The following is a 70,917-nucleotide window of genomic DNA, read 5'->3' on the forward strand; positions in this document are numbered from 1 at the left end:
CTTTAGTTAGTTAGTCAACTAAATATTAATCCAAGCAGCTCAGGTTAAGGTTCTTGTACATTTGGTAAAAGAGAAACTGATCTTCAAATCAACTAAATGAATAACACACCTCTTAGCCCTACCCCCAATGTGAGTGATTGACTCTGACATGCCTGCTAGACTTTGACCACCAAACACCTAATTATTATTGGTTTAAACCTTTAAGGTTTAAATGGCAAATTTGACTTAGAATTTTCTTGATTTTTAGTGTTAAAGGTGCACTGCTTTCTTTTGTTTTAGCCTCAAATTGTGTCTCAGGGCACTGTTGATGTTTTCACATCCACATATGCACCATTCATCATTCTCATCATCCTTCATTTTAATCCAAAAAAGTGGTATTAATCAACCTAACATGAAGTTAAAACCTCAATGTATTCTTACATCACTAACCAAAAATGTTTCCTTAACTCATTTCTCCTGGTTAACTGAGAACCTGATCTTAGCTCTGTTGGACGAGGCTCAAAAACAGATGTAATTTTGTCTGCTGCCACTAGACGGGGTGAGAGACGGGGGGAGCCAAACGCCTGCCCATAATAACCACCAGACATGACTCATTCAGCGTGGAATACCACAGCAGCCACAGACAGGTCTCTGGCAGACACGAGCAGAAATCCGACCCTGCAGCAGAGTTTGTGAATGGGACAGGAATGAGCAAAACCAGGGTAAATTTAATAGAGCTCCAATAGGTTTCAGAGATTTAAGAGTTTTAAAAATGCATCAAGTTTGGTTTGGCTCATTTAGGAAAGTCAGGTGTCTAAGTGGCTACGTACTGTGTGTTGGGTTGATAAGATATATCACTTTAACAAAGAAGAAACCTCGTCTTTCTCTCTTTCTTTCTATTTTGTTTTATTTAATTCCCCGTTGGTTCGATGATTCTCTTGGCAAAAATCCCGCTCATCAAGTCATCATGTGGAGCTCCTAAAAGACAGCACAGGAACAACATATCACCTTGTCAGATATGATTGTAGCTCTGATCATCGTCATTCAGGCCCAGACTCCCCCCATGGAGAGCACCACTCAATTTGAAGACTAACACATGTTGGACAGTCGAATCATTATTTGCTTATGTGGAGTCCGTCCAAGGCTGGAGGGCCCGGAGAGCCAAGAGTCTAATCTGTGGGCATAAGGAATAACATAGAAATAACATATTGTACAACTTAAAGTATGGCAGGGGAGCAAACTGTGAGCGGTCACATTACATGAAAACAGCAGGCAGGAAGTGTTTTGCAACAGCGGAAAATCTTCAGGTCCAGTCTGACCACCAGACGGTCACACTTCATCTGGCCTGGAGGCTGTGGTCAGTGGATGGATACCTTCCCTATCGTAAGGGTTGGATACGCTGTCATACATTTGTCTGTTGCTCCCTCTCATACTTTTTTTCCATTTCTCTTCCTCCTCCTCTCTCCTCTAACAAACCTAACACTCTTTTAAACCTTTCATCCTGCTTTTCCTCTCAACTTCCTCTGCTTCTCTTGCTTCATCTCTTTTCTTTCTTTCCAGCCTTAGCAACCTTACCTCATCGTGTTTTTGACCCCCCCCCCCCCTTTTCTTACCTTCCATTTCAAACTTCTCATTCCTGTCTCTCTTTCTCTCTCTCTCTCTCTCTCTCCCTCTCTCTCTCTCTCTCCCTCTCTCTCTCTCTCTCTTTCGCTCTCACCCTCTTTCTCTCTGTTTGTGGTCAGTCACACTTAATCTAGCTCCATCCATCTGTTTCTCTTCATTCGTTTAGTCCGGCCTGCTTTCGATTAAGATTACATCAGGCTTTGACCTATTAGTGTGCCGTGATCCTTTTGAAGTCATTCTGTGGTTACAGGTTAAGCTCAAAGCCCACCACTCTTCTTACTCAACATAATACAGACAGTATTTGAAGGGGGAAGGTTCTTAAAACTTTTCAGCCAGGGACCAAAATGACTTTTTTCCCTGGGATCCAGGATCATTAAATCATGAAAACTTTTTCCTGTCATGTGGAGACCCACTAGGAGGGCCTGCGACCCATTTTAGGTCCCAACCCATAATCCAACCAAGCAATCTGTGAACTGGAGTATATTGTTCATTTAACTTCACATGCTAAGGATTTTGATTATATTTTGAAGGTAACTTTCCCAACCAGAGAATTTCTGTTCCTTATTAGGGTTTCTGTTTAAAGTCCAGTTCACATTCCTGACTAAACATTATGCAGACCTCTTGAACAAAAAAGTATTTTTTTAGGGGGCGTCCTGATTGTCTAATGGTTACATTACCACATAACCGCAACATCCACGTTTTGATTCCAGCCAAGGACCTGATTTGCATGTCATACCACTGGATACTGTCGGCCTATTGAATGAAGTCAAAAATACCTAAAACATAATCTTTATTTTTAAAATCTTTCTTGGGAACCACATGAGGAACATATTGAGTCTTACCTTTTCACCTAATACTCATTATTATCCCTGAAATGCAACAAAAAAGAGTCCTGCAGATCCTAAACTCTATCAGCCTATAAATCGGATATACATCCATGTCTCCTACCATCAGCCCTGGTCCCTTATACCGCCCCCCTCCATCATCTTTGATCAGTCAGCTAATAAGTAAAACGTCAGCGTTCATTTCCAGATGTAGATCAAGATATCATCTCTGAAACCTTAAAGTTACCCCCCCCCCCCCCCCCCCTCTTCCTTCCCTAACTTGGATGACTGTGAAAAGAGATTGACTGAAAAGTTAAACTGTACATCATCATTACTTCTGGGTCAAAGCTGGGGTAAGTAGCCAATTGGCCAAGTTGTGACGCTAAACTGACATCTATTGGCCAAATTGTGGCAGGGTAGGATGTTAAAGTCATTTAGACTCATCAGGCTAAGTGGACACAGTTGACTGAGAGGTCTCGAACCTCCCCACGTCTGGTTGTGGGTAGTTTTCTGTGGCAACGATTCTCAATTAGAGCAGCGGATGAGAAGACATCTGGGCTGCTGAGTCTGCTTGACTTACGTATATTAACGTACACCAACAGGCCTGAATTCATTTTACAAATGAACCATACATGTTTGTCTTTTTAACAGTCAGTTAATCATAATGGGGTACCCCAGTATTGTGACAATGTCAGAGCAGACTCGCTTTTACAGTGAATCAGTGAATATTCAATCCGTCTGTCGATCAGAGCTTCACTCGCCGATATTTTATGTGAACAATGGGTGGAATAACAATGTGAAAGCTGTCACTGATAGAGATGAATCCACAAGTATCACCTCTCTGTGGTTCTCGTTTGTATTAAGCATTTAGGGACTTTTAGCTCATTGTTTGATTGTTTTTTATCATCTTTTTGATTCAATCTCAGCGTTCTCATGAGAGACTTGATGATCCAACTGTAGGCAACCCTACCTGCCTAACCAATGAATAAGCAACTAGTGGAGCATTAAGTATTTAAAGACTCAGATATTTTTCTCAGACGTTGGTGGATGCAATAACACTGTCCTATAATACTTGCGAAAACATCACGCTTTTTTTACACCTGTCTGCTGTCACATCAAACTCTGGATGAATCAAAACTTGCATTATGAAATAACTTGAGTTTCATCTCTTCTGGCTTCATTTTGCACTTCTTTTATTTATGGGGTGTGTCACAATGTCTGACAGTTTAACTACTGTAGTCGAAATATTTGAAGAATCAGTTTCATATGGAAGACCTAAGAGTAGGAAAGCACTGAGCCTACAGTTAAGAATAGTCTGTTAATGACATAAAAGGGACAACTGCGAAAGTGACATGATCACAAGGATGTCACATTTTCACACCAACACAAAGCAGGAGTCATCACATCATTGACCTTAAAAACCGTTTCAGAGGGAGAAGTGAAAGAAAATGAGAATAGAAACAGTCGAAAGTTTAAAAGATGAAATCTAGGAAGGTAGCTGAAGTTACTTCCTCTTCCTCATCCTCCTCCTTCTGCCCCTTCTACCACCTCCTCCCATCTCCTACTACCCGATTCTGTTCACCACGCAACTCGCATCCCTCTGTGAAGTCACCTCCATCACTGTTCGAGTGGCAGGTATCCCTCAAACCCTGTTCTGTCTGACTGACTGAGGTGAATGAAGATACTTTAAGGGGTGAGGGGTTCAGATTTAATCATCTGCATGGTTTTCCTGTTAAATGTCTTGTTCACCTCTTTATCTCTCTGTGCTATTCTCCTTCTCCGGTGACATTACAGAGCAGCGGAGATGTTGGCAGGTGCGTTAGTTCTGGGCACCATCCTCACAGCTTTACCAGGTAAGAGAAACACAAAAATACAGCAGAAATTGTAACTTTGTTTCACTGTGAGGTGTATACCTTTAATACGTTTTAATAAGTATATTTATAATACTTAAGAGGTTGATAGGTGAACTGGCAGGCTCCTTAATTGTCACATACTTGTATTGTATTCCAGATATATCATAAATGTGCCACACATGCTTTAAAACAAGGCAGAACATATATTGTAAAAAATAATGACTGACTTATGGGATCCATTATGCACATAAGGTCCTGCAGCCAGGTGCCCTTGCCTTTACGCTCAAGTTATTTATAAGTATTGATTGCCTTTTGTGCAAGGTAGTCAGCCAGGCAGGCAGTCAGCAGCACTGGATGACACCACGGCTGCACATCAAGGCTCATTTTCACTGCTTCAATTTAATGTGTCACGCTCTGAGCAGATCAGAGCTGTGGTTTGACAAGTCTTTCTCTGAGGAGCCACACTGAAGGAAAACTTTCACTTGTGGACAGTTGAAATTTACACTTCTGTTCAGTCTTCAAGTATGTATTCCCTTAACCTTTGGTAACTTATTTTATATGGCAAGCAGCTTTTATGGATGTGACAGCCAGTAGATGTTATTTGTCTGGAACCCTGAACTGGTCCTTCATAAAAACGTGTGAGCGTAGTGACGTGCTTCATCCATCAGATTTTAGGCGAGCTCATACTGTGTGTGCATTTTACTTTGCCTCTATTTAACTGTGCATGTGTGTGTGTACTTCTAGTTTTTGCCTGTCTTGCTGTTTATGATTTTGACATCTTTGTAATGTTAAATTGTCCTTCAGGTATCCAGAGCAGGTGGAGTGTGTCATTTTCTAGGCGGGAGATCTGTGTGTGGGCAGGAACAACGGTCACTCTGCCCTGCCGTTATGACTATCCATCAGGTATCATATCCATGTATAACCCTATATTGAATTTTGTATTTCAGAAAGGTTTTATGTTGAAATATCCGTGATGATTAATAAAGCCAAAAAAAGCTCTGGATGCTGCACATGTCCGATTTCCAAACAACCAAAGAGAGCTCAAAAACCTAAAAAACTTAAAGCCTTATTATATGTTGCCACCTTTTTCCTCATCCATGTTTTTTGCCTCCTTTCTTTAACTTCCCAGGTCATACTGTGAGGCGGGTCATGTGGTTCCGAGTCTCTGCAGAAGGCCGCAGGGAGTTCGTTCACCACACTGACCCGAACGAGATCAGCTTGTCATACCGCGGGCGCACACGGTAGGCGAAACATACAGGGAATTTTTAAAGCTCAGACGTTGTAAATGTGAAATATTGCATAAATATATCAGAAATGAATCGTGGGTTCCAGCTACATCGGGGGCAGCTACTCCAGCTGTTCTGTCCAGGTTCGTGTTGTTAAGCTGAGTGATGCAGGCCAGTACCACTTCAGGTTCGAGACGGACCAACCCCTGGGGCGGTGGACCTCCCCTAACACCATCACTCTTGATGTAACAGGTAGGTTCATACAAACAAAATAAGTGTTGGACTCCAGGAGTCTGGTGTGCCAGGATCACAGGCAGTGTGTGTGTGCATGTGTGAACGTGTGTATTTCAGACCTCCAGGTGCAGGTGCATCCAGCGAGACCTGCCAACATGTTTGGCTCAGCAGAGACCGTGTTTGTAGGCTGCCAGGCCAGAGGATGTGCTGCTCCAGGCAGGAGCCTTGCACTGTACAGGTGCGTTATTGTACATGTGAGTGTAGTATTGGTCGCCCAGACGCTGGTTCAAAGCATGTTTACAACACTGTAGATATGATATGCTGCTCTGCTCACAGGAAGGGACTAAACCTCGGCTCCTATGAGAAATGGATGATTATCAACCGCTTTGACCAGCAGCACACTGGAGCGTACACCTGTCGACCAATCCCACCACAGAACGTACAGTCACCACCCCTAACACTGGCTATGGGACGTGAGTAATCACAAACAAGCTTAACTAAAACAGACTGTTTTCACAATGCCTGCTCTAAACAGACTGTTTTCACAATGCCTGCTCTATCTAAACATGCTTTCAGAAGAGGCATCTGGAACAAGTATGGAAGTGTGGTCTGAAAACAGAAGGAGCTAAAAGTTGTATTTTAACTATTCTAGTCAAAGATGACTGCCTACACCTGCTATTGGCCCTGATGAATGTTAAATTACTGACGATAATCGTTTTCATCATGATGATAAACACTTGATTGTGGTGAATTTCCATTATCGGGATAATCATGGGTACCGTCAATATCCTCACGAGTGACTTGACCGGTGAATGCCACAACATATTCCAATAGTTATCAGGAAAATATCAGAAATCGCAAATGTTTTGGCCAGTATATCCTCATAATTTTTTTTTTTCCCTACCCTCCATTTTCACTCTCTTCCCCTCAAGACGGTCCCCAATCGACGTCCATAGCAGTCTTCCCAGTGGGAGAGGTGTCAGAGGGGGGGTCGGTGACTCTCACCTGCAGTAGTGACGCAGCTCCGCCTGTGGAGAGCTTTGCGTGGTTCAAAGGTACAGGTCTGCATGTTGCCGTGGAGTGTTCACCAATGTACAGCCTCTGATGACAGGACACACAGTGTACACATTCACTGGCTGTTATCGTGGATATGAGCTAACTCGTTAACGACACATGTAATGTGAGTTTTGTCCTGCACTTGGACAAATAAAGGCCCTTGAAGGATTTATTAAAGCAGAGTAGGATTACGTTTTCCTTGGATGCTTGTGAACCGCTGAAGTTTTGGAAGTTTCCTCTAGAATTGCAGGACCTTTGAAGAAAAAAGTCCTTAGATCATGTTCGTAATGTGAATTTATGTGTGCACTAATCTGCATGTGTGCCTTTATCTTCCCTCCAGACATGGAGAGTGGCAGCATCCCAGACAGTTTTAGGCCTCAGCTCCGCCTGTCCCACCTCAAATACACAGACAGAGGAGAATACTTCTGTGTAGCACGCAACTCACTGGGAACAGACCGCTCCAAACCACTTCTACTCAATGTCACTTGTAAGTTTATTGGGTGTTTGCATTGTTTTCACAGACAGGGTGTTTTTTCCCACATTTGCACAGTTCAGAATCAAAACTACATGCTTACATCAGAATTTAATTTTGAGAGAAAATAAGCTTTGTAAACCCATGTGAAGTCTGGTTGTACTTCCTCTTGTGTAAGTCTGTCAAAGGTTAGTCTGGGTCAACATTTAAACTCTAGTCTTCATTGGAATCTTCTATCATATGGATTCAGTAGGAGGTGAAACTCAAACTGCTGCTTTTTCATACTTTTACTTTTGTTTCTAGTTCCAAATTAAATGATTAGTCAGTGGGCATAAAATAATCTGCTACTATGTTGTAGTTCATTTTTCAAACATCCACTGCTCAGATGTGAAGATTTGCTGTAAGTAAATAACATTATATTGTGTTTTTCCCTGACTCCGGTCCTGCTTACATGGCTTCTTTCCTGCATAGTTAGAACTTAAAGGGCCACAGGCTGTATCTATGTGTCATATCTCCTAGTTTTGCTTGTGATTGGTTGATGCTCAGTAAGCACCGCACATTCTTTCATGGTCACTTTAAGGGATCAGTGGTGAGGTAGACTAAACCTCAACTGAATACATGAATATGACAGTGGGGATGCTCCTGTGTTTCTCTCTGCCTGTTTAGACTCTCCAAAGAACACGCGTGTGCTGGTGAGTCCTCCAGGTGACGTCAGAGAAGGCTCATATGTAAACCTGAGCTGTGTCAGTCACGCCCACCCTCCTGCCAGCAGGTAGGATGAGTTTTTCCTCCAGGTTCATCCATTTCTACTAAATAATACATGATGATGGCATGGGTGCAGATCCCAGGGGGACGGGGGATGGGGGGGGGGGGGTGGGGGACATGTGAAAACAAGTAAGGCAAGCACCGTAAATGATTCCATGTGCAGTACTTTTTGAATGATATGGCCTCTATGAAGCCTCTACGATTTATGGTGGCATGGTATGAGCTGCATACGGGCAAAAAAAACCACTTTGGTGTCCCCCCCAATGCTGACATCGGATCTGCACCCCTGAGTGATGGTGATTTTGTTTTTCTTGCGATGCTCCTTATCTGCTGCTTTGTTCATCATCATCATGATTCTTGCATTTGTCATTGTCACTTTCAAAGACTTTCACTTTGCTTCAAGGTGTTGTAATAAGGACTGGGTGTTAAAAACAAAAACATTTCAAAACTGATAAATATTCACTGTATAAAATGCAGAGGTTACAGTATAAATCTAATTATCAAGGACCAAAAATCATATTACTGCAAATTACCCGGACCTATAATCATTTTTATCCTCATCATCATTATCATCATTATCATCATCATCACCATCCTCATCCTCACCATTTCCCCTCCTGCAGGTATGCTTGGTATCGTATCTTAGGTGACAAGGTGTTGGCTAAAGGAACCTTCCAGAACCTGACGTTCCCCTCAGCGCGTGCTCACCATGCTGGTCAGTACTACTGTACAGCGTGGAACCGGTTCGGATACCAAACCTCTCCTGTTGCTACACTCACTATACTTTGTAAGTAGTGTGTGTGTGTGTGTGTGTGTGTGTGTGTGTGTGTGTGTGTGTGTGTGTGTCCTCTGTACATGGATAACTCAGATAAAAACCCTCCTTAACCCTCTTTGTCTATCTCCAGACCCTCCTAAGAACACCTCAGTTCTGGCCCGTCCCTCCAGTGTGGTGGATGCTGGCCGACCTTTGACCTTGACCTGTAGCAGTCAGGCTAACCCAGCAGTGGACAACTTCACATGGCACCGCTTAGCTGTGGACGGGGGCTCTGTACAATGTTAGCATCGTAAAAATGTGGTTCCACTCAAGGTTAACATTACAAAATCATCAATACCTAACTCTATAACCTGCGATAATGTTTGTAGTCAGTGAGGAGTGGTGCTCTGTGGCTGCCTGCTGGTTTGTATCCTTCAACACTATCTGAATCAATAAGCAGATCTTCTCCCTTTTTGTGTCCCATGCAGCGTGGGGCAGCAAGTCCGGTCCTGTCTTCACCTTCTCAGAGGTCGGCCCTAGAGAGAGCGGCCAATACTACTGTGAGGCAAGGAATCGAATCGGAGTCCACAACTCTCCTGTCCTCACTGTGCGAGTCAGAGGTACATAAAGATCCAAGCATGGACACAGTGACCCTCATTTATCAATCTTGCGTGAAAACGGGCGCAGATCTGAGCGCAGAATTGGTCGTAGGAGAGGACCCACGTGTGATTTATGAAACATTCGTATCTGACCAATCTCAGCGTATGAATGAGCGGGCCTTGATAAATGCGGCAGCTGAATTCGATCGTCTTTAACATGTTACGCCACTAAAAGCCCTTAAAAAGCCTGGGAAGAAACAGATCGGCATCCTGACATCCGAGATGGAGCAAAATTAAGATACGCTTTTTGTCAGTCTTAAGAGTGGAATAAAAGGGGCCCATCATAAAAACGCTGTATGGAAAAGAATAACGGAGGCAGTCAACCCGAAGCAGCGCTCCACTGTGACCCGTGTGCGTGTGTGCGCACTGCTGAACCTGCGCTCCTGCTCTGTAGCGGGGTTTGCCAGCGGGGTTATTAGGGTATTCCGTTAGAGGATAACCTTTGTCGTCTAGAAGAACCATACCAAGATGTTAATCATCTGATACCTTGTTTGATTTAATGCAATTTATCGAGGGTAGCCACAAACCGAGGAGATGACTTTGGCTCTGCAGTGCATCTTGCTGCAGCCGCGCGCCAACACATTCATTCGTATATTCATCTTCAACCGCTTGTCCATGTCGGGGTCGCGGGGGGCTGGAGCCGAGCTGTTTTGAAATATAAAAGAATCGTGTGTTCCCCCTGGTCACCTGGCCACCACGTTTAAAAGCGATAGCTAAGCATCACAAATCACCTGTACATTTATCGAGTGGTAGTTTTTGCGATTGATGAATGCGTAATCATTCATGGATGGTGCCTTCAGACGCACATGAGTACAATCAATTGCTCCAACCACAATTTTTATTTTTTTTTATTTGTTTTAAGAATCCGTTTTGATCTGTTCTTAATATGTGACTGCCTATGCTGAATGACAGCTGAGGTTTGTTCATTATTTTCAGCCAGATTTTGCTGTGCTGCACCGCAAATCCACAGGCTCAAATGTGCGTACACGATCTCAGACCAGACGTGAGATTTGATCGTAGCTCCCGCTCACGTCCAAATTGATAAATGCTGACGTTTGCCAGGAAATGGTCGTACGCATCTCTTTCTGCCGTACGTTTGTTTGATAAATTAGGTCCATTGTCTTTATCTTGTCCGTCAGTCAGGGCTGCACTATATGAGGAAAATAAATAAAACAGATATTAAAGTGTACTCAGGTCTTCCTTTCTGCTGCTTTTAGTATTCTGCCAAAATACAACAAATTGCTTGTTGAATAAAAAAAACTGTATCAAAATTATTTCTAATAGTATTTTTACTGAACAAATTGAAATTGAACTGAAGACTAAAGAACGAGAAAAAGAAAAAAAAGAATGATCATTACATTTAAAGTGCCGCTTTCTACATGATTTATTTATTGCACCAGTTGATATAGTGCTGGTGATTTAAAATATGATTTATTGTAAGTAAAACAAAAAGAAAGCATTTTGTGTTCATTAGAACAGTTCTAGAGTGAAATATGTCTATCAGATGGATTGGCATGACACTTTGTACACACATTCATGCAGAGGATGAATCATCCACTGACTTTTCCTCTCGTGCCACCATGAGGATTGCTGTGACATTTCGTACACATGTCCATCCCCCTCAGGATGAATCCCCTAACTTTATCAGGTCATTTTAAATTTGTTCAATACTTTGCTTTATATAGGGAGTATTTACTTTAACTTATTACTCTTTATAACTTTATAACTTTATACTATAAGCCTTTGCTAGTGGCTCTGTGAGGCTGTATTTAAGATGTATTTAGTCACTGTTTAAGCTAAATGCCCACCTGCTGATGTTTGGAAAGTTTAAAGTGTAATTCCAGCTTATTTGCATTTTACAGTCTTTTTCGGCATGAATACACATCAAATAAACCGTCGAGACAGTTTTTTTTGCGTTAATCACCTATTAACAGAGAAATCCGACAGTCGCTGGCAAAAAAAACTGATTTTTTTAACCACTAATACTGCTCAAAATAGCACCAAACCTCTGCAGTAACATGATAACAGTCCCTACACATAAAGCTAAACACCAACAACGTAGTTAGAGAACCCGGAGTTTATAAAAAAAGACTGTTTTACAATGCTACAAGCCTTAGCAGGCGGCTCCATCCATATTGACAGGCAGCCCAAACAAGTCTAACACCGAATGCAAAGGAGTTCAGTTCAGTGAGGAAAGCTACTCCATGTTAGCCATGTCTGGCTCTTAGCAGCTGTCCAGGATTTCTCAGTTAATAGGTGATCAAAGAAAAATAAATGTCTCAATGGCTTATTTGATGTATATTCATGCCGAAAAAGACTGTAAAATCCAAATAAGCCGGAATTACACTTTAAACTTGCCAAACATCAGCGGTTAGGATTTAGCTTAAACAGTGAGTGAATGCATCCTTGACGCAGCCTCACAGAGCCACTAGCAAGGTTAGACCTTTGTAAAGTATATACTCCCTGTACAGTAGAGGATTTTTTCCTCGGAAATAACTTCCCAACATGAGGTACACCAGCCTCATGAAATGTGAGCTCTTAAATATCGTAGCAGCTTTTGACACAGAAATGTTACAGAGGATTTTTTTATGTGGTGATTTTCTTAAGTTGTGAAGGTGTCAGATTTACATTCACACTCAGTCTGCAGGCCTTTAGGGGTGCATCTCTGCTGCCAACTGTCTCCTAACACTCCCCTGTGTTCACTGTAGTGGTTGTGTACATGAGTCACTGTGCATGCTGCTGTCACCTTAAGAAGTGTAATGGAAGAGATGAGGTGTCACTGATAAGCTCAGTGAAACACCCCTGCCCCAGTTTTTGCATCTATGTTTCTAATTATCTCAGACAATGACCCCAGAAAGAAGGTTGTTTCTCTGAGGGATGTTTGGATAGGTCTCTGTGTGCTTGAAATGATGAGTGATGACTCCTCCCCTGCCACTATCACAGCACGAGGTCCGGGCTTCGTTGTGCGCGGTTTCATGGTCTCTGATTGTTTTTCTATGAGTCACGGTGACTCATGTAAAGCCCTCTCACTATGAGGGGGGAGGAGGGGCGATGAGGTGTTGTGGAAAACTACTATTTGCGTCTAGACAGCTGAAGAAGTGAAGTTAGGTTTGGAAATCACAACTGGAAACATAAATCTCAAGTCTAGACGCCCGCACGATGATGCACAGCTCTTTCCCCATTCCTCACTTTCTCTGTTTCTATTTTGATATCTATTGTACTTCTATTTTTATTCATCTCGTGTTAACCATTTCCTCTCTTTTCTTCTTGTTTCTAGTCATGTTGATAACCTCTATTATCCTCCCACTGGCAGGTCGTCTTAAGGTCATTGCCTTGGCGTCAGCAGTAGGTGTGTCTGCTGGACTCATCACTCTCACAGTGGCCATTATGATCAGGTGACAGGAAGTACACTGCTATTTCTGACTCTTCCACATGATAAAAATGAATAAATAGGCGGTTTCGTGGTTTATTTGCATGATTTCATGGTTATGGTTTGATAATATTTCTCCTGTGTCTTCACAGCAAGAACATGCACAGAGTGGACATGGAGTCAGGAGAAGTGGCAAACAAGGTACAGTACTTAATATATATTATGACTATTATTTCTAATTTCTGTTCTTCTATAACTTTTGTTTAATCTGACTGATGCAACATCCCACAATGCAATGTTCCCTGTTAATTCTACAACAACCCTCATATTTACGCTTTCCCTTGGCTTGTGTGTGTGTGTGTGTGTGTGTGTGTGTGTGTGTGTGTGCGCATGACCCCAGCGTCCATCAGTGACAGCTGACACCATGTTCTATGAGTCAGCCCAACAGACCTTCCCAGTGAGAAAGGGCAAGATGTCTGACATACCAGTACGTAACTCAGAACACAATTTGAGCATCTGATATAACTCTGAAAGATAATGACAATATACAACAAATTATCTGAGTGTGTGTGTGTGTGTGTGTGTGTGTGTGTGTGTGTGTGTGTGTGTGTGTGTGTGTGTGTGTGTGTGTGTGTGTGTGTGTGTGTGTGTGTGTGTGTGTGTGTGTGTGTGTGTGTGTGTGTGTGTGTAGGAGGAGCCAGAGGACTTGAGTGACAGCGCCCACCCCGCCATCGTTCCTCTGAAGGATGCTCCACCAATCACAGAAGTTGAAACTCACAGCCCCGCCCCCAACTACTTCACTGTCCACTACTCCAAGTTGTCCAGGTACTAGTCTGATTCAATGGAAGAACATTGCATGGACACATCTCTCCATGCGTCAGATGTCAGGCTCTGTCCCTCTCACTGCTCCCCTTCCACTCTCTGCATGTTACCGTTCTAAAAACCGCTTCACTACGGGAAATAACAGCAACAACCTCCGAGCTAGCAACCTACATTTAGCCAGTCCGTAACAAGGCTGGGTTTGTAATGGGTTTGTAGACTAAAACAACTTGTGAACGCACCTGGAAAAAGGCTAGACTCACAGCACGCTCATGATCCATCACAATGTTGATTGTTCTCTGACTCGGCAGTCCGAGTTGATTTGCTTCAACTTTTAACTGCGCCACTGACATTGACTTAAGTAGTGTACTGATGGGTTCCACTTCACACAAGTTTCTGTAATAACGGTTGAATACATTTCTGCAAGAGCGACATACTGTACAGCTAGCAAATGTTCTGTGGTCCAAAGTCCAGAGAGCTCCTCTAGGTCACCAACCATCAAATGATGTTTTTTCTTTTCCTCGTCTCACCACACAGCCGACATACGTCTATTAATATTTCTTGTGGTGTTTTGCAGGGAATTAGCCATTTTAATGCCAGGGCTCACCTCCCTACGTGCAGATGTCCCACCAAAACAAGTTCCCTCCTTACACTATTTTGCAGAGACACCGTCACAGCTTTGGAGCTTAGAGCTGCCCAAGACGATTGTGAATACAAACAAGCCAGAGCGTTTTTCCCCCTTATCCCAGATTGTATGTGTAGGCTTGCCACACCCTACTCCAGTGCTGGAGTGTGGTGTGGCAAAGCCAGACTATCCAGGTACACACACCTTCCTCTGTCTTCTCTCTCTCAAACTCATCACGTGTGTGTGTGTGTGTGTGTGTGTGTGTGTGTGTGTGTGTGTGTGTGTGTGTGTGTGTGTGTGTGTGTGTGTGTGTGTGTGTGTGTGTGTGTGTGTGTGTGTGTGTGTGTGTGTGTGTGTGTGTGTGTGTGTGTGTGTCTCTCTCTCTCTGTCCCTCTCTTTGTCTCCTCCTTCCCCTCTTCACTCTGTCATTTACACCATCTGTCTGGGCTGTTGACCACAGCAACAATCTACTGTTTCATGTCTTGCATTTTATTTTACAACCACAACGGCCCTCTTGCTTTCTTCTGTATCTTCCTGTCATCACCTTCTCTCTACCACTCCTTGTCTTTTCCTCCTCCTTTACTCTTTTTCTTCTGTGATATCCAACACCTCCCCCCGCGTTTATGAGAGGACAATAAATTTCTCGTCCCAGTTTTTGATATTAAAAAGATTTTAATGGTTCTGGAGCAAAATGAAGAGCTGTTTTTACGATATGATCTGAGTCAGATGTCCAGATGAACTGATGTGGTTGCTGTTTGTTGTTGCTGTTGGTTCAGTGTGGATCAGGTGCAGGTCCACCACCTGCCACTGGGTGGCGATAAAAAGCCGAAGGATTCCTCCAAAGTTGTTTACACTTTACTGCACCAGCCTCACCACTGACTGGGAGAAAAGAAGCACATCAGGTACGAGAGCTCACAACTCTCAGTGTTGGGTACACTTTTATCCACTTTTGTTTTTGCAGTTTTCTGAATTTTCTCTCTTGAAATGGTCCCTCGACATGTGTCAATACTATTACTACTTCAATACAAATGGATGTTTAAAATGCATTCGTTTCTTCAATAATTCAGCAAAGTTGTGTTTCTGAAAAGAAAAAATGCCAAACAATGGAGAAAAAAACAAGTTTAATGTTTACTTATTTATCTTAATAATGTACCAGACACATGCAGAAATAAGATTAAGATGCTGTCAGTCAACACACAAGGTATCTGCAGGTTTCAGCAAGTCAGATTTAAGATTTTTTAAGTCCTTTTTAATGCCATCTTGAATGAAATTTAATACTGATGTGCATGTAAACGCACTGACTGAGACTCATTCAGGTTTAATATCTGTTTGTTTATTGAACAAAAAAGACAGTACAATGTTTAGTGCAGGGATCAGGTTTTCTGGTTGAGTCTTGTCTTTCCCGAGAAACTATCATTCAGTAGAATGTTTCAACATTATTCAATACTTAAGTCTTCATTTTTCCCTGTCTTTTCTTAAACAATATAGTAATAACAACAATTTGTAAGGTGATTAAACCTCTTTAGAAAGGGGATAGATCCATCCATCCATCATCTTTAACCACTTGTCCCTAACGGGGTTGCTGGAGCTGATCCCAGCTGACATCGGGCGTGAGGTGGGGTACACCCTGGACAGGACGCCAGTCTATCGCAGGGCAAGGGGATAGATGTGTATATTTATTTTATGTTTCTAATACTTAGTGTGGGAAAGATGAAGTGAATGAGGGGGCAGACAGAGTAGAGCTCACAACACTTGAGAAACACAAGCAGTTTGTTTTGACTGGTTGAAAAAAAAGATAGTCGACCTGCAGCTGTGGATTCAAACTCTAAATGAGCGCTCTTTAAGTAGTCCTTATTTGTTCTGTGTGTTTATGGACAGGCAAAGCAGCCTATGTTTTATTATTATTATTTAATAAAATGGCGGCGCATCAGTCGGTCTCCTGCTGTCACATCTCTACCTCTCTCACCCAAGTTAGGGAGCGGCACCGAGGAGAATGGGGTTTAGATCTCAGCTGACGTTAGCTAACATCCATGTACAGACAACACAAAGGCAGTTTAGTGATGTACCCTCGAGAACAGTCTTGTTACTACAGCTGGCTACAACAACAACAACAACAACAAGATGCTAAATACACAACCTAGCAAGCTAGCTGCAGGATAGCAGCCAGACGGATGACGGGTGTGGATCATATCGCAAGCAGTTTCACAAAGACAAGAACACCAAATCTAACTGTTTGTAAAAGTCAATCCTCCATTTAAGTCCCTTGAGTAATGGATTTAAGACGAGCATATGACATTTTTAATGAACTGAAGACTTTTAAGGCCTTAGTTTTAGATACATGAATTTAACACTTTTAAGACTTTTTAAAGATGCGTGGGGGCGGCCATTGGCTGAGTGGTTAGAGCAGTCACATAATGTAACGAGGCAGGGGCTGCAGGTTCGACTTTGACCTGCGACCCTTTGCTGCATGCTCAGACTACCTTTCTAATAAAGAATAAAGAACAAAAGAAAATTCAAAAAGCTGAAAGAACATGTTCTGTTTTATCCAAGGTTTACTTGCGGTTTCTGCGTGTTCTTCTAATCTGTTCTGTCCTTTCCCTTTTCATGCTCAGCTGAACAACATATTAGCCTTCCTCGTGTGAACCAGTCACTTCTCTTCCATTCACACTGTAGGACAGGAAACTCTGACGATGCATTACTCTGTTCTGGGTCAGACATGTCGTTATGGATCCGACCACGAGGACAACATGTGGTCCTGGTGCTGACTGGCAGTCCAGCTCCTAAACTGCGTTGCATGATGTTCTCTTTTTTCTATGCATCTTACCATTGTACTATATGCTGCCTGATGATGCAGAAGTGCTTCAAACAATTACAAAACAAAAGGAGGCATTTGTTGGGCATTTTGCTTGCATCCATATCCAGAGTACATGCTTTTGTATACTGTATATCTACTGTTGCTCTTTACTTGATAGCTGACACTGAAATACAAACAAATGTAGATGACACAGTATGCGCGGCTGCTACAGCGGTGGTAACTGGTAATCATTTGTACTCAAACATAATTGTCTCCAATAAAAGTGAAGGATCTATGAAGAATATGCAATATTTGACACGTGAATTGATTGATTGATAATAATGCTGCAGCGTTTAATGAGTTGATATGGCTTGCTTCCATGAAATCAGTCTTTAAGCCACCAAGAATGCAAAAATGACATGCTGTAGTTTGTAACAGCAAAAATAAAGATAACACATTTTGTAGTTTGAATGTATGTTGCAACTTTTGTTGTTTGCAAACAATTAACTGCACTGATGAACAAGAAAAAGGTTGAGTGTGAATAAGAAATGGATTTGCATTTATTTGAGCCCTTTACACTAAACGTTACAGTCACACATTCACACACTGGTTGCAGAGGCTGCTCCGCCTGCTCATCAGGAGATCATTTGTTTGGATTAGAGGGTGGTGATCAGAGCGTGGTTTCATGATTTTTTTTCTCACAGAAGTAGAGAAGGTTTCAGGCTTTGTGGAAATCATCATACTGTCATTCAAATCAACCAAAAGTGCGCCAGGTTTACATAATAGCATCTTTCATTTCAGTAAAAGTGTAAATATTTGGTATGCCTAGATGTGAAATAAGACATAGAGTCCTGACAGTTAGCCATGTTTGTTTATTTTAGTCACAACTAAAAACATATGATGACAATAAAGACATGTTATCAAAAACATCAATCTTGTTTCTGTGTTAACACACTATTAATTCATGTTTTAAAATGTTCTTTATCCTGTTCCCTCTATTCTTTTTTATCTTTTCTCTCTTTCTAATTTCCCGACTGATAGAGAAATATTATTTGACTAGTTTATAATGTAGATAAATATATTAAAAAAAAGTTTGTCTTTGATAAAGCTATTCAATCTACTTATTTATCATTGTTTGATGGACTACTGCATCCCTTGTGATTACAAAAGTGGGGCAGTTGATTGCACTGCATCAGCTAAAGAGAGCATCCCTACATTGTTGGCGTGTTCATTTGTCATCTTTCAGTTACGGTATCTTGCACCGCAGACGTTCAGATCTCACAACATGTTTCCTAACATGTTGTGAGCAACTTTGGAACAATACTGACAATAAAAACGACCAAGCAATGACTTTCTGGAATCTTGCTTTCTGGTGCAGAGGAAATGTTTGGTGCAATAAATGTGTCGCTATCATGTCCTGATTGGGACATTCCCTCTGTTGGTGTGGAGCTGCAGTGGAAATATTTGGGTGAGGTAATGTGCTTCAAGTTATAACAAGACAATAAAAAAGTCAGTACTTAGTCATAATGGTTCATGATGTCACATTAATAGAGGCAAAAAAGATGTGAGCACTGCTGATAAAACTTTAAGTCATAAGAGAAATGTTTTGATCTAACAGAGATCTTTGTCAGCCATGGTAAAATAATAATAATTATTATTCTTAGACCACCACAGAAAAACACCTACGTAGGTGATATGATGATATGAAAGAAAAGTTTGAAAGTGGTATTTGTAAATCAGGCCCAGTTGTATTTGGTCACCATTTTCCTATTGTAACCCACCAGTGATTTGCGCGGCCCAGTTACACCACCCTGTGGACAAGATTGGTTGGTGTTGATGTTGACGATGTGAGAGCAGCTGTTCCTGACGTCCACTTAGAGAAAGCTCTGTTGCACTGCAGTGACCTCTGTTTCCTGTTTGCCAGATTAAAAATGGCTTTGACTGAGAATCCTTCTGTGGAAATGACCTCTAAACCACAGCATCTAAAGAAAAAAGCTCTGTCTTGCCTGTGTTTTAAGAAACTGAGTTTATAAATCTCTGTAGTCACATCATAAAGTATATTAGCTTAAAGGTGCAATATATAAGGAATGCCATTCATGCAGGATCTTCTTTATTAACTCACCCTCTCTCACCCATTCAGCCTGTAAGGTGCTCAGACACCCCAATGCTGTAGAGGTTTCCACTATAGTGTTTCATTGCACCACCACTAGCAGTGGCGCATGCCAATACAATATGTTTGATGCCCATCATTTGAACATGTCCTAAACATGGCACGATTATGAGACAATGGGCACAGACATGTAAGACCACCCCCACACCCCACCCTGTCTACGTAGGAACAAGACATCCAAACTAAAATTTTCCAAGAGTCTACTTTTAGTCATTTTGAAACCCTTCATAGTTGCTTGCATCTATATTTGGTAGTTTTGAATCATTTGTGGTGGTTTTGCATCAATTTTTAGTCATTTGGGTCTTTGAGATCATGCCCATTTAGTGATTCATCCTACCAGAGAAACTGCCAGGGCTACAGCTGTGGCCTGCTGGAGTGGATCCTGAGCACACAGTATACAGTATTGTTGCCTGCTGTGTGGTGTATAACCAATGGATCTGTTATCTGGTTTGCCCATAACCCAGGTCCCTTTTACGTCTCTGTGCGTGTGTTTGTGTTCAGATTCAGATCATATTATGTGTCTTACTAACTGTTCATAATCAGCACTGATTGTGATGACATGACGATATGATGAGAGGAAGCAGGGAGGGGACACCATCCAACTTCTGCTTTTCACGCAACAAAATCATCCCCAGAAATGTACAAAGCATTGAGTCTGCCTGCTTTAGTTGGTGAGTATTAACTTAGATACACACAAATTTAATTTTTCCCAGTGTCTCTGCTGTAAACGGACTGTTTGTTAAGCTGTGCCCTGTGTGATGATGTTGCAGATTGATTTTAACAATGGAAAGTTGGGTTCTGATTATTCTGGTAATAATGTCAGGTAAGGAAACATTTTTTCAATTTAATTTAATGTATGAAAAAGTGATAACTGCAAAAACAAATACATTTCATACCATTTAATATGAGTATTTTATGGATACCATAACCAAATCCTGTGGATAAAAGAGCAACAGCTAAACTCTATTTATTCTCTTTTGTATTTCCCCACAAAGGCGTGTGGAGTGGAGACTGGAAGGTGACCTTTGAAGATCAGTGTGCCTTGAAAGGCTTATCAGTAGTTATTAAGTGCAAGTATGACTATCCTGTTGGCCATTTTGTCACTGCAGTCGACTGGTCTAAAGTCCTGTTCGTAGATGGCAGGTGGAGGTGGGTTTCCCTTTCACAAGTCCAATCCCCCCAAGACCACTTTAAATATGTGGGCAACTTCTGGAGGGACTGTAGTCTGGAGATCAATAACGTACAGCGCACTGATGAAGGAGCATACTATTTTAATTTTGTGACAACGCTCAACAGATGGAGAAGTAAAAAGCATGCTTATTTGTCCGTAAGAGGTAAAACTAAATCAAAAACATCCATTCCTTATTCCTCTCAATTAAATTAGTATTCTTAAAATGAATCTCTTTCTGTTTCTGATTCAGAGTTGACTGCCGTTGTGCATCCGAGCACTGTGACAGAGGGAGAAAGTGTCCGTCTGACTTGTGATTCAGGTTGTGTGACACCTGTAAACACTGTCTGGTTCAGAGATGGACATCGTGTACCAAATCCTGTCTTCCAGGCTGGGAGAGGGGATGCTGGGAGGTACTACTGCAGCGTCCTGGGACAAGAGACGGTCAGATCTGCCTCCGTGTCTCTGAATGTTCAATGTAAGTACAGAAATAACACTTTCAAAGCTCAAGTTGTTATGCAATGGTCCTGAGTCTCAGTTAAAAGTCAGCCCCAATACTTTGATGTTTTGGTTGTGTAGTGTAGATATATAATGACAGAAAAACAAGTGTGCTGTTGAACCTCCAATTAGAGTGAAGAAAATGACGAGAAATGCGTTTTAATATGATTTCTTCTTCATCCACTTTGTGATTCACTGATAAGGATCAAGGTTCATTTCTTTACTCCTAATCTTCTTCCTATCAGATGCTCCCAGTAAAGTCATGTTGTCAGTGAGTCCATCAGCCGTCAAAGGGAGTTCGGTGACTTTCACCTGCAGCAGTGACGCCAACCCACCTGTGACACAGAGTGGATACAGTCTTCATAAAGACGGACACTTTGTCAGTTCAGGACAGAATCACACCATCTCTAACATCCAGCCCAGCAACAGAGGACTGTACTACTGTCAGGCCTGGAATAAGATCAGCTGGAGGGGCGTCCACCTGATTAACTCTACTGAGCTTCTCCTGGATGTCCAGTGTAAGTATGCTGGGGCGTCACACCGAGAAGTCCGGTTTCACATGTCTGTATTTGAAGTTGTGACAGAACCTGTGTTGGTTTGGATAGAAGCACGCAATTTAAACACACAGGTTACTGTCAACGGTGACTTTTTATCACGTCAAGTGACAGTTCAAAGCGGGAAACTGCCAATTACCCTGAATCACAGCTTCCTCTCACCGTCTGTTATTGGGATGTGTGCAACCTACCTACTTGACAAGGGCTTAATTGTTATACAATAATCATTACAGTCTAATGAGATGACGCATCTTCCTCACCACAGGTTATAAAACCAACAAAAGAGATTTTTTTTTTGTTTGTTTTTATTTGAAGGCTTTTTAGAGGCCTGAAGAGGTGAACGTATCCAGGATTTCCTAATAATTCCAGCATAAAATTATCCCATGGTCTTTTTTGGCACTTACATACATCAAATAAGCCATGAGTCCCTACACATAAAACGAAGCACCAACAACGTAGTTAGTGAACCCAGAGTGTTTTTAAGACTTACCTACTGGCTCCTGTACCAGCTCCTCTCATAGTAAAGTCCATTCAAGTCGATTAGCAAATTCAATCCCGAAGGAAGGAGCCCATTGGTGCTTCATCTATGTGTAGGGACTCTTCTCATGCTGCTGCAGAGGTTTGCTGTTATTTTGAGCAGTGTTAGTGGTTAAAAAAATACGTTTCAATGCGTTCACCTTAATGCACCAAGCTAATCAGTGTTAGCCACATCTGGCTGTTAGTGACTGTCCCGGATTTTTTCCGTTAACAGTTGTTACACAGGAAAAAAATTCTCGATGGCTTATCTGATGTATGTAAGGGCTGAAAAAGACCATGGGACCCATTCACTTTTCCTTTTAGCTTTAATCGTTGCGTGACCCGTCACATTTATCCTCCAGGTTGGAACATCACCCTAGTACGTTATCTTTTTGATAAAGCAAAAGTGCTGTGGGAATAAGCTTTAGAATAAACCTGATAACATGTGCAGTGTGTGTCCTTCTTTCAGACCCTCCAGAGAACATTTCCATTTCAATAGACCCTCCACATGTTGTTGAGGGCAGCAGTGTGAATCTGACCTGCAGCAGTGCTGCTAACCCTGCAGCTCACAACTACACCTGGTACAGAGGTAGTGTTTCCAGTGTCAGCTCCATGCTCCAGGTGGGCTCAGGACACGTGCTGTCTCTCCCCTCTGTGGAGGGGTCACACACTGGACTCTACATCTGCCAAGCCAGGAACCACCTAGGGGACAACAACTCAACCGAGGTGCTGCTCGCCATGAAGGGAAAGGATCATGGTTTGTTGTCTTCTAACGCAATCTCATCTTAATTCTGTATTTAATGGGGCAGAAGCGCTTAGTTGTCCAGTCCACCAACCGTGACCTAAGCATACAGTGTGTTTCTCCTCAGGCGGTCAGTCCCTGCCAATCATAGCTGCAGTTGGAGTCTCTGTTGTTATGACACTTGTGTTAGCTCTTCTTTTGCGGTGAGTCAATGAAGGGGTGTGAACGAATGTCATTTTTACTGTTCGCCTTCTCTTTTTCCACAAGTTGTGTAACTTTTTTGACCTAATGTTGTCATGGCTGCATGTGTGACAGCATGTGTTCTATGTGTCATCCTATGCTATGGTTATTTTTGAAGTCAGAGCTGGGTTTTGTTTTTATTATAGATTATATGATGATCTGTTCTTAAATGTTAGTGTCATTAGTATCTATTCAAAAGACATATCATAAATAGAGAATTCCATGTGCACTGTACTCTCTGCAAAGTTATTATTGTAAGTCGTGATGGATTTAGAAATAGCTTCACTTTCTTTCCATACACTCATAATTTTCTACGGCTCACCTCTAAGAGTGAAAAAAAATGTGGTCAGTAAAACTCTTTGTGCACTGAGCAGCAGTTTATAGAAGCATTGAGTTGATGGGTTTCCCATTATTACAGAGCAACTTCTCTAAAATGTCAAAGATTGAGCTACAATAAGGAATGCTCTGTTGTGAGGGGGGTAACATTAAGGTTTTAAATAGATTTATTGATTGATTGGTTGGTTTTATTTTGTTTTTTTGTTGTCTTGGTAGGCTGAAAGCGAGGACCTGTGCAGAGAAAAAAGTAAGTAATATACAGTAGGTCATTCCATTTAAGCTTTTATGATAAAGTGTCATGTAAGGATTTGGAGATCCCTCTTGAGCTCACAGCTGCAGCACAGAGTGGATGGGGATATAAACTATTTGAATGGCAGTGTAAGTGCTTCTGTGCTTTAGTAAGAGTCCCAGACAATTATTTAGAGAAGTGAGACATCTCCGTTTCCTGTGGTGTTTCCCTGTTATGAAAATGTATTTTCTAACATACACTTCACTTTTTTACTAATGCAATACCCGAAACTTCAGTGGAGCCACATGCTTACAAATTCCCCAATGGGCACTGACACTTTTGTTGTGTCCCTTCCAGCAGACTGGGTATGACTTCAGGCTCGGTGGGCGAGGCTCGAGCTCTTCAGCCTCTGAAGATCCACCCAACAGTGTTTACGCCAACATCCACGGGTCGCCATCTTCTCCTCCACCTGTTACTGCTGCTCAGGGCGCCACTCATCATTCCCAGAGGAAGTCACAACTTGAAAATTATGTAAATGTGGTGCACAAACATACATGTTCAATGTTACAGCTCCACTCACAACAATCAGACTTTTAAATGAAGCGACTCCTCTGCTCTCCGCTCAGGCCCCCACGTCTAATGAAGATGAGATTACCTACGCCAGAGTTACCATTAAACCCAGAAACAACACACAGGACTCCTGGTAGGTTTACTGTCCAAATGTTCGCTCACTGTCAAAAGTGTGTGTGTGTGTGTGTGTGTGTGTGTGTGTGTGTGTGTGTGTGTGTGTGTGTGTGTGTGTGTGAGTGTGTGTGTGTGTGTGTGTGAGTGTGTGTGTGTGTGTGTGTGTGTGTGTGTGTGTGTGTGTGTGTGTGTGTGTGTGTGTGTGTGTGTGTGTGTGTGTGTGTGTGTGTGTGTGTGTGTGTGTGTGTGTGTGTGTGTGTGTGTGTGTGTGTGTGAGACCTCCACAGAGAATAATGAAAAAAATCCCATTATTGATGACTAGGACTGTAGGATTTCAAAATAAATGCGCTCATGAGTGCAGAATCCACCTACCACAATAACCTAACCCGATCAAGAAATGTTTCTATTTCACTTTCTCCCAGTGAAATTACTACAATCTTTTTCTCATTTTTTTTAGTGATCTATCTTTTTGTCCAAATTTACAGAAAATGCAAATCTGTATCACTTGCATTTGCTTTGACTGGTGACATATTTGCATATATTATTTATTCATACATTTCAGATGCTCAGTCTAAATATCTAGTTAAATCTACATCTACATAATCATATCTAAAATATCAGAATCTGCCTTAAATATATGGTTAATAATAATAAACTTCTTTTCAGGTCATTGCAATCTACAGATTTCCAGAAAGCACAGAGGACATGACCTCTATAGTAGCTACGACCCTACTGATAACAAAACTGAACTCATGCTGCACGGTTTATTCTGTGCAGTAATAAAAAGAGTATAGGAATAATAAGACATCAATGATTCCATCACCATGTCATCATCAGGGTAGTGACAGGCTGCAGTTTGGATCAAATTCACCAATACCATCTTTTCCCCCTCAGGTCCAGAGGCAGAGAGTGTGAGCACTCTGTTATCTACGCTTCCCTGGCTACACCCAGCTGAGTTTACTGAGACCTCCAGTTTCATTTGCATCCAGAAACCTGTCGTCTGCTCATGTGATGTATGATAGATGTGAAAAGTTTAACGCTCAGCCTCTCAGGAGGCTTAAATAGACATCTTGGAGAATTTGCAATACTCAAAACAACCTAGCTTTGTATTTATATGAAATGACACTGCTGTTTTGTTTTTTTTGGGGGTTTTTTTCTGGTTTTACAGTAATACTGAATACCAATGTTCATCTCATCTCATCTCATCTTCATCCGCTTATCCTGGGTCGGGTCGCGGGGGCAGCAGCTTTAGCAGGGGACCCTAAACTTCCCTTTACCGGGCCACATTAACCAGCTCTAACTGGGGGATCCCGAGGCGTTCCCAGGCCAGTGTGGAGATATAATCCCTCCACCTAGTCCTGGGTCTTCCCCGAGGCCTCCTCCCAGCTGGACGTGCCTGGAACACCTCCCTAGGGAGGCGCCCAGGGGCGATCCTTACTAGATGCCTGAACCACCTCAACTGGCTCCTTTCAACACAAAGGAGCAGCGGCTCTACTCCGAGTTCCTCACGGATGCTGAACTTCTCACCCTCTCTCTAAGGGAGACTCCAGCCAGCCTCCTGAGAAAACCCATTTCGGCCGCTTGTACCCGCGACCTCGTTCTTTCGGTCATGAATACCAATGTTGAATATTTTTATATACAAAAGGGATAGTTGGGCTGAAAAAAACTATAGTTATGTGAGTATGACTTATATGTTATGGCAGTGAATACAGCAGAATAATATTCATCTTTACTGCAGTCTGTACAGTTGATATTAAAGATTCATAAAGAAGAATCAGCACCTTGTGGTTGTATTCCTCCACCAACCAGTCCAGTTGCGGTTGACATCCAAACTATCCAGACTTACTTGATATATGTAGTGAAGACTTTGAAGGACTTTAATAAAAGGTATAAAGTGTAGGCTATTTTTTGGTAAATCATGAATGCTTCACACACATTTTCAACCCGGCAGCACAGAAGATTTAAATAATTAGCACAGTGTCATGGATTCAGGATCTGGCCAAATGTCTCCCCGTCTGTTTCTGAGTTATGAAACATTATGATGTCTCAGGGAAGTTGACCGCTTAACCTTATGGATATATCATCACTTCATCATTATATCCTAATAGACGTTTGTGTGAAATGTTGTCATGATTAATGTAATCATTCGTCAGTTCAAGCAAAAATGTGTTTTTGATATCAATGTGACGTTTGACCTCCAAAATCAGTTCATCCTTGAGTCCAAGTGGACCTTTCTGAAAGATCACGTCCACAACAATGGGACAGACGACCTAAAAACATGATCAAATGATATATAGATAATAAACTGTGACATCATTACACCGTGACTATGGGCAAGTTGTTTTTATTTCCATACAATACTCAGTGCAACCATTTTAATATTACAATATTTATTTCTCTTGCACACATCACAACTGCCATAAATGTACAAACGTTAACTTCACGTTTCACTGGGGAGTAGTTTAGGATTTTAGGAATGCAAATGAGTCACATTAGCTTTGGGAAAAAGCTAGGAATCAGTGGCAGGGGCAGGAGACACAGTAGTACAACTTTACATTATATTTTTTTAGAATGGGTCTTAACGGTTGTATTGTAAATTGTTGAATTTGTTTGCAAATTCATTTTTGTGCCTATGTGTACCTTAATGTTTAGTTCGAAGCACTTCCTTTTCATAATCCAGTCAAGTCTTGGGAGCTGTAATCCAGTGTACAGATGCCCACATTTGTCCTTAACTTGTGTTTTATTCATTTCACAATGTAATAAAAACATTTTTAATAATTCAATGTGTAAGTCTTGTAAAATAAATATTCAGCAACCTCTGTATCCAGATGCCACTGTAACCTGACCCATACAAGTGAGCAAGTTTCCCAAACTAAAAAAACAAAATCCAAAACTTAGCATGTTGCTGAAATACTTTTTTTGTTGTTGATGTTCTATATGAGTGTCGGAGCAGAGGGGAGGTTTAGTATTTAATACTATACATTGGTCATGGTTGAGTATACACAATTCTGCCACTTAATATGAGACATCATCTGCATTTATAATTTGGTAATCAACAGGTGGTGCAGTGAAAGAACATGATTTTATTATGTAGGTTGTTATTGCACTCTTGGCTTTAAGATCTGTGGATCATGAAGACATCTGTAACATGTCTCAAATAAACATACACAAATATTTACAAGACATTAACAAAATACTGATTTCAATAAGCATCATCTTCACCAGTTCATGTGGGAATTTGATAAAGACAGACCTTAAAAGACTTATTATTGTTCGTACAGAGGTCAGGCTACTGCACATAAAATGATGTGAAACGTCTGATGTGCACTGGGATTTTACAAAATAAGGCTCACCAAGGAATGTAATACTTAGGAATAGCGTTACTAATAAATTACTGACATTTTAGAGTTCTAATTGTCTGTGTGTGTTGCACGATGTAAAAGTACTAAAAGTACTGAATTTGAATTTGCAGAAGATCTGTACTGATCTTTATAACAAATCAGCAGTGCAGGCTGCACTCATTGTAGTTTGCTGTGCTGGCTGCAGGAAGTCCAGAGAGTGGCTGGTGTGGAACAAGATAAAACCTCTGCAGAGAATTTCAGTGTCTTATCGTATGAATCCTTGTAACTGTATCTAGGGATTCTTAAGGTGAGCCTGAGCCTTTATAAGTCTCTGTTCAATGTATTGCTGTTTCATCTCAGAATACATTGGTATCTTAAATCCGGTATAGTGATTCTAATATTTCACTTTTGCCCTTTTCTCAACATTTAACTTCATAATAACAAAGTTAGTCATCTTCAATAACTCAAACTTCATGTTTTCTAAAGAGCTCTGGCAGCGTACCTCTGTAAAAATACAGGGTATACATTAAGGAGTAAGGTCTTGGTGGGCATTTAACAAAGTGGGAAGGTTCAGGAAGAGGTTAAATCATCAACACAAAAAGTTTTAGGTAAGGAGGAGAATTGAGATCTGTGATAAGAGGGAAGCTTCACAGCCTTTCATCCGCCCGTCCAACTGCCCTCTGATGACATCTTCCAGGTCCTTTAATATTGTCATCCAAGAGAAGAAAAAGTGGAATCATGGGAGGAGCAATCTCATGTCCGGGCCATTTTGTGAAGCCCTGGTGAGTTGTTATAGTTCTGGAGGAGAGATGAGAGCAGAACTTGTTGGACACATCTGTAATGTCACATAAGAAATCTTGAAGCATGCATGTAACATCAGTGGTGTAACTCTGAACAGGACTGTTGATGGTGGCACAACACTTTATTATGACATTTTGTTTCCATACTTGGCAAATATGTTTCGTATGTGTGTGTGGAAACATTAGCTTGTCCTCCGCTGATCATTCTGTTTTCCATGCTGTGTATAAATATTTTACAATGCCAAATGCTTTGTCTATTAGATGGTCTGAATGCCAGGAATCCACTTGGTTAAGAAGGACTGCTTTCTGTATTTCCTTGGTTTGCATTACAGCATTGTGACAACACAATAAAGTGTTACAACAGAAAACACAAGGTGCCCAGTCTCTCACCCTCATGGCCGTAGATATCCAGGGCAGAAATCGGGACACTCTGGTGTAGACGCCAGGTTTCTTGGCCATGGCACAGCCTATTCCCCAGCTCACCACCCCCATCAACCGATACCGTCTGGTCTTAGACACACAGTCTTCTGCTACAAAAGGACCACCGCTGTCTCCCTGAAACCACAGAGGATTAGAGCAGTTGACACACACACATTATGACTACCCATTTCAGGTAAGTGTTAGCAGGACATATCAAACAAGCATCAGATTAACCAAAGCAGACAGACATGAGGACATATCAGAGAACACAGTTCCCTAATTAGAAACCCCAAAGCATTTAGGCTACAGAATTCACACAAACACGGGCTCACTCTGACCTGGCAGGCATCAGTGCCTCCTTTCTCATAACCAGCACAGAACATGCTGGTTGTGATCTGATTATCATAGTAATCAGGAGCGTTACAGACGCTGTCACTGATAATGGGGACGTGCGCTTCCTGGAGAATATCTGCTTGAATACCTGCAAGTGAGGAATATCAAAAACATTTAAAAACAACAACACTGTGGAGGGGTATTTCTGAAAAGAAGCATTTACTGTATGTATCAAAATCATTTGCCGTCAGTCCTTTATAGTGTTGTAATTACCAACACTCAGTTATTGTACTCCCATCCGTCTATGAATTTATGTAGATCAAAGTGCTGTTTGTTACATTAGCACATACTGAGCACTGATACAAGGAATGCAAATGATTTCATAAGATTTTCTGCAGTGTATTTCATTACAGCTTTATTGAAATGTAGACTCACCATAGTAATCTACATTTCCCCAGCCCATTACTGTTCCCATCTGTCCGTCTTTTAGTCTTTGACCATATGCTGGCAGGCAAATAGGCTGGATATATTCTACACACAAACACAAAAACATATTTACATAATAATACTTCACCATCAAACACACGCACAATCAACCAAACCACTGCCTGAAGAGATCCATGACCACACACCACCATTCTGAAACGGTTTAGTCTCACTTTTAGGTTAGCTCCTGTCTTGTTGTCAATACAAATTATAATATGTAATACTTTTCATTTTAATGTTATCTGTTTTCAGGATAACAGAAAACAATTCTCATCATGTTGTCTAAGTCAATTAAGGAACAAACGATGTATGAAACAGGTGAGTTGAATTGGTAATTGATCATCCATACGAACATGAAAAAGAGAAAAAAAATACAGCAGATTAAAGCTGTCAAATATGTTTTCCTGTTTCCTGTCCAGTAAAAATGAAACATTGCACTGTACAGAGCCATACAACCTTTGCTTGTGTTATTTTCACTCCAGTGGACGTCATGTTGTTGTTGTTGTAATATGAAAGCCAAGCACTAGATGTCAGACATGATCCACCTACACTGCTTTTAGAGTTTCTTCTTTAAGTTCTAATGTACAATAGGACATGTTATTAATCAACATCAGTTACTCAACAATGACCTAAAAACTGATGCAAATAACCACATTTTACAATGTGACTATAAATCAAGTCTCATTTACATGTCCTTGTTCTTCCAAGTCCATATCTCTGCACAGATCTTCATCATTTTGCTTTCTCTCCTTGGTCAGCAAAGATAATGTTAATGATGTGTATTGTTATTGAGAAATTGCCTACAAGTTACTCATTAAGCATGCTGATTTAGTGTCTATTAGTTACTGGAGTGTTAAAACCGTGCAGAGTTGTAACATACACCATAACAACAATCATATTAAATGAAAGGAGTCCTTTGATTAGAGAGCGAACATCAGACACGAGGGGAACATGTAGTTACATGAAAATGTTGAATAAAACAACTTTTGTCCTGCTGACTCAACTTTGGGAAACAGGAAACCTACTGTAAAGCACATAAATGACCATAATGACTGACTCTTTGTGTTACTCTGGTTCTCCATTTATCTACATCATGAAATCAAATATTAAGGTGTGTCTCGGTGAGTGTGCTTCTTATTTGATGAATACGTGTGTGTATGCCCTTGAGTGACCTACCGTTAAATGTGAGGGGCAAGGTGAGGCCCAGAATAGCAATGTCCCTGCTGTTGTCATCAATGCTAGCATCTACAAAGGGCAGGTAGCTGCTGTGGTAAACAATGGTGTTCACCTCAGCTACGTTGGCGTTGACTGGTTTACTGTAGATGGAGCCCAGCAGCACACGCCAGCGATTAACGGTGCGATATCGCCTAGCATGAACGTAAAAAAATAATCCAATTTGTCCACCATGTGCTTAGAAATAAAAGATCCTTTCTGTTTAAATGAAGGCTTGATTACTTACTCTCGAAAGCAGTGAGCTGCGGAGACAATCCAGCGGTTTGAGATGATGGTCCCTCCACACTGATGAACTCCATCGTACTCCAATCTGACCTGCCAAGGCCAACTGCCCTGCCTGGCATCCACACCACCAACTATACGGTCTGCTGCAAAACTACGCCTGCCGCAGTCTGCCGAGTAGAGACAGGAGAGACTTTACGGTCTTTGTAAACTGTAGGTGAAGTAATGCATAATTTATAGAAGAGGAGACACAGAGATAGAGTGAGTAAAGAGTAGATAATTGAACCAATAAAAAGCTCAGACAACACAATATGTTTGTCTGTTAGAATAGTCATAGTCGATATAGGGTTGAAACATCTTGTTGTGAATGAGGTGCTAGGGACCAGCTTGCAGGAAAAATGAAACAAAGTGTATGGCCATTTTGTGGTCTGATCTGAGCTCACATCTTACCTTGACACAGCAGTGTTAGAACCTCCCTGCTCTCACAGTCACTGAAACAAAGATGGACAGAGTTAGTAACAGCCTGACAGAGAAAAAGAAAACCAAACCAATCCAAACTACGTTACTGTTCAGCTTTCTCTATGTTAACTGAGTAGACGAGTGAAAGAGAAGGCAGCAAGAGCAACAGAGAGGGCAGTGTGGTAGAAGGTTAGACTGCTGTGAGACAGGTGCAGGATCAAACGGACAGGTGTTTTTTACCATGGGAACAGTGAGTCTTTGATTTTCTTGCCATAGCTGAGCTCTTGCTGTTTGACACAGAAGAACTCCCCACCATCTCCGCTGGCCTCTGGAACTGATGTGACTGAGTAATTCACCACACTAGAACAAACACACACACGTCAGTCCTGTGCCACACTATGCTGCATGAAGGCATATGAAATATAACTGTAAATATATCTCACCTGATAAAGCCCACTTCTTCGCAGCTGATGCTAGCGAGCAGATCATTTGCTGAGGAAGAACACACCTGACGCCACCTCCTCTGGGCGGAGTCGAAGACTCTGAGACGTTGGTCAGCAGTATTTACTTGGACTACAGGGAATAACATGGGGGTTAGCACACACTGTTTACATTTAACATTTGTTCTTTTCTCACTATGATGTTTATTTGTGTAATCATATATATTTGTATATTCACTCAAGTAACTATAGGGTTACCCTATCAATATTGCATGTGTTTTTGTTTCTGCTAACAACGGGACCAAAAACATAGAGTATCCTCTGTGATGGCAGGAAAAAAATGGAATTCAAGTTGAGGTAGCATTTTACTTATAGGGGTCCTATTATGTTTTTCCTTCTTTTCTGTCATATAAATGTATATATTATATATTGTATATATAGATGTTCATGCTAAACATGATCACAGTCTCAAATAATGTACAACTAAGTACATTATACGTGAGCTCCCGTGCTTTTGTGTACCTTAACGTCACACGCCCTATTTTTTTATTTAAACTGTCCGCCTCGCAGTCCACCATTGCACAGGCAGAGCTACAATGCATTTGGGGGCATTTAAGTTCGTCCAGTAAGCTCACGTCTCATACTCAGATATTCTTGCTTAGGTAGTATTCATCTGGGCTTTTCTTGCGTACCCAAAATCCACATACAATGCACTCAGACCGCACTACATATTCAATTTTACGTCATACTTATACTATGAATATAGTATATAGACTATACAACTCATGTTTATTATAGCTGCAATTAAATTTTGTATGAAACCACTTATTAGAAAGGTATGAATTTGAATCACACCGCTGTTCTCACCCTGTACTCACCATCATACAGTCCTGTGTCTTCTTCCATTGTGCAATACGATACTACAGAAGGGTAATAAAAACAGCAGGCATTTGTTAAGTCAATGCAATGTATGATAGCAAATAATTAATGAAGGACTGATCATCTTTCATCATTGATAATGAACTACAGTAAAAAAGAAACTTGAAATAAAAAACAACAGGTCATCATATGTGTATTTGTGAAAGCATGTGGTCTGACCTACGGCCCAGATGGCTGCTCCAATGGCTCCCAAGGTCATCAGTGTCACACACACCCCAATCACACGGCAGGGGGTCAACACACAGGTCAGAGAGATCCCCCTGTTCCCTGCAGACACACACACAACCACACAAACATGCGTGTGCACACACTCATTTGATTGTATATATACACAGTGAGTGAGTGCACATACACAGCAGCACTCGAGCCTTTAACATCACAGAACACAACCAACAAATTGGGACTAGTTGCTAGACTAGAAACAATTTCCCCCTGGGATTTTTTAAGTATTTCTGATTCTGATTCTGATTCTGTATTTAGTGTAGGCTCTTTTTTGGGCCACCCAACAACAAACACCAGCAAAATGACCGGTATCAGCTCAATGTCCAAATGCGAAGGGGCATACTGCACATTTCCTGGCACAGAGTGAACAGTACAGACCGCACTGATGAGATCAATAGTCTAAAGTCTAGCATTTCTCCACAAAGCAAGAACAAACTTTTAAACTAGGATATAGTGTCATGTCGGTCCCGCATGCATATATAGTTTGTGTGTGCACCTTTTTTCTGCCCATTATCCTGTCCTCTGCTGCTCTCAGCAGTTTGTCAACTTGACCCATGACTTAGAGTAAATACGCATCTTTCATTGCAGACATAAAATGTAATGTAAAGCACACGTGTAATAATTAACATTAATAATCTTATTCTGGTGTGGCACTTCCAAGATCCTGGGACAGTGCATGCTGTCTCACTGTATTGGCTCACTGAGACACTTATGATGGTACAGACTGAGTCATAACTAATCCACCAGTACCACCTGTCCTATTCCTGCTGTTGTAAAACAGCTTCACCGATTCCATTTTCTCTCTTTTCTCCTTTTGTATTCCTCTCTTACTGTCTTTAACTAAGGTAGACGAAAGAAAGAGAGAGTTAGAAAAAGAGCAAATAATATTGAACGCCCTCTCTTTATGTGAACTGTCACCCTGCCATTCTCGTCCCTTATCATTAAACACAGCTCAGCTCATTTCCCTTCCCTCTTACAACCATTTACACAAGCACACGGTCATCATTATAATCATTATGATCGAAGTTAGAGTGCAGACAAAAGCAGCAAGCTTAAATCACAATAAATCAGATCGCAAAAACTGTAAATCTCGACAACAGGCAAGGTTAGGTCACATCATGTTGTCTGTTGCTTTAATTTGAAGCCAACACAGAAGTGCCAGAAACTGCAGTTCCTCAAATAGCCACTTGAGGCTGGCTCCAAAATGATTCAATCGCCTTAGACCCCCATGTTAAAATGCCCAACTTTACAGCAGAATCAAACATGTTTACAGCCTGGTAAAGCCTTTTTTTATATACCTCACCCATTTACATTACATTAAGTCTTTAAGATCTGCATAATTAATGGCCGGCTGCTTTGAGTGACAGGTAGGTGCCGTCACAGGTGGCTAGCATAGATGGCAGGCTTCATTTGGTCCACCTCAGCTCCATCCACGCTTCACCATTTTGTCCATATTCGGATTAGCCAGGAGTTAGTCAGTGTCAGGCACTGCCTAGATGCTGGAGCAAGGGAGCCACCCACTTTGATGACTCAAGATGAATTTTGGCTCTTTAGAAAGCTATGGGTCACATTAAGGAGACTTTGTCCATATTTTATATAGTCTGTAGGCTCTTGTAAAAACGTCATGCTGTCGCCTATTACAATTCCATATTAAAGGTTGTATGTAACTTTTTATATGTATTATCATTTTTTCTGCCAATGGGCGAACAGGTTGTAATGTAACTTTAGACCTTTCCCAACGTTTTCTGTTGTCTATAACAGTCTGTGGACTGTCTTCTATGTAAAGAACTCGCCTATAGATAACAGTGTGCAATATCAGTTTACGTCTCCAAACAAACCAGCAGAGTCCACACATGCGATAGAGGTTAGAGGTCAAAGGCGGGTCAAGAGGTGGGGAGATGATATCATCATTTATCAAAGTATGCTGCCTCTCCGTCCAGGTGACAACGCAAGGAGTGCGTTTTTAGATCTATCCACTCTGGGACCCAGTTTCAGGAGTTATTGTTTTCCGGCTCCGATAACGCCGCCCCCGTGGTGGTCGGCCAAAACGATACAAAAGTTGTATGGTTACAGGAAAACACACCTCCGTGTGGATGGGCCCTAATCCTTACAGTAAAGTAGTAAGAATCCATCATTTCTATTAAATTTGGCAATAATTTAGTCTGATTCTATTAATATCAGTAGGAAACTAAAACGGCCTCCTTGCAGTTACCTAGCGAAGACTTTACAGGTATTAAATATAAGGTAATAAATGTATTTTTAGCAATATGCAGATGCTACACACACATCTGAGGCACAGATGATCTAAACAGTCAACAGTTTCAATTTGGGAACCCAATATCTGTGGCACTAATTCAGTATCTGACCAAATGTCTCCCCTTCTGTGCCTGAGTTATGGCGTTGAATAATGGACATTATTATGTCACAATGAAGTTGATCTTTTGGATATTGAATGTCATGACTTCATCTTCTTTTTTCTATAGACATTTGTAAGAAATATAGACATAATTAACATAGGAATTCATGAGTTATGGCAAAAAATGCATTTTGTGAGGTCACAGTGACCTCTTCATACTAATCAGGTCATCCTTGAGTCCAAGCGGAAGTTTGTGCCGAATCTAAAAAAGAAATCCTCCTGAGATGTCCCATCCAAAAGAATGGGATGGACAGACAACCTGAAAACATAATGCCTCTGGCCGCGGCTGTGGCTAGCATGGAGGCACAGAAAGAAGTCAAGTACCTTAATATTGGCTATTAGAGCCTGTGTCTGTAATTATTTATTAGAATAGAGAAAGAAATGTGAGCTGTCATGTGAATTTTCTGTTCATTACATGAGACAGTCAGAACTGAAATGGTAATACTTTCCATCAATGTGCCAGGAAACAACTGGAGATACTGTAAGTATGTGTAGTGTTTCGTATCGAATCAAAGAAAACATTCAACGTGCCTAGTTTCCTTCCTGCCACTGTCTCCCTCAAACATTTTCCGTACTCTCTCACATCTCTGTCTTTCTTATTTTCTGTGAAAACAGTTGAAGAAAATGATCAAAACGAAAAACAATTCCATTAAAATGTTTTGATGTTATTGTGACATTAGGCCTATCAAATGTCAAAGTCAAATTTTTCAGGATAGTATCCACATCAGTTAGTAAGGATGGGCATCTGTATGCAGAACCAGAATGATCCGGCACAGTTACCAACTCAAAGTCAGTTTCCTTAGCTTATATGTAGGCTCCTGAGTCTTGTATCCTGATCTGTGGAAGTTAACCATTCTAGAAATGACTAGGAACCAGTGTTGTACGGAACCACTTACACTGTTTGGTCCCACAGTTGCTGGATTTCTACGTTGTTATCAAGAAAGGTGATAGCTGTGTAGACCTACTAATCCAGTGACCTTAGCCTCCTTGTAAGCAATCTCCTAACATCTGCTCCCTCCCTCTAAACTACAGTACAACCCCTCCCTGGCCAACTCTACCTGCACCTTGACTGCATTTCCCTAAAAGTTTCCAACCTTTCCTTAACTCTGTCTGTATCCATCTTTCCTTCCTCTCCTCCCCTCTTTGTGCATCTGCTCCTCCTCCCCCTCTGTACCTGTGCACCCTTCCCCCTTCCCTCCATAGGCTTTCCCTCCAAACATCCGGTCAGAATGATAATGGCGCTATTGTTCCTTGCTTGTAAAATTCTGATTAACAATGGTGCCCCAAAGGTCAGAGAGAGACTGGAAAATTTCGGCAGAAAATGTAAAAGCGAGAACCAAAAGTGAACATAGTGAGTATCTGATGAATGCCACTGGACATATTATCTGAGGGACATTCCAGGCTCCTCTCCACTCTTTCAGATTGTGTTTCCCAGGAAATACCGCAATATTTCCTCTACACACCTTAACTCCTGCACACACACACACACACACACACACATACACACACACACACACACACACACACACACACACACACACACACACACACACACACACACACACACACTGCCCACCTCCCTTGTTCCCAAACCCCTTTCTCCTTCTTTCTTTCCAGATCTCTTTCCCCTAACGCCAACCAAATTGCAGGGAAAAAACAGGCACTCTATTGTGTCCACTACCCAAGACCACCCTATCCTGAGTCAGGGTTCTTCTTAAATCCCTGTGTTGTTAGAGTATGTAATGGCGTGTACTAGGAATGAAATGGCTACCGGTCTACTGATAAACCATTCACATGACGGTTAGTATTACTGTTTAAAACAGGGTGTGATTACCGCGCTTTGACCATCCAGCATCAACCAAAGTGAGCAACAGTCCCAATCACAGGTTGCTATTTGGTTGCTGTTTTCTTATGTGCAGTATGAACAAAGTGCAGTTACCTCTCATGAACACATGGTGCCATGCATTTTATATGGTTTTATTATTTTTATGTAAAGTATTGCCAATGTTATTATTTTAATGTTTATGCAAACAAAAACGTAGCACTGATGATAATTGTATCTGTGGTTTTCAATATAGAACTTGGTAAAATCATCTCAGTGTGTGTATCAGTACTTTTTTGTAACATTTTCAGCACATTTTAACAAAACGAAGATAATAATGATAACCATCATAATTTTGGACTTTTTAATCGGGGTATGACATTTTCATACTTTTCCATATCTAGTGAATAAGCTGGAATAGTAAATGCTGCTGGACAGTTTTGATGGGCCAGTGCTTACAGTGGGTTCTGTATTACTTTGTAAATGGGTTAGCAGCATTAACTCGGTCTACAGTTCTAATAATTACTGATTATGTATGACGCTCAGTTCAGTTACAGCCTATTCTTTTAAAAACAAATAGGACTTTGACACCTTGATCCGAAGATATGGTCTTCTAACAAAAGTTTCTTTTGATATATCTCATACTTTCTTCAAGTTGTAAAATGTACCTATGTATGCACAACAAAGTGGTACATTCATCACTGTTGTTGTAGAAATATTTCACAATGCAGTAAACATTTTGGGATGCCCCAGTGTGACTGGTTTGTTGCCATGGTTTTTTGATAAATAAAGCTGGCACGAGAGGCAGGAGTTAGTCATCACTTACTGTTTGTGACCCATCCACACAAACATACTACATATTTATTTTGGATTATTCTATCCCCATCCAAGAATCACATGACCAGCCAGAAGCAGCAGGGTGGAAAAGGTTCAGTGTGTCATTACACATTGACTGAGATGTTGGGAGGGATACCATTAACATTTCCCACATTACCCCCTTCTCCACCCACTGTAGCTCCACACTGCTGGGTGAAAAGAAGCAGCTGTGTACCAGATGAGGTATGTGACTGTACACATCCTCCCTAAACCAAAATTGAGAGAAAACATGGAGATACATAGACAACACATTCTGTATCTGTTATGAAAAATGTTTCTTTTGTGTCAACATCAGCCAAGTTTCTGCTAAATGAAAAGAAGTTATAGATATTTAAATTTTAGATAGGGAACATAAAATAAGGTATTTACCCTAAATAAATGAATAAAAGTGTTATTGACTGTCTTTGAAAAACAGAAAATTGTTTCTCAGAAGTCATGGATACAAGATGTGTTTCTCTGTGGACAACCACTGGAACTCTTCTTCATGAGAGATCGTCATAAAGGTTTATTTGACAAAACAATCCAAACTCATTTTGGGCTGCACTGCCGATAATGCCCCCTGGAAAACGAGCGATGGGTGGCTACCAGTTTTTTACATCCCTTGAGCCACTCCACACCTCACTGGATAGTCTATCTGCTCTGTTATCCTTTGGCACTCACATTTGGACTTTAGGAAACTAGTGTTGAACCATGTACAGAGTCCAATTAAAATATGAGTTTTAAAGGGTTTTCAAATCCTCTTCCTGAGCAGATTTAGGTGAACCTAGGTGTGGTAAGAGTTTTACAGTTTGAAGCAAAGATAATACAGCAGAAGCAGAAAACCTCAAACAAACACAGATGAAGATACAGCAGACACTGACTCATGCTTGTAGTGGTTGTCATGGTAGAAAAGTAAAAATAAACACAATGATACTGTGCCGTAAATGTTAGTCTGATTAGAAACATATCCTGCCCTGTGTGACACGGGCGCTTGCGTGTGAATGTACATTTGTGTTTCTGTACATGTATAAGCATGTCACATTTGAGGTAAACAAAGATTGTTTCCAAAAATAGATTAAATAGATGTCACACCTAACCTAAACGCAGACACATGCAAAATAAGCCCCACCATGTGAGCCACTCCTTGGCTAGACTGTGTTTTTCGAGTAATTATACACTAAAGCCTGATTCATTGCATCTGGGTGCACTCCCTTCAGTCGGGCAAAAGAAACTACAAAATGAAATGTGAAGCTGAGCATGTTCAGATACAGAACTTTACAACACGGACGCAATGAGTAAGAAGACCTGTTGATGAGAACAGCAGAACATGAGGAGATGATGTCCGTTTTCTACTTCAGATTTGGGAGACTACTGGCTTCATTGTACTGGCACTCAATGCAAGGTATGTGTACTGCTGTCTTATGGTCTCTACAAAGTGGCCAACACACTGACAGAAGCGCTTTCTAGCAATAGTAAAACATAGCAATTAATCTTATCTTAACCTCCATAACAGCCTCATATAATTAGCAGTAAAGTCATTAGGAGTAGTAAAGCTGCAAATGTGACCAGCAATGCCACGTAACAGGACAGATGTGGATTTTCTGGTTTCCTTTTCCATGTGGGCTTCACTGATGGGGATGGAAGTGTGTTTGCTGGGATAAAGGTAGGAAAGCTTCACATTGACAGTGACAGGGGTACACAGTGAGTTGTTTGTTTATGACTGCAATGAACGAGTGTTGTAATTGTGGTAAAAATAAAGTGCTTCATTAAGTGTAATTTGGTGTAGAGGGCAGTGTTTTTTCTTGCCCCAGTTATCAACACCACTATCGCATTTCTATTTGGGTATGGGTTTATAGGAATCTGATCGGATGAAAACATATTACAACTGATCTAAATATAGGTTTTTCAAGGTGACTGACAAACTTCAAAAATAAACCCAGTGAACATCAGAAACAGTCAGTCAACTTTGAACAAACCAGTTAATGGTTAACTGTCAAGTAGACTGATGTCTGGTCTCAAATACAGACAACATGCAGCATGACCAGCACAGCATTTTAATCTGTGTGTGTGTGTGTGTGTGTGTGTGTGTGTGTGTGTGTGTGTGTGTGTGTGTGTGTGTGTGTGTGTGTGTGTGTGTGTGTGTGTTGAGTGTGTGTGTGTGTGTGTGTGTGTGTGTGTGTGTGTGTGTGTGTGTGTGTGTCTGTGTGTGTGAGTGTGTGTTTGAGTGTGTGTCTGTGTGTGTGTGTGTGTGTGTGTGTGTGTGTGTGTGTGTGTGTGTACAGAAGGGTGGAGGATGAGAGCAAGAACAACAGTGTGTGTGATATGTGCACTCACCCATCTTCCCCTCTCTCACAACTTTCTCAGCATACATCTGTATAGAAGGCAGAGGGCAACAATAGACAATGGTGTGTCTCCTTCCTTTCTTCTTTCCTTTCTTCTTTCCTTCTCTCCTTGACTCCTGAGGGCAGATGGTCAAAGGCCTTCACTTTTGCCTGGTAATAAAATATTGAGGGCCTTAAGTGACAAACACCATACTGAGGATGTTTTTTTCCAATAAACATTTATCCACACACACACACAAACACACACACACACACACACACACACACACACACACACACACACACACACACACACACACACACACACACACACACATACACTCCTTCAGATAGCCAGGGTCTACTAACACGTTCTCTTCGCAGTGCTTGATAGTAACAGTTGCCATTGCCATTTGCAACAGTTTTGAGCAATTGGCAGCCAATTCGTCATCAGTTCTCCCTTGTCATCAGTAGCAACCATTTTAACCCTATAAAAATATGAATAAGTAAAATTAAATATATTACATATTGCTGCTATAATCAGAACTGGAACCAGACAAGGCTGCTGAAAAAAAGTTGTTGTGTTTACTTGTGTGTGCACATGCATCTGTTTTTGAAACGGTGAAACAAAGGAAGTTGTTTTACTGTGTAAACAGCTTAAAGCAAATCATTCAGTTTGGTTACTGAAATGAAATGTGCATTATTTAAAATTACTTTTGTATTATTAAGCTGACGTAATTATGCATATTATCTGTATTAGTCCTACTCAAAATACCAGGTGACTGAAAATGGCAACCGCATCTCAGTTTTGGCAACCAAAAGCTGTTGCCTGGTTACCAGCCTGGCAAGATGGAAGACTGACAATAAAATGCAAAAGAATCCAGTTCACAGAAGAAATGACTTTGATCCTGCCTGAGCTGCTCTTCCTGATGTCTGTATCTCAGATCCATGTGAACAAGCCTCGTATGTCCCTACCTACAGGTGCAGTCTTTAGGAACATCACCACAGCAGCTACAGTAGCTGTTCACTGAGCTGCGAACAGGAGACACAAGACATGAGACCACTGGCTTTCATCACAAAGGCTTTCTCATAGGGAGCCAAAGAGTAGGCAACATATAAAGAGATAGAAAAGTGTATACTATACTATACAATTTATAAGAAATAGTATTTACATTTTTGTAAAAAAGTGCCTATTTGTATCACTTTCGTAACCTATTGTAAGCCCCTGTAGGCGGTTGAAGACTGCAGCGGTCGTTATGATTTAACAGGTTCAACAAACCAAAGGACATTAAAAAGGTTCAACACGATCAACTGTAATGTCGACACAGCCTAACACAAATTATAACACACAGGGGTACTTTATTTTAGTTAAAAATGTTTCATTTAAAATAGTTACTTACTATTTTAATAGTATAGCCGACAGCAAAGTTAGCTAGGCATTTTATGCAACAATTAGGCAAAAGTAGGCATTTTCTGCTCAGAGTTAGCATGCAGGGCTGAAACTAAGTGACTCACCTGTCTTTTCTTGTAGCGGGTGGAGCTCTGGCCTTCGTTGGTGACAAATGTAATATATATATAATCTTTTTATCCCGCTTTAAAGGATAGAAAAGGCCAAACGCTTCTGCCGCGAAAACGGGCGACAATAGCGTTGAAACGGCAGCGCAGATAAATCCCAGTGTGCAGTAAATCCTTTATGCTCTCTTCACAGGTTACTGACCCCAAAGACAGAAACAAGAAGAAAAACGTTTTCTGCGACCGTTTCTATCAACCAAAACCACCGACGCCCGCTTCTAATAGAAAAGAGAGAAACATTTGGAAGAGTGGACTTATCGAGACCAAGTTGGTGAAAGTTTAGCCCCACTGTGCCTGCTCGTGTGGTCCTGTCAGCGGCCAACTGTGCGCAGACCAGAGGGGCACGAGTGACGTCGACGTACGTGCTGGACGGAGTGGACAGACAGGGCGCTGCAGACCTGCTGCAGGTGGACATCATCACACTGATACACAACTTACCCCAGGGACCCCAAAACAAACACACACACACACACACACACAAACACACACGCACAGACAGACACACACGCACACACACACACACACACAAACACAACCACACACACACACACACACACACACAGGTTACAGTAAGTTCCCTCTGCTGACATGTAAGCCCATCACCCCAGTTCCTCCTTTGCAGAGACAATAAAAAGGGAAGTTGACCAATAAGTGTTTTCTCTGGAGAGAGAGAAGCAGGCACATCAATGATTTAACTTAAATAGTAGAGGAGGGTAGATTGGTTGGACTGGGACGTGAAGGAGAGAAAAGGCGAAGCCAAAGGAGGAGAGCAGGTGACTGAAGGAGGAAGGTCAGGAAACCAGCACAAAACCAGCAGCAGCCACTGCAGGAAGAGACGAGGATGAGTGTACGAGTGGAACAGAGCTGCTGGCTGCTGCTCACACTCTCCTCTCTGAGAGGTAAGACCCTGAATGATAGTACCAGCGACATTAATGTTGACACCCACATTTAATATCAGCGGACCGCACATCTGTCTGGGGTTTCAACATAGAGTATACAGATGTTGAGCTTGACAGTTCACAGAGTCACATTCATTTTTACATGATAAAAACCTGCTTAAGGAACAGACTAGACTGAAAACTATGTCGCCTGACCTCGAGTAGAGACATTTAGACATCTTTGTCTGTAGGATTTATGTTAGCTGAAACAGGGTGATATTCTGGACCTGATCTGGCTTTTCAGGACTTGATCTGGCCTGTATAGGGTTCTCAATTTTGTTGTGACGAAGGTAGAAACTAGAACCATTGGCACATTGTATTTATCTTCTTGTTAATAGAAAAATATTTTAATATTCCTCCCTGTGACTTACTTTGTTACTTTAAAATTGCTCCAAATGGCAGAAACAGCATCCGGGGAGTAAAGACCAAGTACAATCACAGACAAATGCTGTATTTCTTTTTACGTTTCTTTAATATAGATAACCGATAATGCCCAAAGAAATACAAAGAAGTTGTAATATGGATACACTCCATGTGTCAGTTACTTTGATCTGTCTCTAATATGAATTAATACTGAAAATAAGTTAGGAAACCATACTATAACTTCCTAAAAATGTATATTTTAGATCAGAATTGTTTTCTAATTCTGGATGAAAGTTTTAAACATAGTGTTACAGTGCCCCCGTGAACTTCTTTTACCTTTAACCTGTAAAAAAACTACTTAAAACTACTTTTAAAGAAAACTTGCTACATTTTAACACACATCCTCCGCCCTACAGGTATTCTTGCAGGTGATTGGGCGGTTCATCTTCCTTCCAGTCCTATCTGTGCTGTGATTGGTTCCTCTGTGGTTCTCCCTTGTTCCTATGACTACCCCCAGAGTTCTAATGAAACCAAGACTCAGGTAACTCAATAAAGAAGTCATTGTTAGCAGTTGCAATATATCCTGCAGTCTTTAACCAGAAGACTTTGTCTGCAACGGCTCAGATCTGTGATCAGAATGAATGGGAACGTGCAGCTACATGGGGCTGATTAAGAACAGCAACATTAAACTATTTAAAGCTTGCAATTTAATTTTGGGAGGTGGTTTGAACATCTACAGTCAGGTTAACATGAGCACAGCATCTGTTTTTAACCACCGTTTATTTCCTGTATTAGGGTGGAGGAGGAGAAGGTGGAGAACAGTCCAAAGTTATGTCTGAGATGTGGTGTCTCGAAGACAGTCGCTGTATCACACCAAGGTATTGTTGAAGAAGCACAGATGACCACAGATCATCACAGATTCATTTAAACAAAGAACACAGAGTTTACACAAACAACTTAAGAATATACGTCTGCTGTCCGTCTCAGATATGTCTTCCACAGTGCCGGTATCTTCCCAGATCCATCTTACCAGAACAGGGTGGAGTACCTGGGACAACCAGGAACAAAAAACTGCTCTCTGAGGATTTCTGATCTAAGACTGTCAGACAGCGGATCATACGTGTTTTACCTCATCACCAGCCACCCAGCACAGAAGATGCCACAGCAGAGCGGCATCCAGCTCCTGGTGGCAGGTGGGAATATTTCATTTACAACTGATCATAATCAACATGAGCATTACCGCCATAATCATGTTATCATCGTACTCTTTCGTAAATAGTCATCAGCACAATCATCAATCAAGCTCATGATTTAGATAGAATATGTAAAGCAAGATTTAAGCATCACATCACTTATAGCTGTGTGGTTTTGTGTGTTTTAACACAGTTGCTTTAGGTATGACCCACTTCCCTAATGCATCTCTCTGTTTGACAGTTTGTGCCATTTATGAGAAGTAGAACAGACTGCAAATAAATAATGTTTAAACCTCAGCTTGACATAATAATCTGCTTCATGATGTCAAAGGCCAGATTTATATTTCTGACCAAGTCCTACAGTAAAAATCTCTAACAGCCAAATACGTAAGGACAAACTGTAGGCCTACACTTTGCTGAAGAACAGGGGGTTCTGAAGTCATATTGAGAATCATTTGTGTGAAGTCATACTGGTTGTTTTCTTGTTTTTCTCACTGTCGCCATGCTGTCATCCTTTGTGATGAAACCCCATGAAGTACTGGTAAATCTGAATGAGCAAAACAATCAAACATGGTAGAATAAAGTAGAATAGAAATAGTTCATCGGAGAAAATTATTTGTTATATTTATATTTGGCTGAAAGATTTTTAGCTCAGATTGGGTACACATGTTCATGTCACATGGCATTGATCATGGCAGCTGTACAGGAATATTAAAAAACAAAAGGTTGAGGCTTGGACATGAAAGGTTAAGTCCAGTTAGTTTAATCCACTGACTACAGGGATGGACTAACCAGTCAAATGATGAATTTTGTTGACTTTAATATACTAAGTAATCTAACCACACATACATCCTCCCTTTTTCTTAACCCTTGTTTTATCCAGACTCCTCCAGTGCGGTCACAGTGTCAGCCAGTCCTTCCAGTGACACCACAGAGGGCGAGGCGTTACGTCTGGCCTGCTGCAGCCCTGCTGCCGATCCACAGGCCCGTTTCAGATGGTACAAGAACACAAACATGAGCCCGAGACAAACCGGACAGGTGTGGAACATCAGTGAGGTCACAACTGACGACTCTGGCAGCTACTACTGTCAGATACAGACTGGAGAAAAAGTGCAGAACTCATCAGTGCTGCTCATTGACATAGAGTGTAAGTGAAGTTTAATCCTGCTTTAAATTAATAGCAGTTTTTATTATTAATAAGTCATTTAGGCTATTGATGCATTTTACATTAATATAACTTAAAGTTATAATCTGTTTAATTTCCATCTATTTCATTGCCTTTTAAGTTTCTATTTATCAAAGAGTGAGTTAAAAAAATAGTGATTGATCACATGACCCACTAATGAAAGCACTTGTTGCCTTTTTGCAGAGTATTCCAGTCTGTGTGTGTGTTGAGACATTCCCTCTCTAAAATAAATACGCCACCATGTTAGTGACGCTGCGGTTGGTCTGCTGGCCGAGCTTGTCACTGCCGGTTATGCTGCTGGAGGTTAAATGTATGAATAATCAGGGCAGCGGCCTCTTGGGTGACTCCTCAAGTACAGTATGTGCCTTCCCCCAGCATCAATTCAATGCCCTTTTTTGGCTAAGTCTGACAAGATGGCTGCTCCCGTAGGTGAGGACGATTGGATCAAGTTGAGAGAAAGGACCTCGATGGAGAGGCTAAATCCATTTTTATACAGTCTGTGATTTCCTCTGACCCTCTCGCTTACTCATCGTTATGAGGAGTTTACCCCTCGTGTCGGTCACTTGTCAGCCTCACGGTTTCTGTGTGTGGAGGCGGAAACCTGGCGTTACCCAGAGTGCAGCAGGAGAGCCCTGTGAGGAGCAAGTTAAAGGTCACGCTAGTTGAGATTTGGAGGTATAAAAACAAAGATGGAATGGGTTTCAGAGCCGAACATGTCATCTGCTGTGTCGGAGCACTTCGGGTTCAAACCACATGGCTGCGGTGAACCACCTTCACATGCAGTATGTCGCATTTGTTGTAAAACAGTAGCAACTTAACGCACCAATGTGTTAAAATAGACTGAGGGCGCACTCACACTGTCCATTCGTACCGTGCCCAAACAGGTTTTACGGGTAAAGCCTAGTTCGTTTGACCAGTGTGAGTGCAACCGCACACGAGCGTGCGCACATGCACGAGCACGAGGCCTACGGTGGCTCTGACGTCAGCATGCGCAGACATTTAAAACAATGGCGGCAAAAGGTTCACGTTGGTTTGATGCAGATTTGGTCGGATGGAAATATTCAAAAACAGTCGGACAAAAGTCACAAAAACTCTGAGGTCTATGGAAAGATTTGTAAACAAAGTGACGCATCGCGATGACGTCAATCAATGTGTGTGACGTGTTACGGCGTGATGACGTATGACAGGCAAGAAGCATTGCCGAGGCCCAGGTAGTGTGAGTACAAACGAGCCTGGCCCGCGGGGAGAGAGGGAGGGGGGGAGAAGTACCCTAAAGCCCGGGGCACGGTACGGACGGACAGTGTGAGTGCTCCCTGAGAGCGCATGTATTTATTTTGGATATATACAGTATTTCTTCGAGTTCTAGTCTTAAATATTTTTTATAAATAAACGTTTATTGATCATTGAAAGTTGCATTATTATGCCACTAGCATTATATCGGTTGAAAATGGTCTCAAAATGGAAATTTTATAGCTTATCCCAATAATTTCTGGGATAATTTATTGCCCAGTAAAATTGTTATCGTGACAGGGCTACCTCAATCTTCAGTCACGCTCGTTGTAAAGGCAGAAATGTAATAGGAACATGTGTGTGTATGGATTTAAGAGGGTAACATACAGCAGACGGACAGGAAGTAGAGAGGTGAATATGTTCAAATCAAAAAAGTCATGAGTCACAAGATGGAGGCTCTGAAAGAACAGGCTCACTAGCAGTTACATCTTACTGCCAAAAAGACCACTAGAAACAACATATCTCAAATCTTATGGATTATGACTTTAAGAAAGGTGCTTCTGACTGAGCATTTCAACACAGAATTTCTTGAGAAAGATGTCAAAACATCCCTTTGCGGTTTGAAAACTTGCCTAAAATTTGCTTTGGCAGAATCTTATACGGGCTGAAGCCGGGTGTAACTGACCTTTCCCTCCTGTCTAGACGCTCCTCGGAACACAGCCATCTCAGTCTCTCCTTCTGGAGAGCTACAGGACGGGCTTCCTGTGACTCTGACTTGCAGCAGTGATGCTAACCCGCCTGTACGCACATATACCTGGTACCAGGGTGCAGCATGTCTCCCTACAGCAGACAAAAGCTTTCATCGAGCAAGACAATCCCCGGCTACACCCACAGGACCAGGCCCGACACTCAGCAGTGCCAACATCACCACTGAGGAATATGGGCAGCACTGCTGTGTAGCACGCAACAGACATGGATCACAGACTGACAGCGTAACACTCACAGGTTCCAAAGGTGAAGATGAACAGCCTGTCATTTACAGAATCTCAGTGTTTTCAGTGGCAACCATGTTTGCTCCACAATCCTGCAGAAAATAGGCCCAGAAAACACCTCAACTACATTTCCAGGTTTTTAGAGGTTTGAGCAGGTCTTTTTTTATTCATTTTAAATTTGCAAATATTAGTACATACAAATTTAGATTCAGATTGACTCTCAAATACTGTAGTAGGTGTTTTGTATTGTCTACACTTTCATTTGACGATGATAAATAAATCTGATTGAACTTTAAGATATCACCAATCAAGAGGGTGAAATAAGTCAATACTTAGTTCAAATATTTTGCCCATTTTGCATTTAATTCAGTTACAACAACAAAAATATCTCTGCAGCCATGAAGCCCAACATTATGACATACAGTACGTTTACATTGTACATACTGTACTGTACTTGGTCAAAGGTCCGGCCATCCACATGCACAGTGTGTTAAATAACACTGCCTGGACAGTTTATTCTGGCTCTAATCCATGTTCTGTCCTCTACAGCGTCTGAGTCTTCAGGAGGTAGATGGGTCATTATCGGTGTGACCATTGGTGTTCTACTGGCTATTATGGCCATAGTGGCCGTTTTCATGACAAGGTGAATTTTTTGCTTCTCTGACAGCTGATCAGTATTATATTTCTTTATATGATGTTATATTTTTATCAGCAGTTCAGCATTAGGTACCGTACTGCACCGTTGCTTTGGTGAATAATATGAGTTAAATAATGTCATTTTAATAAATAAGTATTTGCTTCAGTACACTGATAAGGATCACAAATAACAAAATACCTCATTTATATAAGGTGTGTGATTAAAAGGATCCAGTGTGTAACACACAGTGTAACAGTGTGACTGAAACCACCTGACCATCATTCTTAACACTATGCATTCACTGTTTCCTGAACTATTTGAATAATCTGATCTATAGGTGACTATAATATGTCACTCAAAGGTTAAAGTGAGGCCTGGGATCTTCAGTGTCTGGGTTTGGGGTCCATACAGTGTTAATAAATGATTCATTATATTTTAAGAAAAGTTAATCAAGCGCAAATGACCGTAATAATATAAATGTAAGTGGTTGTTGATCTATTATTTGTCTGTCCTTTCAGGAGACGGAATACATCCAGACACCATTCGTACGTCCTCACCGAGACAACGGCCACAGCACTTTAACAAAGCACAAACACCATTCAACCACCAGAACATACCTTTTTATTATATTAAAGTAACTCAAGATAGGTAGGATGTTTTCTCAATACCCTAGGACACTGTGGAGCATGTTGCCATAGTAAACCCCTGTATTAGAAGCCAACAGCAGTCTGTGCCTCACACTGCTGTAGGAGGAGGAGGTTGGGCTTCAACTATGGGATTCTTGTGGAGTGCTGAACCCAAAATCCAATGAGCGTGTTCCAAAAAAGGTGAAAAGGTAAATCGTCTCGGATTTATGTTGAAGAGGACAAAATACTCATATTTCACTTATCCATTAGACTCCTTAAAGTATAAGTATGCATTTCTGCACAGAGCCTTTATCAGAGCATTCATTTCTTTGGAACCTTCAAAGTTTGCCATCAAATGCTGCAGCACATTTGGTCCAGCTCGAGCCCCCCTCGCGCTCGCCCAAGAAAAACAACTTGACTGTTGACAGTGGCACCGACTCACAGAGTGGGACAACCTGAAGATCGTATGGCACTGCTGTACATTCAAGCAAGCAGGGCTCAATGCTGAAACCCCTTAATTCCTGGATTTGAATGCACCGGGCTCAATGAGCATGGACTCCCTCGGGCGTAAAGAGACCAACTGAAGCAAGAAAACTGTCTGAATATATTTATTCATATTGTGCTTTGGGATGAGCTAAATGCTGCTGTCAGGATTTAACCAAGTGATCTTCAAGGGGAAAAAAGTACTTCTTACAACGGAGAAAATAGGCTGATAAATCCTCGGTTCCCATAACCAAACCCCTTCTACTTTGTGTTGTAGTCGGTTGAACTGTTGCAGAAACAGATGTGACTTTGAATACATCCTCCACGGTTCATCACATGTGACCACAGATGACATCCGGAGTTGTTGCTGGATTTTAACAACACGCCACAGAGTGCACCCAGTACTGTCCAAGCAAAGTCCAGAGACAGCTGTTACTGAACGCCTGTTAATGATGATGAGCATGAAGATGATGAAAACACATTCATAATGACCCAATTAAAAGCTGCTAGCAGTGAGGACCGGGTCACTTCTGTGTGGTTTTCAGTAAACTCTTCAGTGTGATAAGGCTCCAACGGATACAGAGCAGAGCCTGAGGATGAAAACCAGCAGGACAGTGACTCGGACATCCGCACATCCATTTACAAAATGTACTCTTCATCTCATTAGTCTATTTTTAGATTTTTCCTTTTGTCGGATTTATCACATTAAAGTGACTAAGTAAGTTGTACACATCTTCTATTTTTAAAATGCTCCTAAACAAAGGAGTACAGTGCTTCATTTCCCAAATATTTAAAGAGACAGTTTCCCATACTGCATGTGCACATTTGTTTAGTTGCATTTATTGTACAGTTTTTTCATGTATATCATGCTTTGATGAGAAACGAGGGTGACTAATGCCACTGATGCCATCATATTTACTGAGCTTATGACTTTGAAGCTCTTTTAAGCTACAGTGTACGTCATCTGAGATTTGCTGTAAATGTGATATATTTAGTGTTTTGAAGATATATTTACCTTTCTGTACTTTCCATTTTCCAACACTTAACAGCTCAAAAAAAAATTGCTTTGGGAACAATACATAGTTTATTGCATAGCAAAATATGTTAATAACATGGAGTTTTTGATGTTTTTGATGTTTATAAAACACATTGGCCCTCTAAATGCTATTGCTATTGTGGTTGTTTCAGATATAATTACAAACATGAAGACTAAACGTCCACAATTAACCATGACCTTTAAAGTAACATAAGATAAAATGAGCAAATAGACAGAGAATCGATGTAAAAATAAAAACAGGGACAGCATACCATAATTAATGGAGAATAAAACACACCTGACACAGAAAAACAAGATAACATAAAATAAAGTGCATAAGATGGAAGGTTAAATCTACTGAATAATAACTAAAAACAATTAAGTTGAACTTTTTTTACCAGAACATAATGTACATGAGTATTTTAAACTCAAGAGGGCAGCATATCCTGGTTTGATCACAGTCTGCTCTATCAGGAGTGAACCACTCACCACTGAAGAATATACAGCAAAATACTTTCATAACAAATGAGCCTAACTTAGTAAGATTCAAAGGTAATTCATTGATGAAATAGACACCAGTCATGTTTTCTTTTGTCTTGAGAAGGACCGGACATTTACACAGACAGGATGAGAAGTGTCGCTGCATTTCTGATGCCAGTGAACATTAACTCCAGCTGTTTTTTGGGTGAGCTCCAGGCAGCACACAAACATTACTGTGCCGAATCATGTATCTGGTGTAATGAAATGCCATCAAGGCAGTTGTCAGGGCGGTGTGAAAGCAGCCTAAAGTTGTACATAGGATTTTCATCTATTTCATTGTCTTTTAAGTTACTATTTATCAATGAGTGAGATAAAACAATGGCGATTGATCATATGACCCACAATGCCTTCTTGCCAAGTTGCAGTTGCATTTGGTCTGCAGCACAGATTGTCACAACGGTCATGCTATGTTCACTTGTAATTGGAAATCGGGAACTTCCATCTTCAGAGTCAGGCTTGTAGTAAGGGCAGAAGTGTAATAGGAACATTTGTGTGTGAAAGCAAACAGAAAAAGTCAACACGCATAGTGACTGTGATATTGACAAGATGGAGGGCTCCCCTGCAGTTACATCTTACTACCAAAGAGGCCGCTAGAAACAAGGGATCTCAAAACAACTTTAAGGTGAAGGCTTTCCTTCTGGGTAACGCTGTTTTTTTTTACCCATTTAAGCAGTGATGATGTTTTCATAATCATTGCTGTCCTCCTGAAACATAACAGGGCAACATCAGTCATTTTGTGTTAAATTGTCATTAATTTAATAAAACAGAACCAGGTCCTTCTTACCTCTTTCTCCACAGCAGAATTACGTCTCCGTCTCCTTTAACATGAAATACAAAAAGTGTGTTGAACTGATCCAACATTTCATAACAGTCGAGACATAGTCTGAAATATCCCTGACCAAAATGAACTGTTGTGTATAATTTAACTTACCACGCCCAAATAATAACCAGTGAAAGCAACAAGACAATAAAGACTTTCATTCCAATACCAACAAAGAGGATGACACTGTTAACTGTTGGAAGAGGCAGAAAAAACTGTGAGAAATTAAACTGACAGCATCTTAGATTTTTAAATAAATACTCAGCAAACACACTGTAAACATGTAATTGATGTTTGTTTAGTCCACATTACTGTGTTTTCTATCAGCCTGTTTTAACAAACAATCGTTCCAATCCCACTCATTTGCGACAACTATCATTCTCCCATTGGATAAACTATTGATCACATACAGTACAATCCCTCAACAGCTCGTTATTGCTCAGTGTATCAATGATCTATCCGCTATACCTTCCCTGCAAACTCACTGTCTGTTGCGTCCTCTGTCAGCAGCACCTCAGTTGAGTTGTTGTCGCCTAGGTGGTTCCTGGCCTGGCAGATGTAGAGTCCAGTGTGTGACCCCTCCACAGAGGGGAGAGACAGCACGTGTCCTGAGCCCACCTGGAGCATGGAGCTGACACTGGAAACACTACCTCTGTACCAGGTGTAGTTGTGAGCTGCAGGGTTAGCAGCACTGCTGCAGGTCAGATTCACACTGCTGCCCTCTGTCAGGTAGTCAGAATAACTCACCTCGACAGATACATTCAGAGGGGGATCTGTATTAAAAACACAACCAATGTGCTGTTGTATACATTGACTGAGAACATGTATTTTTTCTGTTAAAAATGAAATTTTCATGAATGGTCCCGACTATTAACCAAAGCATAAATTGCCATGGAATATTTCATTCAAAAATGTAAAGACGTTAATTCCCTTTCTTACTGAGATTATATGAGAAGAATGATATCACTGTCATCTGTATCTGTACGATAGCTAAAGACAAAGGAGAGCGTTCCTATGTTCCCCAGGTCCTATGTTCCCGATTCATTTGTGACCCGGGAACATCGGACCCTTTTTTAAAAAAAACAGTTCAGATTTCCCCCGCTCTAACCTATTACTTTTTACACAATCAGTGCCGAATTCCATGGCAAATAGGCCTATGTAGACCCTGACACTAGCCCCTAACCCTGACCCTAATCGTAACCTCTAACCCTAACAAAATGCTGAATTAAATCAGCGAAGGCTTATGAGATCTGGGAATAAAGGACCAGGGGAACATAGGGATGACCCCATACAAAGCTACCACCAGGAGTTGATTAGCTTAGCTTAGCTTAGCTTAGCCTAAAGTTGGGAAACAGAGGGAACAGCTAGCCTCGGTGTGACAAAAGCTAACGAAATAAGATATAACATGTTAATTCGTGCTTTTTAGATGTGGTAAGTGGATTGTGTATAGAAACAGGCTAGCTTTCCCCCCTGTTTACAGTATTTGTGCTAAGCTAAGCTAACTAGCTGCTGGCGGTAGCTTCTTATGGACAGACATGAGTGAAATCGATCTTCTTATCTAACTCATTACACAAAAATAGACAATAGCGATTTTTCCAAAATATTGAACTATTCTTCTGAGTTAATTTATCACACAGTGAAATACCAGGGGCCGTTTTCTCGACATTGCTTAACTGACTGTTTGGCAACCATGGTAATTAGTTGTAGCACGTGAATTAGGGTGAAGTAGCCTAAAATATAGGAATTAAAAGTTAATGAGGTTTGCTCTTGTAATACCAAATTAGGAAGAATCATATCTTAGACTCTTACCACCTTAATTTAAGAGTTAATTCAACGAACAATGTCATAATAAACACACTTACACTGAACATCCAGAGCCACAGGGTCAGATAGCACCGACTCCTGTCCTTCCACAGCACATGCATAATTCCCAGCATCCTCTGTTTGAGCCTGGAACTCTGTTTTGGCTACTGGACGTCCATCTTTGAACCAAACCGTGCTGGGATGTTGACAGGATGCTCTACAATCCAGAATCACGCTGTCTCCTGCTCTCACGCTGTCAGGGTACACTCTGGCACGCAGCTCTGGACACCAATTAGTTAAAGAAGGATGAGTGTGATATTAGGAAAAGCTGAAAACACTAAACCTAAAGTAATACTCAATGTACAATCATTTTACCTGTGACGGTCAGATACACCGATTCTTTAGTTCGCCTTCCATATAACTCTGTATCAAACCTGAAGTAGTAATGTCCAGTGTCATCCTCCTGCAGGTCATGAATTACCAGGCCACAGTCGTGCTGCCGGTCGCCAAGATATTCAGAGCGATTTTGATATGAAGGAAAGTCTGAGAGCTCAACTCGTCTCCAGCTGCCATTGTTTAGCACCCCTTTGTACCATGCAGTCTTTATAACCGTTTCCCCATTTGTGTAGTTGTATGAGCACCTGAACTCCACCGAGGATCCCGTTAATGCACACAGATTTGGGTTTTCAAAAGTCACTGACCAGTGAGCACCCAAAGTTCCTGCAGAGAGGTCATCATGTCATGTGTTTTATTGTTTTACTGTACATGCAGATTTAAACGAACAAACTTCAGAGGAATTAGAAAACAGAAAAGTCTCATGACTCATGAGAAAAGTCATGAGCACTTTGTTTTCTGATGTGGAGGAGGGATAATGAACAACGATATTCTTCAAAAAAAAAAACTATATGAGAAATACATCCAAATAAGAAATTCTGTGTAGACAGCTGTGTCATAAATACCCACTATCCCCACTTAAACCTGCAATCACAGCCCTGTACTCTCTGCTGCTCCTAAAGCTTTTAGTTGAGTTAGTTTAGTTCTGAGTTATGGTGGCTGGACAGACGAGAGGTATTTTAATGACCATACAACTGAAACTCTAAAAAGGAATTGGTCTGGTTTCAAACACTTCAATTTTCCTGCAGTGTCTACAGTAGTGTATTTTTAACAGCATAATATTCAACAAAATAGACAGACTAAGTAAAAGTAAGTTAAAACAATTCAATAATAATAAATAGCAGCTATGGGAATAAATACAAGTCGTGCACTTCCCTTAAAGTGTAAATTGAGAAAACTAATCCTTCCTTACCTGGCTTCAGGGTCAGGAGCACCAGCATTGTGAGTATCTTCTCCATCAACGCAAAAAAACCTTTTGAGATGGATGTAAGATTTTGATTTGGTCTCTCATAAGTGGGTTTGACGACAGGCACCATGGATCAGGAGGAAAGCTGTGCTGAAATTGTGTATCCAAATAAACACAGATATGTTTGCTGTGACTTACCAAGTCGGGCACAGAAACATCTGCTTCATGAGAATTATGCTCCCTTAGCTGCTGCCACGTCATACATTCATGTGATGGGAGGGATCAACAGGTCCCCTAAATCATTTGATTGGATATATTACTGCACAAATGAAACTAGGATGAGTTATAGAGAAAAATAATACTAAGAAAAGCTATAGAAAAACAGCAGAGGCGAGAGATAATCATATAAAAATGGGGAACTTGTGGTCGAAAGCTAAGTTCCTCCATTTTGCATCTATTCACTGCACGCTGCCCAAACTTCAACATCATCACTGAGCTGTTTTTCACTGACTTACATTTCCTGCACAGTTATTTAGTATTTTGGCAACGTCACTTGGCCATGGTTGGTCTTTGGTTCAGACTTTCATCTATGATCCCCAAGGAGGATCCACAGACCTTTCCTCTAGTGACAGGTCAACGCTTTCAGATAGTCTGTGGAATAGATATCTAACTTTTAGATGGCACAACAGTTTGTAGTCTACAGACATTCATGATTACAATGTAGTCTAATCATTTTGGTGATCTGTGAAAAGTTAGCCCCCCTTTTCCCCCAACTCGCCTGACATCCCCTGTGACATTTATACTGACTACCTTCTTCTACACGCACGCACACACACACGCTTACACTCACACACACTTAGTTTCACATGGTTTGTAATTACGCGCGGTGCAGGTGTTGTGCCGTATTCAGCACCCCTGCCGTGAAATGCACCCCCTCGCATTATAGGTGATATTCTGGATCAGAAGGCTGTTGTTTCCACCTATAGGAGCAGTTTATATACAGGTAACCACATTAGAAGCACACACTTTTGAACCTATGAATTGCAAGAAAAGCTGGGATTATATTTAGGAAACGCTAAATCAAATACATTCAACTTGCTCAAAAGATCCATTTCATTCATTTTGTAATTATGGCTGCAGTATATTTCCACAGAACATACAAAAAGGTGTTGTTTTGTGTTCGCTATTATCCAAGGTTGTGACTTTAAACTCTTTAAAATAGTTTAAAGACTGTAATTAACCAGTGTTTTGGCCGTTGTGGGTTACCAGGAGATATATATATATATATATATATATATATATAAACTACTCCTAAAGGTCGAAACAACAGCCTTCTGATCCAGAATATCACCTATAATGCGAGGGGGTGCATTTCACGGCATGGGTGAATACGGCACAACACCGGCAACCGCGACGTAATTCATTCATGCGCACTCGCTATTTCAACCCATATTTCAGTTACTCACCAAACTTCTGCACCCATCATAGCGAACGACGCGGTACCCGTCGATTCTGCTCCATAACCCATTTCATTCCGTTAGTCCATACACTGTGCACCCAAACACTGATAATACACTGATAATACACTGATAATACACTGATACACTCACTTTCACTTCCTGGTCCAGCATCATTTGTTTTGCCCAAGGAACACGAGCCTTGTCAACAGGTTATTTTATTCCCTGTTCGGGATAGGGGAAAGTTTGGATTTGAGCGGGGGAAGCTATTTTGGACAACACAAAATGATTGTTGTATTAAAATGTGATTATTATTTAATATTATTTAAATAATAAGTTTATTATTTCATTTTTTTGTACTGAAATGCAGGGGAAATTATTTCAATGTATGTGGGATAGGTAAAATATCAGCTGCAACCCTAAACCTAACCAAAATGCCCTGTCACCTTGGTTTCTCCCAATTATCTGAGCCCAAGGGCTCTATTTAAAGCGAGGGGTTTCTGTCCTCGGGGTGGGAGTCTGGAGAGTGTGAACTTGCTGAGACGTTGTTACAGAGAATTGAGAAAAAGAGAATTGTGATTGGGTTTTTTTGCGATCGAGAAACCTGTGGGTCCATTTTTGGTTTGTTTGTTTGTTTGATTTATTTGTTGTTTTTTTTGTTGCCATTTGGGCTGTAAGGCGTATTTTTTTCTAACTGTAAATAAATCTGCACTTTTCACCGTCATCCACTTTTGCTGGCTGTTGTGTCTGCACCCCATCACCACCCAACCTCAGTGTGTCCTTGCCCCCACCATCCTGTTTGGACGTGGACTTCAAAGTCCGTTCTTCAGATGATCCTCAGACTTTTCATCTAGCTTATGATGTTAACACAGCTACCCCCCCTTTAGACAGTGACATATCCACAGTAGCTGGACAGAGTTTTGAGAAGTCTGTCTCCATTTATTGCTATTTGAACTGCAAAGATATCCTTTACCAGTCTCTTACAATCTTATCAAAAACATAGAGCCCTTGGAACATAGGGATGACCCCCTGACTTTGCATCTGTCCTGCAAAATACCTGCAAAACCAATAAACTTCCCATCAACAATAGTTGTAGCCTACTTCAGAACACTGCAGCTAGAGTTCTAACAAAGACCAGAAAATGTGAGCACATTACACCAATTTTTAAATCATGACACTGGCTTCCTGTACGTCAGAGAATTGATTTCAAAATCCTCCTGCTCACATATAAATCACTACATGGTCTAGGGCCGAGGTATATCACTGATATGCTCCCACTACATGAGCCTTCTTGATCACTAAGATCCTCTGAGACCAATCTGTTAGTGGTTCGCAGAGTAAACTCAAATCAAGGGAAAGCATCTTTCAGTCATTATGCAACAAACAGCTGGAATAAACTTCCTGAAGATGTAAGACTTTCACCCACTCTGACCACTTTTAAAACTAGACTGAAAACTTTTATGTTCACCTTAGCTTTCTGCTAAATCTTTGCACCGTTAACGACCGCACTGTTTTAATTATTGTCTATGTTTTTATTCTCTTTGTCTTTCTGTAATGCATTTGAATTCATGACATGTTGTGCTGTGAAGCACTTTGAGCCTGCCTTGTGTATGAAAAGTGCTCTACAAATAAAGTTGCCTTGCATTGCCTTACTGTGTTAACTGCCAATTAGAAAAAGTTAGCATGGTAACACGCTAAACTAAAGTGGGGAACCTGTTAAACATCAGCATGTTAGGTCTGGCCTTGTTAGCGTGTTAGAGGTAGCATTTAGTTCGAGGGTCAGCCTCATGGAGCTCCTGGTATGGCTGTAAACTCGAGCAGAGCCTTAATGTAACCTCCCTCAGTCAACTCTGTAGAATAAATTATCTCAATATGGAACAACACAGCTCTTTCTGTTTAGCTCTTTAACCACAGTTCTGCTATGACTTTTCTTGTTTCTATCTTTTATATTGCATACTTACAAAGTCTATCTCAGTTTCAAATGGTCGACTAGTAGCCTACTTTAGAAACTATTCAAATGTCAAAATGTTATGCACTGTAAGAAAATGTATGCTTGTATTAAATGTATTCCTATATTACAATGCTATTTAAAGTATGAAAAATGCCTTGTCCTTTCAACACACACACACACACACACACACACACACACACACACAGACGTGTTCAGTCACACCGCATGTTTAAGTATTCTGTACAAAAATCATTAATTTGGCCAGATACTTCGTTCAAACCTTACAGTATTCCACATGTATTTCACACATATGGGCATTATTCATTCAATAAATAAGACAACAATTCAGTTTAGCTGTATATATAATATATTAGATGATAATATTACACTTTTTTTACCTTAAAGGTTTTTAATGGCATTCCCATTTGTACTTTTCCAACTATTCCTAGTACTTCACCTTCTTCTTACACAGCAATGCAGTTCAACAATCCCTATAATATCCTATCTCTTTCATACATTATTGGTATGCAGCTTAGCCGTGCTTTTCAGCATTCACACAAATTTTTTTGCAGGAAATTGGCACAGGGCGTTCAAAGAACAAGTGCAAGTATGTGATGAAAAGAGATGCCATTTCTGCGGCGGGTCAACCTGCTGCGGCGGACAGGAGGAACTTATTTGAAAGTTAAATTGTGTAGTAAGTATTTCAAGCTCTAAGAGACTGGAATTAAGTGTGTGGTTGTGTGTGGTTGTTTGTGGTTGTGCGTGGTTGTGCGTGTGTGTACGTGTGTGTGCGTATGTGCATGTGCGTGCGTGTGTGTGTGTGTGAGAGAGAGAAAGGCCTTGCATGAGCCGCACTGACGTTACTCCCAGCAGCTATTATTGGGCCAGGCCTGCTCAACCTGTTTTCTCATTTGCAGAAATCCTTCTTGTAAATCAGGAAGATGTCCACATTCCTGCAGGTTCCTTGTTGTTCTCAACTTTCCACCTGTTTAGAGCGTGAGGATGGAGTGAGACGGAGGGAAGTGAAGAGAGTCAGTCATGTGTAGAGACGTTGAAAGTCTCTTCCCTGTGTATTGAGACACTGGCAGTAGATATATGTCAGACTACAGTTTAGAGAGGGTCATCTGAGGAGTTCATTTTCACAATAAATAGGATTTCTTTTTAAAGGAGCTGCGTCATAATCTTCAACTAAGGAGCTGGCTGCAGACCTGCCGGGGAGTTTCCAGTTCATTTTGAGGTAAGAGTTAATAATCTCTCAGTCTTTCTTTACAATTTAAGATACTTTTCTTTCTATTTTACTTTATTTATCATGTATACAAAAAACTTGTCTTGATTGATTCGGGAGAATTACAATTATGGTTGACAGAATTAGGATACCAATTTAAAGATCAGTAAAAAAAAAAAAAAAAAAAGAATGAAAGTGCATATAAAATGGTTTTTATTTCATTTTTTCAATTAGTCTGTCTATTAAAGTCAACATTACTCATTCCTCATAAGGCCGAGGCACTGACTCAGAAGAGGTTTTTAAAGGGATTTTCAGAATGAGTTGATAAATAGCCTATTAAATTAGATCATTGTCCCTTAAATGTTCTTTAAGGAACAATGATGACAATGACAACTGTTCAGTTTGATGGGTCCTAAAACACTGGCAGCCTTTTCATATAAAGTCGCAACACATCTAAAATCATCATCATGTAAATAACCATTTGACTGGTTGTCCACACCAACCTTACACATGCATTCACATTACATTTCATCTGAAGGAGAACACAAGGAGTGTTGTACTATTGTATATACTCCTTTCCTTTATTGTTGGACAAAAAGTTACATTGTTCAACTGTTTGCAGATTCATTTATGAAATAAGAGGGGCTGAGTGGAGAAAAGAATGGAGGAGAGGAGGAAAGGAGAGATGAGAAAGGGTTCTCAAATGTGCTTGTTGCTGCTGGCCGTGCTCCAAATCACCGCACCTTCCTCAGGTAACTAACCAGCCAGGACCGACTGAAGTCGTGCGTAAGGTTTCCAGTTCTTACTCGCATTAAAGTCCATACATTCTAAACTGAAAACATCCACAGGCGTCACCTTAATCCTGGTCGATATTTTTGCAGTCATTAAGATAAAAAAAAAAATCTGTGGATGAATTTTGTACCACATATCTCTCCACCCTTAAAAGAAAACAATCTGGAGAAACACAGGTTTCCAGTCATTAGAATATTCAAATGTGTATGACGGCAGTGGAAGGACTTTGCGTAAAGTCTCATGGAAGACGCAGGTAGCATGCGCTTCTTGTGAACAACTCATAACAGGGATGGGTGGATATTTGATTTTGCATACAACAACCCAACTTGACAATTATTTAAGTAACGATGTGGTGCCAGATATGACTCCATAATGTGGGATCTGTTACACTGTAAAATTATTTTGGAGACTGTGTTTGTTTCCTTTAGTGGTTTCCTACATTTCTGATCACCCCAAACTGCCTGAAGATGTAGCATGAAAAAGACAGCCATATTAGATTGAACCAATTTTTTATAACTGCTTCATGGTGTGATCAGGGGAACTTCTTTCTCCGATAACAGCACAAGAGTCGTATGTCAGCAGCCGAAGAATCCCAATGCACTTTGCTATCTTACATGTTTATGGTGAAGACTTCTATTTCAATTTAATATTTATATTTTTCTCACCATGTTTATCACAGCACAAATACATATTTCAATCATTGTTATTCTTTTATGTTATTTGCATGTTGAATAACAGTACATGCTCACAGGGCCTTTCAATCCTATAAATAAAAATAAACCCATATCCCACCAAACTGCCTGAAGACGTAGCATGAAAAAGACAGCCATATTAGATTAAACCAGTTTATTTCACTGCTTCCTGGTGTGATCAGGGGAACTCCTTTCTCAGGTTTTAAAATGCTAACAAATGGGAAAGGGATTTTGTAGTAGATTTTTGCACCAGGAAATAATCTGTAAATCCATATATGATGATTTTACTCAATTACGTTCTTTCCTCCTTATCTCACTCACACACACATCTTCATCACTGTTTCAGCTCAAAACACTAACACAACCAACACTGCAGCCTCGAACCCTGCAGCTCTCAGTTACCGCACACGCCCAGCTGACGTCACAGTGGCTGTGGGAGAACCTGCTGTGTTTCGCTGTGGAGTGCCCGAAGGTTCTCCAAACTTCACATTTACTTTCTATGGGAGTCACGGCAACTACAGCCTCACATGCCCCTCGGGCCACGTGGAAGATATCCCCCAGGTGAGGTGGTCTGGCTCTGTGTTTACTCTAATGTCTCACTTTATTCCCACTTTCTTCTCCCCTTCCCCTCAGGTTGTCACTAGATAGGAAGCATTGCATGTGCATGTCTTTCTTCATTCCAGTCTCTCTCCCTCTCCCTCTCTCCTCAGGCTCTCTATGGAAGTTGTGAAACAAAGAAAGGAGAGTCATTTGCCGTGTGGACCCTCAAGGGAACTTCTTTCTCCGATAACGGCACAAGAGTCGTATGTCAGCAGCCAAACAATCCCAATGCACTTGTCGCTATCTTACATGTTTATGGTGAAGACTTCTACTTCAATTTAATATTTATATTTTTCTCACCATGTTTATCACAGCACAAATACATATTTAAAGCATTGTTATTATTTTATTTTATCTGCATGTTGTATAACAGTACATGCTTACAGGGCCTTTCAATCCTATAAATAAAAATAAACCCATAATCACAGAATATGACCTGTACTTATAGTTTCTGAGTACGATCACATAAGCTGGTTATTCAGTTTAGTCATTCTCCACCAAGACATCTATGATTAATTCTCCTCCCTCACTGTCCTGCTATCTTTGCTCCTAGATAACGGCACCAGCTACGCCGTTCTCATCGGCTGTGTCATTGGGGGCTTCTTTGGCATCCTGTTGGTGTTTGCGTTGTTGTACACCATGCTGCAGAGATCTGAGACCCTGCAGAAGTGCTTCAGTAAGTCCACTGCTTCACTGGTGAACCGGAGGATGCATCGACTAAATATTGTTGATTAACGCATGGTGTCTTTGTGCTTCCAGGAGGAAAGGAAGAAACAGAAGATGACATGACCACAATAGTAACAAAGGAGTAAAAGGAGACAGAATGCAGTTGCTTTATGTTGCTTTGTACCATTTAACAACCACAGAATGTTTTTATTTGCTTCAACTTATCTTTAAGTGAAGTGAAAGCTGGATTGAACCCAGGTCTGGAGATGATGCTGTCTGTTGAGGCCGGATCTTTTCTGGCTCTTGATATTTTCACTTCCTTATTTTGCCATTAATCATTGTTCACACTTAAACGGTCTATAATAGAACTGAGCACTTCAAACATGATTGAACAGATCACTTTCCCCACTTGGTGCCAGGTCATAAGTCAATGTGCACTGCCTTTGATATGTTGTTGTGTTCTCAAATATGGCTTTAACAATTTATATGTGTGCAGGAAGTAAGTGTCTGTGGTTTGTTGTTTTTGTTTTAAAAGCAAGGATTTGAAGAGCAGTCAGTCTAAATGATTGGCTTGAAATAACTGTTCAACAGTTTTTGACCTCATGTAATAAAAAGTTAATGCTGCAAGTTTCCCTGGAGGTTGAGCTAGGGACTGCAGCAGGAAGTCGATGCAGACATGTTATGAAAGTGTTAAGTAAGTGATCAGGCGCCAGTGAAATGAGGAAGAGAAGAGTAGCTGCTCCTTGTGCTGGTACACATGTTTTACAGCTGTATTCCAACACACTGTAAAAGGAGAGAGAGTCCATCTTGTTATGGGACAGACAGACATATGAAAACAGGTGAGAAAAACATCCCAGAAAAAAAAAAGTTGGGTGCTGGACCCAAAGATAAGTATGAAAGGGAAATAAAGTCAGCACACCAGAAGCCGCTCCTTGACAAATTTTTTCTAAGAAGTGACGTTTCGGGCACCTGCCCTTCCTCAGACGTAAAGTGAAAAGAATGGAGACGCACCTTTATATGTGCTCTCCCTAGGTCACCTCACAAAATCCGGTGGTCAAGCACAGGTGTGCATATTAATAACATCATCAGAAGAAAAAAAGGAAAATATCTGTGTACATAGCTCAAATTCATCTATGAAAAAGCACAGGGAATACATGCATGCCTAGATACACTTCATAAGCCCAGAATATAGTTACACACTTTAAACATATCTAAATACCACTATACAAAATTCCAGAATACATTTTCATGGATAAGCGTAGGTCTAAGACCTGCAATGCAAATATGAAAATATAATCCAAACTTGAAATATCACACAAAGGAAGCATCAGGTACAGGCCGTTATAAACTCATGTGAAGAAATATACTGTATATACTGAAGGGGCGTCTCCATTACATACGTATCAAAACAGAGCAAAATGACAAATGCAGAATTCTATGAGAACATGGCTCACACTAAAGGCAGAAAATAATCACATGCAACATCAGACCAGCTACTGAGGGAACAATCTAAACACAACTGGCAACTCAATTTCTTTTCACAGACAGACATATAAACACCTGGATAAGTACTCAAAACCTACTGTAGTTCCCTACTGTAGGTGTCTCCAGGACCACATTGTTCCATGATGACACACACACACACACACAGAGAGAGAGAGAGAGAGAGAGAGAGAGAGAGAGAGAGAGAGAGAGAGAGAGAGAGAGAGAGAGAGAGAGAGAGAGAGAGACTCATAAGGTGAAAACAAGCATCACTGTTAAAGACTGGTAAAGAAAATACTCACCATTGGGGGTCCCTGCTGAGCTTGTAATAGCAGTTAAGGCAGCTACACAGTTTGTCCACTTGAGGGCAGCACACACTCCTCAGATTACAGGCCAGGAAGTTGCTGCATGACAGGCAGGAATATTCCCTTAAATAGAACTGATTGTAAATACCAAAAACTAAAACAACAAGTCCTGTTTCCATCAAAGCATGTTGCACTTTTCTATTGTGTTCAAATCATTCAATTAAAAACCACAATGAAGACATGTCAGTGAAGTAAGTTAGATGCGGTGATAAGTGGTTTCATATGTTTGCATTATGAAGTAAATTCTTCTTTTACGGTGACATAATCATCGTCTTTGCACGAAGGCAAAGTACAGTAGCTCGTAGTTCTACAGTTACAAGTAAAGTCAGTGATGTATTTGGTTGGATGCTGCTGTTTGATGTTTCTGCACTCTATTCTGTCTTTTTAATTTCCTCACATATTTTTATGGTAACATGCTGCTGATTATTGTTTGTTCTCATTTTCTTGTTGCCTTGTGACCCTTTACACAAGATACACTTGCAAATCAGAGCTGTCAGTGTGTGACCTGTGATCAAATTAAAGCTACAAGATGTCAAAACAAAAAACGAAGTGTGTAAAGGTGCAATATATGTTCACATAATCAGTACAGTTACCTGCTTTGATTCTTCTGCATGTTTTTTTGTTGAATTTGGGCCAGTGAAAACCCTACAAGAACTGTCAGCTGGGATCGGCTCCAGCCCCCCTCAACCCCGACAGGGACACGCGGTTGAAGATGAATGAATGAATGAATGAATCTTTCACTGACTCGTCACTGTATATCTGCACTGACATGATAACAGTGCCTTCATGTAGTCTAATACATGTAACAGGTTACCACACTTATCACCCATGCAGTGTTTTCGGTTACAAGTTAGTTGACTATGTTGGAAACACTCTGAGACCCAGCAACATGCAACAGCGTGTTGTCGTGGTTGTCATTTTAAATATGGACTGATAAATTGTGCTTTAATTCAGCAGTTGGATGTTTATTTCAGCACCCCCTCATCTTTAGAACCTGGGTTTCCTCTTCACTATAACCAACATCAAGCTGCTGAGCAATGATTTTTCACTGGCACTGCTACATAATAAATGGTTTGGGTATTTTGCTTGGAGACTTTTTAGGTCGACTAGCAGCAATTATTATAATATGCGCCACTGTGTGGAAGAGTAGCTAAAAGCTTAAAGTGAAATTCCGATGTAAAATCATCCCAGGGTCTTTTTCTGCAATTTTTTCGTGTCACAACTATTAACAGAGATATCCCGGAGTGTCGCTTACAGTTGCTAACAGTCGCTAACAGCAGAATGCAGCTAACACTGATTAGCTTGGTGCATTAAGGTGAAAGCATTCACCAGCAACGTCTTTTTAACCACTAATACTGCTCAAAATAACACCAAACCTCTGACGTAGCATGAGAAGAGTCCTTACAAATAAAACAAAGCACCAATGTTCTCCTTCCTTTTGGATTGACTTTGCTAATCCACTTGAATGAACTTTGCTATGAGAGGAGCTGGTACAGGGGCCAGTTGGTAAGTCTTTAAAACACTCTTTTAATAAACTCTGGGTTCACTAACCACGTTGTTGCTGCTTTGTTTCCTTAGTAGGGACTCTTCTCATGCTGCTGCAGAGGTTTGGTGTTATTTTGAGTGGTTAAAAAGCCATTTTAATGCATTAACCTTGATGCCCCGAACTAATCAGTGCTAGCCACATTCGGCTGTTGGCGACGGTTAGGGACTCTCCTGGATAGCTCTGTTAATAGTTCTTACACGAAAAAAATTGTCTGGATGGCCCATTTGATGAATTTATTTGCCCTATTTAAAGACCCTGGGATGATTTTACGCCAGAATTTGACTTAAAGGTGCTGTACTGCTGCTGTAAATATGGAAATTAGTGGGCTGGGATTGCCTCCACCCAGTTTTCACAAATCGTTCCCCCATTATGTGAAATACTGACGTCACATCCACGTGCACATCCAGACGGTCTATCACAACAAACAACAGAGAAACTCACATTACAACACATGCAGAGGGAGAGTGACTTCATTCTCTGCTCAGGACGCCATTACTCAATTAAGCCTGTGAATGTTCTAATTCGTCCAGGTCATCGTTATCCTCAAAGCAATTTCAGTCAAAAGTCTGTTTTTGACTGAAATTGCTTTGAGGATTACTCAATTATATATTTACAAAGACAATATGTGTTTGCTGCTATATTAATGTTCTGAATGTCGAGTACAGCTCCTTTAAAGAGAGACACATGGAGCAGTGATGCACGTTGGTATGTCTCTTGCTCCCCTGTGGTTGTGAACTCATTACATATGTGCTTGTGTCAGACCTCTACCGTCTTTTGGTGTTGTTGTCCCCCTGTCTTTATGTTGATTTATTGATGGTATATGTCACAGTAACAAAACGTATTATTTATTACAACATCCAATTAAAATATAAATGGGATAAAAAATATCTTTTCCCCCATTTGTATTTGCTTCAAAACCCCTGCTAATTGGTCCATGTGACACTACAATCCACGTAAACCTAACAACTCCCCCACTGTGTTACTACATTTACTGTAATAATACTATTTTACTACACAAACACCGCTACTCACATGACAATTGCAAACAAACACACAATCTGTACTTTACATTACAAGAGAATTAAATGAGCACTAAACAATATAATGGACAACTACTATTTGACTGCTTTTGACTGTGGTCTTCATTCCCCTGGTCTGTGTGTTGTGACACCTGATAGAGCAGCATGGACACACACACACACACACACACACACACACACACACACACACACACACACACACACACACACACACACACACACACACACACACACACACACACAAGCAGCAGGAGAGAATCCTGCCTCGGCTTTTAGTTGATACAACAGAGGCAGTATGGAGCAACGTGTTGACTCAGCTGCTCCGCTACACCTCGGTTCACTTATGATAGGTTCCTGTCAGATTCTGCTATCTGATTCCTTCATGTTCCCCACAGCCGAGGTTGAGGTCTTACACTGATCCATTTACAGTATGATTGGCAACATTTGCTTTCTGTGTTTCGAGTGTGTATTTAGATAAGTCAGTCAGGTCCCGTCTTGAGGGAAAAGCCCTAAATGTCCTGTAACTCTGTCTAAAATACACAGGGCTCTTGTCATGTGAGGACGTTCATTCTACGAGATCAAGTCTTCAAATATGAATAATTATTAGCTAAACGTTGATTCAATTTCCATGAATCTTTTGAGATCTAACTGACACTCTCTTATCTGCTCTGACTGGATCTCACTCTCTGCTTTATCGGCTAACCTGTTCTTAGACCTTTAGTTTTACTGTTTATGGACAAACATCCTGAATACCACCATAACAGAGACGTGTGTGTGTGTGTGTGTGTGTGTGTGTGTGTGTGTGTGTGTGTGTGTGTGTGTGTGTGTGTGTGTGTGTGTGTGTGTGTGTGTGTGTGTGTGTGTGTGTGTGTGTGTGTGTGTGTGTGTGTGTGTGTGTGTGTGTATCCGTCCGTCCGTCCGTCCGTCCGTCCATCCGTCCGTCCACTGATAACCTACATTGTTCAGTGTGTGTTCTCAAGATGACCTTTAACTAATAATCAATCAGTTTAACTGGCTTACACTTATCACTACCTGAGGAAACGGTTAAACTGTTACAATTGGAGTTAGCAGTAGAGCCGGCAATAGACTTTATAACTCTTTGGAATCTTTTTAACCGACCTACATTTGACCTCTGTTTTCCCCACAGTCGTGGCGAGTCCAAAAGAGATTAACATCAAAGATCTTTCAACTGCAGCGTCCATCTGATCCTCCATTTCATTCTAAAGAACCTGCAGAGTCTCTCCTGACAACACCTGTGAAGTCTGATCGATGTCTCCTATATGTTCCTCTGCATGTTCACTTTTGTTTTAAAAGCAAAATTCATAAAAGCAGAATAGCAATAAAAGAGTAAAAGAGAACAGGCTAAATGCAACATTCAGTAACGCTACTACAAGGTGTTATCAGTGCAGTAGAATATTTATTATATTATATGTTTATTTATTAAGCCAAATTATTTTCAAGTCACTTTAATTTAAACACAGATAAACTGGTGCTTCATGCAGACAGACACTATACATTACAGACACAGTGTGTCCATAGAGCTCCTCCCTCTTTCCATATTGTGAGTTATAGACTTCATTTTAAACTGAATAAAAAATGATATTAATACCATAGGGTTATTTTAAGTCATACATGAAATCCATTAAGTTAATGTGGAAGATGATGGGGAGTGAATAAGCCCCTCTAAATGATATCTCTATTCTCTCTCATCACCAGTTGCCAATCTATCTGCTGTCAAATTGTTGTATTATGACTTACACGCACACATGCCACCACACAAGCCTTGAATCGTTGCTTCTGTGTCATTCTCTATCTCCTACACCCTCGCACTATTACCCTTTGTTGAGAGGCCAATGCATGCCTCGGCTTTGTCAGTGTGTGACAGAAAAAGGTATGATAGTTCACCACTGCACACATGCATTGCATATATAACACCAACACATCAACACAGTGAATTGAATTGATTGAACTCCCAGTTTAAAAATGTTCTCTCTCAAGAGAGAAAAAAAGCCAATTGCTATGTAATACGCAAAAGCCAGAAAAGAAACCTGAAACCTCCAACGTCGAGCGGACTGTCAGTACAGAAAGCGAAAAAACACAGACCACAATCTTTTAACGCTAACCAAGTAGTTTTGTTTGAATTCAACAATGTTAAACACGTGTCTCCCATGTTTAAAATAGCGTCCAGAGTGGAGCGTCACAGCATTGATAAGGGATAATGGTTTTGACAAAGCAGCCAAGGAGCTGGGATGAGGGTTGGTCTGAACAGTCAACTGGTTCACATCAGTACCACAAGAAGTGGGCAATTCAAGGCACTTCTGCCTCCTTTCTACCCACCGTAGCCAACCTGATTATATATATACACAATATATAATTATATAATTACAGTATTTTTACAAATGCTACTTTAAACTATAACTGGAGGGACTTAAAGATGAGTAAAAATCCCTCCCTCCTGCCCAGGGTTAATGTAAAAGTAAAATGCCTGTCAACCATATGACCAACATAGTGCAATCTATTCCACAGAGAGGAGCACTGGTTGATACCTGGATACCTGACAGAGCCACAGACAGTCAGGACACACGCACACACACACACACACACACACACACACACACACACACACACACACACACACACACACACACACACACACACACACACAAACACTTGAAAAAGATTTTTAAAAAGAGTTAATTTTGTTGTATCTGTGAAGTTGAGATGATTTTTATCCTAACACCTCATAGTTTTTCCTCTCTTTATATTCCTCTCCTGGATTTGCTATGATTTGTAGTTTAAACACAGTGTAAAGGATTCATTAGCTCACAGGTGTGTCTGGAGCAGTATAAAGTGGATTTAACGTTCAAAGAGTAATGAGATCATTTGTATCTGTGTCTCTGTGTAAGATTAAAAGAAGTATGTGTATAAGTACATCTAAAAATGGCCACTCAAAGGCAAATTCCAGATGCCTTCTACTCCATCATGCCCATGCACACACACCAATGTTTATGGAATAACATTGCCACTGGTTTCCTGTATATACGTAGACGCCGTACACATTCACGTTGCTAAAGTTTACATCCCAAACAAAGAGGAGGGGCATGTGGTACTTTCATTCAGGTAAAATAGAAAATACACACATTTGACTAGGCAGTGTCTCGGAACATTGATACACACTCCTCTGCTCTTGAACCGTCAGCTCAGGTAAGCACATCGGTATGGTGGAGCAAGGCAGGATGAGAGTCAGGCTTAAGGTCAAGGTCACCTTTCTATGAAAAAAGCTGATCATAAGGGTAGTGATTCTTGTATAATTATTATTTAAGCTGAAGGTTTTAGTGCGAGAACAGGGTGTTTTGCGGAGACTGAATGAAATACATGCGGAGACGAGCCTTGAAATTGCTTTGGAGAAATCAATCCTCAAATCTCAAACTGAATAGAAAAAGATAAAGAAATGTTATATGTTATGTTGTTTTCCCCTCCATTTGTATAGGGCTTCTGTTTTAATGTATGACATATGTGTCTATACTATATGGGCTGATTTCTGGTTTGTCTTGACTTATAAAAGCAGCATGTTGCTATCTTTAAATTTTCACATTGGATCAGATAAAAACATTTAAGAATCCGAGCACTGCGGTGATTTGGTTAACAGCAAAGGAAAGGATGCAGGGGATGCTGGAAAAACATCACTAAGCGAAGGACACTGAACTGTAACGTCCACACTTGTGGGCAAGAGCGAATTATGTTGTAAAATCACTTTAAACCCAAGCAGAAAGCCTATTCTGTTTGTGGACACATTTTAAGCCTGGGACTTGAAAGACAGAGGCCTGTTTGACCTTGACTAATGTCATGCTAACTGCCGCTGCAATGAGATTGAAGATAAGTG

At 40.9% G+C, this 70,917-nt stretch overlaps 6 protein-coding genes across 7 annotated transcripts; 4 read left to right on the forward strand and 2 right to left on the reverse strand.

The window, feature by feature from the left end:
• Nucleotides 1-4,230: 4,230 nt before the first annotated feature.
• LOC310950629 (B-cell receptor CD22) lies at nucleotides 4,231-15,138 on the forward strand (the record flags this gene model as incomplete). Its single annotated transcript, XM_083918533.1, has 18 exons — nucleotides 4,231-4,279; nucleotides 5,084-5,182; nucleotides 5,409-5,520; nucleotides 5,612-5,757; nucleotides 5,857-5,977; nucleotides 6,076-6,212; nucleotides 6,672-6,794; nucleotides 7,136-7,282; nucleotides 7,934-8,039; nucleotides 8,656-8,819; nucleotides 8,938-9,087; nucleotides 9,275-9,406; nucleotides 12,759-12,840; nucleotides 12,968-13,016; nucleotides 13,216-13,302; nucleotides 13,507-13,640; nucleotides 14,397-14,453; nucleotides 15,036-15,138. The coding sequence occupies 18 exons, from the start codon at nucleotides 4,231-4,233 to the stop codon at nucleotides 15,136-15,138; spliced, it is 1,998 nt and encodes a 665-aa protein (XP_083774659.1).
• Nucleotides 15,139-19,998: 4,860 nt separating this feature from the next.
• Nucleotides 19,999-26,752, forward strand: LOC310950298 (B-cell receptor CD22-like). Of its 2 annotated transcripts, none has more exons than XM_083918016.1 (10): nucleotides 19,999-20,046; nucleotides 20,219-20,557; nucleotides 20,645-20,869; nucleotides 21,135-21,407; nucleotides 22,429-22,716; nucleotides 22,829-22,904; nucleotides 23,494-23,524; nucleotides 23,864-24,037; nucleotides 24,133-24,209; nucleotides 25,085-26,752. In XM_083918016.1, exons 1-10 carry the CDS (start codon nucleotides 20,007-20,009, stop codon nucleotides 25,143-25,145), a joined length of 1,584 nt encoding a protein of 527 aa, XP_083774142.1. In that variant the 5' UTR covers nucleotides 19,999-20,006; the 3' UTR covers nucleotides 25,146-26,752. The 2 variants fall into 2 exon arrangements, with proteins under 2 accessions (XP_083774142.1, XP_083774143.1); XM_083918017.1 differs by having other exon boundaries at nucleotides 23,867-24,037.
• A 1,482-nt stretch (nucleotides 26,753-28,234) lies between these two features.
• Nucleotides 28,235-40,549, reverse strand: hpn (hepsin; the record flags this gene model as incomplete). The annotated part of the gene is made up of 12 exons (XM_083918856.1): nucleotides 28,235-28,329; nucleotides 28,722-28,886; nucleotides 29,090-29,232; nucleotides 29,520-29,615; nucleotides 30,747-30,937; nucleotides 31,030-31,195; nucleotides 31,476-31,516; nucleotides 31,725-31,844; nucleotides 31,928-32,057; nucleotides 32,803-32,844; nucleotides 33,023-33,130; nucleotides 40,513-40,549. 12 exons carry the CDS (start codon nucleotides 40,547-40,549, stop codon nucleotides 28,285-28,287), a joined length of 1,284 nt encoding a protein of 427 aa, XP_083774982.1. The 3' UTR covers nucleotides 28,235-28,284.
• A 2,060-nt stretch (nucleotides 40,550-42,609) lies between these two features.
• Nucleotides 42,610-49,785, forward strand: LOC310950630 (sialic acid-binding Ig-like lectin 14). The gene is made up of 8 exons (XM_083918534.1): nucleotides 42,610-42,970; nucleotides 43,789-43,913; nucleotides 44,168-44,250; nucleotides 44,360-44,565; nucleotides 45,449-45,712; nucleotides 47,684-47,995; nucleotides 48,523-48,616; nucleotides 49,129-49,785. Exons 1-8 carry the CDS (start codon nucleotides 42,913-42,915, stop codon nucleotides 49,190-49,192), a joined length of 1,206 nt encoding a protein of 401 aa, XP_083774660.1. The 5' UTR covers nucleotides 42,610-42,912; the 3' UTR covers nucleotides 49,193-49,785.
• Nucleotides 49,786-50,720: 935 nt separating this feature from the next.
• LOC310950808 (B-cell receptor CD22-like) lies at nucleotides 50,721-56,770 on the reverse strand. The gene is made up of 9 exons (XM_083918805.1): nucleotides 56,685-56,770; nucleotides 55,734-55,869; nucleotides 55,225-55,368; nucleotides 54,294-54,638; nucleotides 53,978-54,199; nucleotides 52,601-52,888; nucleotides 52,227-52,308; nucleotides 52,080-52,113; nucleotides 50,721-51,999 (listed from the first exon to the last, which is right to left on the reverse strand). Exons 3-9 carry the CDS (start codon nucleotides 55,346-55,348, stop codon nucleotides 51,961-51,963), a joined length of 1,134 nt encoding a protein of 377 aa, XP_083774931.1. The 5' UTR covers nucleotides 55,349-55,368; nucleotides 55,734-55,869; nucleotides 56,685-56,770; the 3' UTR covers nucleotides 50,721-51,960.
• A 2,856-nt stretch (nucleotides 56,771-59,626) lies between these two features.
• On the forward strand, nucleotides 59,627-64,321 carry LOC310950349 (uncharacterized protein). Its single transcript, XM_083918095.1, has 6 exons — nucleotides 59,627-59,863; nucleotides 60,474-60,603; nucleotides 61,682-61,896; nucleotides 62,046-62,193; nucleotides 62,489-62,611; nucleotides 62,695-64,321. Exons 2-6 carry the CDS (start codon nucleotides 60,513-60,515, stop codon nucleotides 62,745-62,747), a joined length of 630 nt encoding a protein of 209 aa, XP_083774221.1. The 5' UTR covers nucleotides 59,627-59,863; nucleotides 60,474-60,512; the 3' UTR covers nucleotides 62,748-64,321.
• The last annotated feature ends 6,596 nt before the right edge of the window (nucleotides 64,322-70,917 follow it).

This window comes from Echiichthys vipera, assembly GCF_963691815.1.
Source record: "Echiichthys vipera genome assembly, chromosome: 8".
Taxonomy (NCBI): Eukaryota; Metazoa; Chordata; class Actinopteri; order Perciformes; family Trachinidae; genus Echiichthys; species Echiichthys vipera.

Excerpts from the sequence above, each read along its gene's own strand:
- LOC310950298 (XM_083918016.1), top strand. The coding sequence starts at position 20,007 with ATGGAAAGTTGGGTTCTGATTATTCTGGTAATAATGTCAG. Across the intron at positions 20,558-20,644 it reads TGCTTATTTGTCCGTAAGAG|AGTTGACTGCCGTTGTGCAT; the intron begins GTAAAACTAAAT and ends TTTCTGATTCAG. Across the intron at positions 22,717-22,828 it reads CATGAAGGGAAAGGATCATG|GCGGTCAGTCCCTGCCAATC; the intron begins GTTTGTTGTCTT and ends GTTTCTCCTCAG.
- LOC310950630 (XM_083918534.1), top strand. The coding sequence starts at position 42,913 with ATGAGTGTACGAGTGGAACAGAGCTGCTGGCTGCTGCTCACACTCTCC. Across the intron at positions 44,251-44,359 it reads AGTCGCTGTATCACACCAAG|ATATGTCTTCCACAGTGCCG; the intron begins GTATTGTTGAAG and ends TGTCCGTCTCAG. Across the intron at positions 44,566-45,448 it reads CATCCAGCTCCTGGTGGCAG|ACTCCTCCAGTGCGGTCACA; the intron begins GTGGGAATATTT and ends TGTTTTATCCAG.
- LOC310950808 (XM_083918805.1), bottom strand. The coding sequence starts at position 55,348 with ATGGTGCCTGTCGTCAAACCCACTTATGAGAGACCAAATCAAAATCTT. Across the intron at positions 52,309-52,600 it reads GACAGAGGACGCAACAGACA|TTAACAGTGTCATCCTCTTT; the intron begins GTGAGTTTGCAG and ends CTCTTCCAACAG. Across the intron at positions 52,000-52,079 it reads ATTCTGCTGTGGAGAAAGAG|GAGGACAGCAATGATTATGA; the intron begins GTAAGAAGGACC and ends GTTATGTTTCAG.
- LOC310950349 (XM_083918095.1), top strand. The coding sequence starts at position 60,513 with ATGGAGGAGAGGAGGAAAGGAGAGATGAGAAAGGGTTCTCAAATGTGC. Across the intron at positions 60,604-61,681 it reads AATCACCGCACCTTCCTCAG|CTCAAAACACTAACACAACC; the intron begins GTAACTAACCAG and ends TCACTGTTTCAG. Across the intron at positions 62,194-62,488 it reads CGCTATCTTACATGTTTATG|ATAACGGCACCAGCTACGCC; the intron begins GTGAAGACTTCT and ends CTTTGCTCCTAG.